The 72,089-nt window shown below is 37.0% G+C and overlaps 3 protein-coding genes and 2 pseudogenes across 7 annotated transcripts; 2 read left to right on the forward strand and 3 right to left on the reverse strand.

Annotated features, from left to right (window-relative positions):
* Nucleotides 1–14,753: 14,753 nt before the first annotated feature.
* Nucleotides 14,754–17,696, forward strand: LOC108987479 (codeine O-demethylase-like). The gene is made up of 4 exons (XM_018960407.2): nucleotides 14,754–15,023; nucleotides 15,239–15,483; nucleotides 15,636–15,960; nucleotides 17,399–17,696. Exons 1-4 carry the CDS (start codon nucleotides 14,754–14,756, stop codon nucleotides 17,663–17,665), a joined length of 1,107 nt encoding a protein of 368 aa, XP_018815952.2. The 3' UTR covers nucleotides 17,666–17,696.
* Nucleotides 17,697–19,624: 1,928 nt separating this feature from the next.
* LOC108987478 (transcription factor GTE12-like) lies at nucleotides 19,625–25,179 on the reverse strand. Of its 5 annotated transcripts, none has more exons than XM_018960406.2 (11): nucleotides 25,087–25,179; nucleotides 22,928–23,437; nucleotides 22,629–22,686; nucleotides 22,421–22,558; nucleotides 22,278–22,342; nucleotides 22,117–22,177; nucleotides 21,938–22,021; nucleotides 21,723–21,844; nucleotides 21,522–21,555; nucleotides 20,083–20,201; nucleotides 19,625–19,982 (listed from the first exon to the last, which is right to left on the reverse strand). In XM_018960406.2, exons 2-11 carry the CDS (start codon nucleotides 23,426–23,428, stop codon nucleotides 19,878–19,880), a joined length of 1,287 nt encoding a protein of 428 aa, XP_018815951.1. In that variant the 5' UTR covers nucleotides 23,429–23,437; nucleotides 25,087–25,179; the 3' UTR covers nucleotides 19,625–19,877. The 5 variants fall into 5 exon arrangements, 3 of the variants coding, with proteins under 3 accessions (XP_018815951.1, XP_018815949.1, XP_018815950.1); XM_018960404.2 differs by having other exon boundaries at nucleotides 21,522–21,588; XM_018960405.2 differs by lacking the exon at nucleotides 25,087–25,179 and adding an exon at nucleotides 24,479–24,934 and having other exon boundaries at nucleotides 21,522–21,588.
* Nucleotides 25,180–41,219: 16,040 nt separating this feature from the next.
* On the reverse strand, nucleotides 41,220–41,867 carry LOC108987481 (annotated as a pseudogene).
* Nucleotides 41,868–54,330: 12,463 nt separating this feature from the next.
* On the forward strand, nucleotides 54,331–65,491 carry LOC118348203 (annotated as a pseudogene).
* Nucleotides 65,492–66,944: 1,453 nt separating this feature from the next.
* Nucleotides 66,945–68,729, reverse strand: LOC118348204 (disease resistance protein RGA2-like). Its single transcript, XM_035689231.1, has one exon. It carries the CDS (start codon nucleotides 68,727–68,729, stop codon nucleotides 66,945–66,947), a length of 1,785 nt encoding a protein of 594 aa, XP_035545124.1.
* Nucleotides 68,730–72,089: the final 3,360 nt, after the last annotated feature.

Consider the following 72,089-nt stretch of genomic DNA (forward strand, 5'->3'; position numbering starts at 1 on the left):
TGGGAATATGTCATAATCGTTCGTAAGTAAAGATATTTCGTTTCTGATCAGTAAATCATAATGGAAGGCTATGAGAAAAAGCAATATGCATGAACTTAATTGTCAATACACTTGTCATCGACTTTATCATGTAGAACTAATATTAATTGTCCACGTTTCTATCATGTATAAAGCCATGTGCAGCTAGCTAGCTGCTCATGTAGAAATAACGCCTACGTAGTAGGTGCAAACATGCAACATTCATTACGCAACCAGCTCCACCGTTGAAGATCGATCGATCGAGCATATTATATATATAATAATATGAAGAAAATTATTATTATTTTTTGAAATGATATCCTATAGTTATAAAATATTATTCTTTAGACAATATTTTCATTTTTGAACTTAAAAACATAATATTATTATTCCTTTCAAATTTGGAATTAATGCAATATTCACTACAACACAATTGCTTTTTAGTGACGGTTGGGAAATTGTGACAGTCCCTAGACCGTCACTAAAAGGCATTTTCTGTGACAGTTTTTGGAAACTGTCACTAAAGATAGAATGAGATTTTTTTACATTCGAACGTATGGGAAATATGCGTTCGAACGTCACATATACGTTCGAACGTTATGTCTGTTTACGTTGGAACGTAAAATGTTTTGGCGCAACCGTTCGAATGTTATTAATTTTACGTTCGAACGTAAAATGTTTTCCGCCAACATGCGAACGTTAATTACTAACGTTCGAACGTTCATTGTAAATTTAAATTAAATGACTTTAATTTAAAAATTATGTATTTTTATTGTGCATAATTTGTGAACAAGTCTAAAAAATTGAATTGTATATATTTATATATACACACTTTGTAATATATAAATATATATTATTGATTTATATATATTTGAAATGCAGTGATTTAGTATTAAAGTTGAAAACTATAACATCAAAGAAGATTAAAAATTGAAATGAAAAAACGATAAAAATATTCCATAATATTTTTCGTTACAAATATTAAAAATAAAATACAAAAATTGATAGAACGTAGTAAACAACAGTCAGATGATAACGTTATCCGCAAAAGTCGAACTCCGTACTTCCTCAGTCAAGGTATCAACCTTGTCGTTGAGGATAGTTACACGATGGGTGAGTTCGGCAACAGACGCCGATATAGCCTCGAGCGATCGATCGATCTTATGATCAATATGCGCAGTCAGCTGTGAGATGACCGCATCAACCCAAGCAGGCCGCACATCTCCTGCAGATGTACTCGGCGTATGCTGACTACTACTCCCGACATGACCTGGCTCAGGCTGCGTCGGAGGAACTAGATCCTCTACAGGGGGTGGCTGACGTCCCCTCGCCTGTCCAATGCTACGCCGATGCGTGGTCATGTCGAGGGGGCTCATCTGATCTTTGACCCGCTCCTCTGGCTGGGTCGGCACTCCCCGTGCAAGTAATAGTCGGCTGATGAGGACACCATATGGGAGATTATCCGTGGAGACGATGCTCGCCTCGTAACGGATCCTCTCAAAAATGTGCAGTGGCAAATCTATAGGATCTCCACGTGCCACTCGTATCAAAAATTGTGCCCGAAGCCGACTAAATGTGGTTTTATGAGCCACAGGATCAACATTTGTTGCAACAATAAGGTGCAACATGCGGAAGAAATGCAGCAGATGGTTCTGGTTGAAGGCGTTCTTCCGCTCGATCTGCATGCGATCCCTCCCGGTGAGGATGTAGAAATCTTCGTCTCGGTCATCATCCCGAGCCTCGACGCCAGTATCCTCATCCTCTGACTGGCCTGCATCATCGGCTGATGCTGGCTCACATCCCCGGCCAGTAGATGATGCAGAAGTGCCTACATCCTCACGGGGTGTTGAGTGTGTAAATGTCTGAGCACCTCGATGAATCCCGATGTGCTCGCCGATGACATCTGCCGATACCTCAATGGAAACACCGCGTACAGTCACGGTGTGAGAGGATGCATCCGGAGGCATGTCACACATCCCCATATAGAATTCTTGAACCATTGAGGGGTATACCTTCCCCCTCAATGTGCAGATATTTCCCCAGCCTCTACTGAGGAAAACATCTCTTAGGTTCGTCTGCTGCCAACAGAGTTCGTCGAACTCATTAATTAAGACCTCTCTCTCTACCATAACAGTACGAGCTCCGATACGGGCAGTGTCCGACGTGGCTCCTTCCCTCCCTCGTTTTCGTGTATGCAGTGGAAGAGCCATATCCTGAAAATAGAAAAGGAAAAAAAAATTATTTAGAATAATGCATTTTTTTGTATTAATTTTAAGATGCTCTGGATTAACGTTCGAACGTTTTATCTTTAACGTTCGAACGTTAAAGATAAAAACGTTCGGACGTTAACTTATACGTTCGCACGTAAAATAATGTAAATAAATTTACGTTCAAACGTAAAACAAATACGTTCGAATGTACAGATGTACGTTCGAACATAAGCAGTAAACAAATACGTTCGAATTTAAGTTCGAACGTATTTGTTTTACGTGTGAACGTAAATATGAACGTCCGAACGTCGAAGCATGAATAATGTAGAAAATCACTACGTTCGGATGTTATAATTAAACGTCCGACCGTATGTGATTTACGTGCGAAAGTAAATATTAACGTTCGAACATATGTCGTTTAATAATATTCACGTCCGAATGTAAGACGATTAACGTTCGAACATGGAAGCTGTAACGGCTCGGTAATTTAAACGTCGTACGTTCGAATGTCTTGGTGAAACGTTCGAACGTTTTGACGCAGAATGGCTGAGTCGACTCAGCCATTATTGAAATCTCGAAAATTTCTCTACAAGGGTCTAAATGCCGAAATGTCACCATGTAAATGAAGTATACACTTCAAGAAACATTTCTACGGTGACTATTCGGCCAATGACTGGTCGTGGTGGCCGGAAAATGAAGTTGAAAATCCGGTAATATTTATCCGGTTTTAAACCAAACTCAATCCAAATGTCAATCTAAATCTCAATAAAATACATGTTATTTGCATAAAAGATGAATGCCTACCTTTTAGTGACGGTTGTGGCGGAGTTGACGGCGGCGGTGACGGCGGCGTGGCGGCAAATAACGGAGAAGACGATGGATACGGGCAGGGAAATGCGTTTCGACGTTCGGTTTTGGCCTTATATACATAGAACGTTCGAACGTACTTATTATTACGTTCGAACGTTTGTCAATATAATATATTATATTATAAATGTTTAAGTTATATATTAGGATGTTATATAATATTATTGACAATTAGATTATTGGTTTTTTTGTGAGTGCTTCTTATATTTATAAAGTTTAGCAATATATAAAATCCGCTCCGACTCCGACTCCGACTTGTCGGAGCGGAGTCGGAGCGGAGTCGGATTTTTTTATTATTTTTTTTTATCTTTTTTAACTTCATATTTGACCCACTTTTTTTTTAAAAAAAAATTTGTGAGCTTTTAAATTTCAATTTTCTCAACATTACCTGTGGGAATTAATTAAACTTTTGATTATAACAAGAAATACAACTAAATAAAACAAGTAACATAATAACATGCATTCAAAAATTAAAAAGAAAGTCCTATTGCAATAGAAACGACGCCGTATTGTATAGTAGTATACTAACTAATATAAATCTATTTTATATATTATATATATATGAAAATTTATAAAAAAAATGAATGATATATATTATTATATATGAATATTAAAAAAAAAGCACCGAAATATTAATAATAAACTAATATACTTGATATATATATATATATTAAATCTCTAATCTCTTATACTTGATATATATATTATATAAATATTAGTTATACTAATAATTATATTAGTATTAGTTATTATTAATACTATATATTATAGTATTATACTAATAGTGATATTAATACTATATCACTATTATAGTGATTAGTATAACTATATTAGTATTAGTTATAGTGATTTAGTATAACTATATAATATATTAGTATAAGTTATAATACTATAAGTTATAACTGTAGTCTATATTAGTATTAGTATTAGTTATAGCGATTAGCATAACTATATATTAATATTTGCTATAGTGATTTTAATTTAGTATAACTATATAATAGTATTAGTATAAATATTATTATATTACACTAGCTATATCACTGATAGTATTAGTATACTAATGTCTAATACTAATATATCACTATAGTTAATAGTATCACATAGTAATATAGTATTAGTAATTAATACTATAGTGCTTTATATAGTAATTTATATATAGGCTTAAAGTGGTTTACTAATAGTATTAGTATTAGGCCATAAATCTAATTATTATACTAATGTATATTAGAATTACTAATATATTTATCAAAATGAATATGTTGAGAATTTATTAGGTCAAAAAATATAATTAATACAAGATATTGTTATATAAAATTGATATGAATAATACTTTAGTTATTATACATTAGTATTATATGTTATTATAAATTTATAGATTAGTGTTTATCCATTAGTATATGTATTACAATATTACATGTTGATGTTATTATGCATCTTAGTGTTTATAGTATATTATATATACATTAGTATTACATGCTATTATATTTATACATTAGTAATTTAGAACAACATGGTAGTAATATTGTAAATTTTTAGTAGTATGATATTTACATATAGTCATATACTAAACTATTATTAGTAAATTTAGTCTTAATATTATAGTATAAATATATTATTTAACTAGTATAAATATAAGTAATTTAGAAAAACACATATTTTGTGCATAATATATAAATTATATTATGCACAAAATACTATACAATGTAGTATATATATTATATTATAAGTTAAGTATAATAGGAATATTACGTTCGAACGTTTGAAGTTAACGTTCGAACGTTAAAGTAAGAGGCGGGAATTTTCCCGCTCGATGTTTAATATCTGTGTGATTATTTAGACGTAAGGACGTTTATACTATACGTTCGAACATCAAATCCGTCAACGTTCGAACGTTAGTCAAATTAGTGCGGGAGATTTCCCGCTCAAATATGGTAACACTTTCATGAAATGTACGTTCGGACGTTTAAGTAGTATGTTCGAACGTTTATCTATAAATCTACAAACGTTCGAACGAGAAATTGTGATACATTCGAACATATATGAGGAAAGTGCGGGAACTTTCCCGCTAGATTTCATGTTATATCATAAGAAGGGTACGTTCGAACGTGTATTTTAAACGTCCGAACGTTCTGGGCGGGAATAATTTTAGAATTAACGTTCGGACGTTTAAAGTTAACGTTCGAACGTTTAAACTAATAATTTTAGAACTTAATCAGTACGCGCACGGGAGGATGCCCATTATTTCTTTTCTCCCGTGCGCGCAACAGAAAGAGAAAGAGAGAGAGAGAGAGAGATTTAGAGAGAGAGAGAGTTAGAGAGAGAGAGAGAGTTAGAGTGAGAGAGAGTTGAGTTAGAGAGTGAGAGAGAGGTGAGTTTTGGTAAGATAATATTTTTATTTCTTGTCTTTATTTAAATTTTATGATATTTATAGAATGTGTTTTTGTTATAGAATATTTCTAATAAGTTTGTGTTGTATTTTTTTGAAGGATTGCTTGTTTTGGGAAGTTTGAAGATTTTGATTTGTAAGAGGATATTGTGAGTGCTAGGTATATTTCTAAACTTTATCAATATGTTGTTGTGATTTGATGCTTACTTTTTATCATATTGTGATTATTGTTTGTATAGTTTGTAAATAGTTTGTGAGTTATTCTAAATATGTTGTGATATAAATTTGAAATATTGTGTTTATTATTAAAAATATATTGTCATTAGGCTTTGTTAATACATGTTTATTGCTTATTCAAGTTTAGAAATATGTTAATACATGTGGCATGTTATTTTGTGAATATATTGTGAGTTATCACTTTTATATGTTGTGATATGGATTTGATATATTGTGATAATAGTATTTAAGTATGATAATTAAATATTTATAATAATAATTAATATATAAGTAATAACAAGCATAAAAGTAACTCTTTAAGAATTATAATAATTAAAATTATTGTATAACCATTGAAATTTAAGTATGATAATTAAATATTTATAATAATAATTAATATATAAGTAATAACAAGCATAAAAGTAACTCTTTAAGAATTATAATAATTAAAATTATTGTATAACCTTTGAAATTTAAGTATGGTGTCATACGTGATATTATCGGATTGAAATATCTGGGTGGGTCTGTAACATATGTCTTCAAATGTGATTGGTGGGATCTAGGCGGTGGTCGGGTTTCGATACATAGGGATAATCACTTTACGAGTGTCAATACTGCATCTAAATGGTACGAAGATGATCCATTCGTATTGGCTTGTCAAGCTACCCAAGTCTATTACTTGATTGATCCAATGAAAAGTGCTGATGAAGATAGTGGGGAGATAACTTGGCGAGTTGTACAAAAATTTGTTCCTCGAAATATATATGAAGCAGGAACGAGTGCAGATTACGAGAATAGTGGAGATGAAGATGACAATCCGATTGTTGAGGCATACCAGGAAGATGGAGAGGGTATTAACTTGTTTGTTGACCTCGGTGCACTCGAGTTGCTCCCCTTGTGTAGAGATGATGTCCCACCCGTACATCTCGACCCGTCTGTATTAAATGATCATTCAATTCAAGTCAGTTTGGAGGAAGATGAAGAAGACGAGTCAGAAGATGAATACGAATCAGAATCCGGGCATGAGGTGGATAATGATGATGAAGATGTTATTGATGGAGATTCTGAAACAACTATGGAAAATTCATCTGAAGAGTAAAAGTACTAAATATTTTATTTATATAGGTGACTATAAAATATCTTAAATTTTCAAAATTTCTTCTAATTAATTTTCTTTGATATAATTAATTATTTTAAAGAATGCCGCCAAAACGACAACGAAGAAATGTGCCTCCGCCAAGTCCAAGTCCTGAATCCATTGAGGACTCCCCACTCGAGGAATCCGTTCCTGAAGATCAAGCTAACACAGAAGAGAACAACAGCCAGTCGACACCTACCAGTAAGGAATAATTATATATATAGTTAATAATTTTTTCTCAATAACTATATAATTATAATTATAGTATATCTATTATTATCATGTAGTTGATGCATCTGCACGTCGCGGTCGTGGCTATACACGTGGAATCTCTCTTGAAAAAAATAGAAGGCACGGTAAACTGAAGGTCACAATTCCTGATAATTCCACTGGAGGAGTGGATGATAGTGCAGCAGCGCTTTCCTCCTATATTGGCACAGTAGTTCGAGCTTATGCTCCATTTTATGTGCGCTCATGGCGAGATGTTCCGAATGAGATTAAGGAGCACATTCGAAGTCGTGTGCTGGTGAGTTTACTTTTCAGTACATTTTTTTCACTTAGATTAATCTATTATATTTTTTACCTGATTCCCTTGTTAGGATGAATTCGACCTCGACTTTAGCCGTAGCGAGGATTTGAGAACCGTGAATGAGTTGATGGCTACACTATTCCGACGTCACAAAGGACGATGTCATGACCACTTCAAGAAGTTTGAGACGTTGGAAGAGGCTGCGCAGTCTCCTTTTCAGCAGATGAAGTTAGATGATTGGAGAAAGTGTTGTGATCTTTTCGCATCTCCAGATTATCAGGTATTTTACATTTATATCTTTAAATTATTTACATTCATATTCGTTTTATACATTATATGTATACATATTACAATTAACATTTTTAATATATTTTGTAGCACTTGAGTTCTACAAATGCACAGAATAGATCCGTTCTGACTGTCCACCATCGTGCCGGTTCAAGGTCATTCCACCGTCTTGCTGAAAAAATGGTAATTAAAAAATTATAGAATTTATTTATTTTCCTGATATTCTTTCTGATAAGTACTAACATTATCTTTTTAAAATTGCTAATATTGTCGCTTTGTTAGAAACGTGATGATCCTGAAAACTTTTCCCTCGTTCATGTCTATGCTGCTGCTCACACTAATGAGCATAGTGAGTGGATGGATCCTGTCGCTGCAGATAATTATGTAAGCAGTGTTAATTTTGTTAAATAAATTTTTTATAGAACATTTTAATAGTTTATTTCTTATTTCTATTTCTTTTAATACGTTACTAATTATTTACGATCATTACCTTTTAAATTGCAGAACAAAATGTTGGAGATGCAGTCGACTTCTGCGGAATCCTCTCCTAGTGACATAGACATATTCACCCAAGTGCTCGGGCCGCAGTCTAGTATGGCAAGAGGTTTGGGACGATCTATCAAGCATAAATGTTCATCCTCCTCAACCTCATCGGCTTCACAAATTAATAATCTTACAGCAGATTTAGAAGCTGCACGGCGTGAGAATGAGTATATGAGGTCGAGACAGCAAGAGTTAGAGTCTCTCTTAGAACGACAGTCTCATTTAGAGACGCGTTTGCAGGACCAACAGAGAGACCAGGAGGAAAGAATACGCAGTGAAGTGCAAGAGCAAGTGCAACGAGAGATGATGGTGCAAATGGAGCGTGTTATGTCGTTGCAACAGAATCCCCGTGGGCGAGGGAAAAAGAAGAAATAAATTTTATCAATATTTCTGACTAGTTTTAATATCTAATTTTGTACTTTTATAAGACATTGTTACTTGTTAATTGGGTATGTAATATGATACTATTGGTATTTTGTTTTTAAATTTTATGAAATTAGTATTTCTGATCTGTACGTTCGAATGTAAATAAAAATCGTTCGAACGTTGGTTCACACTGTAACAAACGTTCGAACGTAAATACAATTGAATCGTTCGAACGTTAAACCGACTAACGTTCGAACAAAGAACTTGCATTCGGACGCTCCTTCGTTTACATTCGAAATAACGTCCGAACATTAAACGCGCTACGTTTGAACATTTACGTTTACGTTCGAACAAATATTCGAACGTTTATTGTAATTAACGTTCGGACGCATTAACATGCGAACGTAAATATGATACGTTCGAACGATATACAACAAACGTCAACTTCTCTCATTCGAACGCCAATCGGGTCGGGTATAACGTCCGAACGTTTAATTTTACGTCCGAACGTGATTTTCTGTGACAGTTCATAACCGTCACAAAAAAGGAACGTTCGAACGTTGTACCGAACGGAACACTTCCAACCGTCACTAAAAATATTTTTTGTGACGGTTGAACAGTAAACCGTCACCAAATGTTTTCTGTGACGCACTTTACGTGACGGTCATGGTGACGGTTTCAAACCGTCACCAAATATGTTTAGTGACGGTTTGCCATTTTTTTGTGACAGTTTCCTCTGTCACAAAATACACATTCTGTTGTAGTGATTGATCTTGGAAAATAAAAATATGTTCTTACCAAAATATCTTTTTAAAGGATAAAAGTGTTATAAACTATTTTAATAATATTAATTTAAAAAATAATGAACTACAAATAGATCATTAATATGAAATGAGTTAGCAAAAGAAAATTTGTGAATATTGTTAAGAATTGAACACTTTATTTCAGGAAAACTAAAATTACAGTGTAAGGACGTCTAAAATATATAGATACAGTCCTAGTCTTTCTATGGTAACTATTAAAAAGGAAATAATTACAATTGAATGAAAAATTTCCTAAATAATTACAATTAAAAAATAAATTTCCTAAGATCAAGAGATTGCTAATTTGGTGGGATTTGATTCTGTCAATACTTCGCCTCAAGTTGGTGCATGGAGATCCGTAATGCCCAACTTGCATAGAAAGTATTGGAAAAGTTCCTATCCCAAGGCTTTGGTGAAGATGTCGGCGACTTGTTCATGAGAAGATGTGTGAACAGCTGTAAGGAGGCTGGCTCGAATTTTATCACAAACAAGGTGACAATCAATTTCAATGTGTTTGGTGCGCTCGTGAAAAACAAGGTTGTGAGCGATATGTAGAGCAGATTGATTGTCACAATAAAGACTGATAGGCTCAAAATGAGAGACGCCAAGATCTGTGAGGAGTTGTTTCAGCCAGGTGAGTTCGCAAGTGGTAACTGCCATGGTGCGATATTCAGCTTTAGCAGAGGAACGTGCCACTGTCGTCTGTTTTTTTGTGCGCCAAGAAATAGGGCTCGTGCCATGCTGAATGAAAAACCCTGTGGTGGATCTTTGAGTAGTGGGATAGCTGCCCAATCGGAGTCTATGTAAGCGGTGACATGCAAAGTGCTAGATGATGGGAAAAAAATACCTTGACATGGACTGCCTTTGAGATAGCAAAGAACGCGAATGGCAGCTTGCATGTGTGGATCTTGGGGAGCATGCATGAACTGACTGAGAATGTTTACTGCAAAAGCAATATCAGGACGTGTTATAGTCAGGTAGATAAGACGTCCAACCAGTCGTCGATAGGCACCAGGGTCGTTAAGGAGAGAGCCATCTCGGTCTATGAGCTTCAAATTTTGTTCCATGGGAAAGTGAGCGGTCCGAGCACCAAGTTGACCACTATCAGTAAAGATATCAAGTGTGTACTTGCGTTGGTTGAGGAAGATGCCTTTCGGAGATCGAGCAACTTCAAGACCAAAGAAATATTTGAGGGGGTCGAAATCCTTTGTTTTGAAGTGTGTAGAGAGAATGCTCTTGAAAACATTGATCTGGGAAATATCATTGCCAGCAACTAGAATGTCATCTACATAAACGAGGACAATAGTAATGCTGGTGTGAGAGATAAGAGTGAATAAAAAGTGGTCTGCCTGAGACTGATTGAAACCTGCATCAAGAAGCACAATGGTTAGTTTAAAAAACCAATTGCGGGAGGCTTGTTTGACACCGTATAAAGATTTTCGGAGTCGACACACACGAGTCTCCCCCTTAAGGCAATATCTAGGTGGTGGAGTCATATAGACCTCTTCATCAAGATCACCATGTAAAAATGCATTGTTGACATCAAGTTGTTGAATGACCCAATTTTTTACGGCAGCGACTGCCAGTAAGCAGCAGACAGTGGTCATTTTGGCAACTGGAGTAAATGTTTCATGGTAGTCAAGACCTTCAACTTGGGTGAAACCTTTAGCAACTAATCGAGCTTTGTACCTCTTAACAGAGCCATCAGTTTTGAGTTTTGTTTTGAAAACCCATTTACATCCAATGAGTTTCTTACCAGGGGGCAGGGCCTCAAGAGTCCAAGTTGCATTATCCTCTAAGGCTCGGATCTCAGCACTCATGGCCTCACGCCAATGAGGATGGCGAATGGCAGTGGAATAACAGGAAGGATCAACAGATGTTGTGAGAGCAGTTAAAAAGGTAAGATGAAAAGGAGAAAAACGAGAGTAGGATAGAAAAGCAGATAAAGGATGAGTAGTACCTGAAGCTGATGCAGCTGATGAGGATGCAGTGGACTTCGTATGTATGGTCGGACAGACGTAATCTTGAAGTTATGCGGGTCGAGTGGTGGTGCGTCTAGGACCAATGGAGAGTGTAGATGGTGGAGGTGGTGGTGGGTCGGGAATAGAAGTGGAGGGGGGAGGAGAAGTTAAAGGTTCTGGAACGGGAAGAGGAATAATGAGTAGTGATGGATCTGAAAAAAAAAAAAAGCAGTTTGGAATGAGAATATTTGTTCATGAAAAGTAACATCACAAGAATAAAAAAATAGCTTGGGTTTCTAGGTTGTAAAGTTTGTAAACTTTATGTTGACCAGGATACCCAAGAAAAACTCATTTTGAGGCACAAGGTGAGAATTTGTCGCGGGAAGCATGGAGGGTTTGAGCGTAACGAAGACATCCAAATACGTGTAAATGAGGGTAATTTGGTAGGATATTGAAGAGAAGTTCAAAAGAAGATTTATTTTGAAGAAGACGACTCGGGGTGCAGTTAATAAGATAAGCGGCCGTGAGAACACACTCACCTCAAAATTTTAAGGGTAAATGTGCTTGAAATCGGAGACTACGAGCGACATTCAAAAGGTGCCGGTGTTTGCACTCTGCAACACCATTTTGTTGCAGAGTTTCAACGCAGGTACATTCATGAATGATCCCGTGGTCATGAAGGTATTTTGAAATTTGTGGGAAAAAAATTCTTGTCCATTATCAGTTCTTATAATTTTAATCATGGTGTTGAACTGATTCTGGATAAGTGCAAAAAAATGTATGAGATAAGTATATGCTTCAGATTTATGCAGCATGAGATAGATCCAAGTGGAGCGAGAAAAATCGTCAACAATGGTTAGAAAATAATGTGCACCACAAATTGAAGAAGTATGGTAACCGCCCCATATATCACAAAAAATACGATTGAAAGCAAAAATACTTTTATTAGCATTTGAAGGAAAAAGGAGTCGAGTATGCTTCGAACGAGCACAAATATCGCAATCATAAATAATACAAGCATTATTATTGAAAAAATTGGGAATATGTAAACAAGAAGGATGACCTAGGCGTTGGTGCCATAGGATCTTATCAGCAAGAGTCTGAGTAGAAAGAGTTGTGATAGGTTGAGGCCGATACATGTAAAGTCCATTGCAAATCTCACCCGCTCCAATCAACTTTGTCGACTGAGGGTCCTGAAAAAAAACAATGAATAGAGGAAAAAAAGACTAGACAAGAATTATTAGAGGTGAGTTGGGGTACAGAGAGTAAATTAAAATGGAATGAAGGGATAAAATAGACATTAAATAAAGTTAGGGATTCGGCCAAATGAATTGTGCCGATCCCTTCAATGGGAAGTAAAGCACCCGTGGGTAAGCATACGTTCGGCACATGGGGAGGAGATGAAATTGCAGAGAAAAGGGTCCGATCATGGCACATGTGGTGGCTAGCTCCACTATCAATGATCCATGTTCGGCCTTGAGGAGAAGAGAGATTGGAAGAAACATTACCCACGAAATGTACAGAAGGGTTTGATGGGCTGAGCAAATCCAAGAGTTTTTGGTAGAGATCAGGAGTGAGACCAGGTATCGGCAAGCTCACAGTGGAGGAAGAGGCCTGCTGAGCCATCGGCAGTGGATTCGGAGGTGGTTTGCCGAGAAGAGAGGGAGGGGACTTCGTGCGGGGTTCATGACCTGGAGGGTACTCGATGCGGTGCCAACACCTGTCACGTGTATGGCCGTTCCGGCCACATCCCGAGCATTTGAATGATGGTCGTTGGGAGCCACTGGAGTGGGCGGTGAAGCTTTGAAGCTCTTATGGGGTATTTCGGATTTGAAGAAGCCTCTGTTGTTCCTCTTGAAATAGAATAGAAAAAATTTTGGTGATGGGGGGAAGGGGTTCCAGTGCCAAAATCTGGGTTCTCAGTTGAGAGAATGAGTCGTTGAGGCCGAGTAAAAACTAGTAAACTCGTTCATCCTCCACTTCCTGTTGAAATTCTTTGAGGTCATTGCATTTTTGAAGATGACTAAGTCATCCCAGAGTTGTTTAATCTGGTTGTAGTATTCAAGAATGGAAGTGGTATTTTGGTGTAGGGAGGATAGCTCTCATTTAAGGTGATAGACCCAAGTGTTGTTTCCATGACAGAAACGGGATTGAAGGTCGAGCCACACCTCACGAGAGTCAGTGTTGAATTCGAGAGAGTTTACGTAGTAGTTTTGATCTTCGTCAAACTTGAAATCAAACATTTATATATGTATTGCTAACTCAAGGAAGGGACAGCACCCGACCAGCCAAAAGGTGTGGATAGTACTACTACCACGGCTAGAATGGTCAATGATACAACTCCTACGTACTTTTTTTAATTCACCTGATTTACAACTTCTTATTAAAATATCATTTCTTTTCACTTTAATTTAAAATTATTTTCCTAGCAACAGTTTAAAGTACAAGAAAAACATAATTATTAAATACTTAGTTATAAATGGATTGTGATATAGTTGTTATTATATATATATATATATTATAGATCTATGGATGAGATAATTTTTCTCCTTAGCACATTAATATATTCGTACAATATTAATGTGATGAAATAATTATCATATTATTGCATAAGATTAGAGATCATCATCATCTTTTCAATGTGGTATGTTATTTTCTAGGCAGTGTACTAGAAAATCATCATTGGTCAAATAAAGGCTTGGAAAATATATCATCAACAGGCGTTTGTATATAATATGATGCCTTGATTGTTTGAATCGTCCGTACGCGTACTTTCGTTTTCTTATCTAGTTGGCATGCAGCTAGCAAGTGGTGACACAGGCGGCTGGGCCGGAGTTGCAGTGGGGAAGGTTACGATCGATGTTGATGGCCGCCGTATGAGAATAGTATTAACTACTGATGTTAACTAATGGTTGTACGTACGGTATACGGATATATACATTTCCAATCAAATTTTTTTTAATTAAAAAATAGATAATGTGTATAACTGTATAGTGTAAAGATGATAAGTATAATTTTTTTAAAAAATAAAGCTTGCATTTCACCTCGAAATCCAGCTTGTTAATAATGCAAACACATGATAATGTATTTTAGAAAAATATTTTGATCATAAAAAAATTATATAAAAATAATTTCATAAATTGATCTTTCCATTTCTCTTCATCATTAATTTCCAGTTTCCATACATATATAGTCTTCGATCCGTTCGAATACATGATGATTTCAATATTATTAATAACGAGAATTCTAATGGCAGACAGGAGATCGCGATAGTTCAATTGACACACGTTTGTTGATCTCTTTCTTTTTTAGAAAATTCGAACTGATATATCCAATTAATGATTTAATAATTACTTTTCTGGCAGTATATATAAATGCAGCACTACCCGGACATGATTTATATGCAAGTGCTATATTTCGGCAGGCAAATGACATCGTCAAAGCAAGAGAGCACTTTGGCTACTACTACTCATTTACTTGTGAGCATCGAGGAGGAGCTCTCCAAAGACCCTAATATCAAAGTCCCAGAACGCTATACTCGCATTGATCATAATCATCAGGACCCTCCAGCTTTAGCAACCCCCAGCTTCCAATATCCGATCTCCACAATTGACATGAAACAACTTGTTTCTCCGGAGACCGAGGACTTTGAACTTGAGAAGTTGCACTCAATTTGCATGGAATGCGGACTCTTTCAGGTCTGGCCTTACTCCTGAATTATCTTTCAGTTCTCGTTTGAAATTAACGACGACAGATATATAGGATAGCACTGACAGATATGATCATATCTGTCATGAATATCTGGACAAGCATGCTGACATGCATATTTCAACTGTACCTTGCATAAGTTAGTTTTTGTTTAATAAATTAACAACCTTAATTAACAATCGTTATTTTGTTGTACGTTGGGCAGTTGGTAAACCACGGAGTTAGCTCTTCACTCATGGAGAAGCTGAATGATGAGATTGAAGGATTCTTCAAGCTTCCCTTGGAAGAAAAAATGAAGGTCAAGGTAAGACCAGGTGATGTTGAAGGCTTTGGAACCGTGGTCCGTTCCGATGACCAAAAGCTTGACTGGGGTGATAAGATCTATTTGATTGTAAACCCTATTCATCGAAGAAAGCCATATCTTTTCCCAGAACTCCCTTCATCTCTGAGGTTTTCTCTCTCTCTCTCTCTCTCTCTCTGTGACACAGAAAGCACATGATGACATTTATCTTTCTTTCTGATCTCCTTCCCGGCCCCTCTTTTGGTGGTTTTTGGTGGAACATGATCGATCATGACCTACTCTATTTTCCTGTTTTAACCAGAGAAACATTGGAGTCTTACTTATTGGAGTTGCAAAAACTTTCCATGACACTGTTCCGATGTCTGGGAAAGGTCCTCATGATAGAAACGGGAGAGATGGAGGAGCTGTTTGAAGATGGAATGCAATCTGTGAGAATTACTCGCTATCCTCCCTGCCCACAACCAGAGCTGGTTTTGGGTCTCACGCCTCATTCGGATGCAACTGGCATTACAATCCTTCACCAAATTAATGGAGTCGATGGTCTTCAAATGAAGAGAGATGGGGTTTGGATTCCTGTAAGCTTCCTCCCAGATGCCTTCGTCGTGAATGTAGGAGACATTCTTGAGGTTTGGCGTCCTTCTTTTTCTCTCCTTTCTCTTTTTAATTTTAAGCTTAAAAAAAAGGAAAAAAGAGGTGATATATTGAATCTAGTCTCCTTTCGGGAAACCTTAGCATTCGTGTTCAAACTTGTTATCTAAACCAATTTTCAAACATGGCGTGCATTAGGAATTTATAATCTATGGATGCTGGCACTTTGTCTGCAGGGTGTCTTCCAGTACTTACGTAACATGGTTTTACTGTTTCAGTTAATTAGAAGTTTTAATTAACTTTTGAGTAATCATAAATTGTGCAAGAATTGTACATTCCTTTTGAAAAAGAATATGGTATATTATTAAAAAATTAATTTTTTTTACGTAGAATCTATATTTACTTATGTTTTTAAAAGGCCCTCGTGATAGAAATGCCAGATGATCTATTATTTACTTATTTACTTATTGTATTCAATATACAGAGTTTACGTATTCTGTAACTGTAAATATCATTTCTCTTAACATTTATAGTTGTGTACATATGAAAAACTGCATGGACATATCATCTGGTGGCCGCCAAAACATCACGGAATGCAGCACAACATGATGGTATTGTTATATGTCACACACAAATAACGAATGTTTGAACCTTTCATGACAAACAAAACCTATATTTCTGGCATTAAAGACTCATTCGGATATTAAGAATATTTTATGATAAGACCTATAAATAGTAGTAAAATAGTTTGTGAATAATAGTAAAATAATTTTAATTAAGATGTTTCATTGAATTTTGGAGAATGAGAGATAAAAAAATTAAATAAAAAAATTATAAATTTTAAAAATTATTTGAATATAATTTTTGTGTTGAAATTTAAAAAAATTGTATTTTTTTTTTTTTTGTGTTTTAATTTGTTTGGAAGGTTGTGAAAGTTGTAATGATTAGATGCAAATTTTAAAAATTTAAAATTAAAAAATATTTTATGTTTAAATAATATTTAGAAAGGAAATATCTTAGAATACCTAAACGGGCCCTAAATCTGTCAAAAGTCAAAGCTCACTCTTTTTGTGCTTTTGGTTTTTGAGTTCTGTACAAAACCATATATGCACATCACAATGATCAAAAGTACCCAAGTTAGGTGCATGCATGAGTAGACCAAATCATTGTTAAAGTCTCCTTGCTAGCTATTTAAGGAAACACAACAATGAAACTAATCAGGCCTAAACATTTCCTCCCATGCAGATCTTTGAATATTTGAGATCATAAATAAAGGGTATCGGATCTAGTTCTGAGGAAAACATGATCTAATCATGTATGGCATTCCAAAAGTGCTGAGATCAAGTCAGAGATTGATCTTTATAAGATGCCAACTTGTATCGATCTGTTTAATATATATAAGTTTATGATAATGTCATGCAGCATTAATTTGTTAACTTGTATATATCTGTTTAACATGCATGCACGCTTTTGCAGATTTTGAGCAATGGGGTCTATAAAAGCGTTGAGCACAGGGTAACTGTGAATTCAATGAAAGAGAGGAAGTCGATTGCTGTGTTCTTCAACCCAAAATTTGAAGCAGAGATTGGACCATCGTCTGCTTTATTGAACTCAAATAACCCACCATTGTTTCGAAGGGTTGGAATGGAAAAGTATGTTAAGGATTTCTTCTCCCGGAGGCTCAATGGAAAGGCGTACTTAGAGCATATGAGAATCAAAGCCGGAGAAGGCAGCATGAACTAATGACGGCCAAACTGACCATATGTATCTATATATAGCTAGTACTTTGTTTATCACTATAAGAAAATTGCTTATTAATTTGTAATCAGTTATTTCTAACGAAATGACCATTTCATGCTAAAATAAGTATAGTTTCATCGCAAATAGTCGTTCTTGTTGTAAATAATTGATCATAAATATGCATTTTTCTTGTAGTCATGTATACTTATAGTTATTATATATGTATTGTTGTGTATATGCCATATGGAAATAATCTCTTATATATACGCACATAATGTGCTTTTCAAATGGTGGACGACACAAATCTTGTATATGATCATCATTAGTGATAGAGAATATAAATATACACGCATGCACACGCACATAGCCAAAGAATTTTGGGCACCTTTCTTGCATCAAAATTGAATCTAGTTGCAGTTGTTCCACGAGACATGACACAATGATCACCATTAATATTATATCTTCCTGAAGATGGAGTACTATGCTCCGAGAGAAACACTCATGGATTCATTCAACCTAACGTGCACCCAGTTCAAAAGTACATATAAAACATTAAGATTTTATTTTGGTTTTGGTGGCTAGCTAGTATCAGCAGCGGAAAAGGAGGCAAAGTCAAAAAAATTAAAAAAAAAGAGGAAAAGGGGTTACAAGAATGGTCCCAATGTGACCGAGTCCAAATGTGGATTTTGAAGAAGTGAAACCTACAAAACTCTAGCTATCTAGGAAGAATTAAAGAGTACTCGTGATTGATGGAGAATTTTCCAAACATGTGATTCAAATAATAGGACGTACGTCACCAATGACTTGATGGTACTATTATATGATAGACTTATTTAATATCTAAAGGTATAACGAACTTAAATATATATTCTCATATATATAAATGATTTGAATGGATAAAAGTTTGACATTAAGAGATTAGGGTTTCAAATGCATGCATGCATGCATACCTACAAATGGGCAAGACAAACCTAAATTAATAAGTCATGACTAGAAACAAAAAAGTGGGGTGGAGACCCCACTCCTGTTGAGAGGGATGCATTGAATCTACTTTTGACTAAGATTTTGTATGTCTCCTTTAGCTTTTGACACTTTTGCTATTGTTATTGTCCACAATTTATCACTAGCCTTGGCCAATGCTCTTAAATTGTCTACAAACTTTTAATAGGTTTTTCATCCGATTAGAATTTGGTCTTATTTAAAATTTTGTGGTAACCACAATTTTTTTTCTTTCCTATTTTATTTCAAGAAACACAATTAGAATATAATGTTCACATTATATTATTTCTTTTATAAAATTTTTAATTATCTTGATAAAACATATTTAATAAAAAGCCCACGTTCAAAGGATAGCTAGCTACGATTATGTAATTGAGCTGCTTAAAAACTTTTATAATATATGCTATACATTATTCAGTAAAATACAAAACTTAGTTTATGGTTGACATATAATTACGATTTTTTTATAATTCCTATATATATATAGAATGTTTTATGGAAGAATGCAAATTTAAAACTTAGCTTTTCTTTCTTATTTTATACTTTTTTTATTTTATCAATTCGTTAAAGTATTACAAATAAATCTCAATTCCAACTATTTATTCCAGACCTAAATGTAGGTAAAGGTAACCTCTCCAAACTTATAATCCAAGCTTATCCCCTGAACGTGTTGAACTACTTTTCCACATCCTCAATTAGTTGGAGGAAGATGAGGCTAAAGTGGCTTATGGAAAAACAGAGGAGAACAGAAAGTGGAAGATCAGATCAGCCAGCTGTTGCATGCAATGACGTGATATCCATGTGGACCTAAGCTACTGTACGTGGCTCATGTGACAAAGTGAGAATTTTATGGTACAAGATGAGCTGAGAACGACGAATTGAATCATGGGATCGGGGAGGCATGCATGGCCCACCTGTTTCCATATTGGAAAAACAATAAAAAAACAAATACTTCTTGACATCTGAATATACAACATTGAACATTGAACATTGAGCATTTCCTACACTTATCCATTTAAGATTATTTATGTGGAAAATTCAAAATTGGACAACACTTTGTACACTTGCAGAGCTAATCTATTCTGTAAATCGAGTGGACTGCCGCTATGGTATGCATATCTCTGTCTCTTTATACAAATTAACTAACTTCACTATTGAGGACAAAATTTCTCCTATACCAACTATCCTTCCCATATTCAAAATTAGATGGTAATATTTACTGTCTAACAAGAGATCCATAATGAGGCGCAGAAGATCCAATTAAGGCATCGAACTCTTTTTGAGTCCACAAGCTGTCTCCGATATCAACCGTCTTTTTCATCTGGCATTCAGGAGAACAGTATCAGACACTACTTCTATGCAGTCAAAGGCAAAATTTAATTTCATGTTCTGAAAATAACAAAATGTTATATAAGAGTAACCTTCTGAAGTGCAGCACGCATAGCTTCCCTTTCTCTTTCCCGTTGTTGTTTCAGTGATTCTTCTTTGATTCGTGTGACAGTTTCAGCAGCTTGAATCTGGGCTTTGATCATACCGATCTCTGCAAATAATAAATAATAAATAATAATAATCATAATAATTATCTATTTAAATGCTAGGTGGATGATGACTGGAATCCGAAGATGACATTCAACACTCCATTTATAAGTTCAAAATAGGAAAGTCAGTTCAATAAGCTCTTAACATACCATGTACCTTAATCCCTACCCATCAAAGAGCCATGAAAAGGCAGTACCATTACCATGGGAGTACCAGGAAAACCGTCCATTTACGTCCCAGTGGCTAGGTGTGTTGCCTAATAAGCAGGGAGTATTCTGAAGTGACTTTAATCTAACCATGTTCAATTTAAAAGCATTTCTCTAACTACAGATCTGGATGTGACTTTAACAATGGATCACTGGAGAGAACAAAAATAACTTAAGTGTCTAGGAAGCTAAGAAATTGTGGCAGTGCACCCCTATTACTCCAAGAATGCAATGCTAGTATAATAATACAACCAAGGGATAAATACAACAAGCTGAAGAGATTATACCCACAATACTGTAAAAACAACAATAATCATTCCAACTTGAATTTTGAGGAAATGGTTTGTTCCCTGAGCCTAAATTGTAATTGCACAGTTTTTCTCCTGAGCTAGAAAATATTAATATTATGTCAAAATTATTGACAAAGGGACAAAAGGAGATGGTAGGCAACCCTAACAAATCTATGTAGAGTCAGCACAATGCCTAAAGAAACATATAAAAATAGAAATGGACCAAAATATTGGTTCAGTCTAATGTCTTCTTGGTCAATAGGCCAAGGAAAATTGTGTTATAATTGACTGGACTGAAGTTACTGACGAAGAATTCCACCCTAAAAAACTTAGTAGACCCTCTTAAAAGGGAGATCCATCCTCATGCTTATTCTCGCAATCACAAAAGAGGAAGAAGTCACAGTTGGAAAACTCACCTAGATTTTGTAGCATTGCCATGGAGGATGAAGATGTAACTGAGTAGGTAGGTAAGAAAAGAGGAAGAAAAGTACTAGGAGAAGAAGAAAGGGGAATTTTTTTTTAAAAGAAAAGAAAGGATAGAAAAGAAAGGGGGAGAGTGGGGGTGGTAAGGGAGAGGGCAGCATCCCTCCATGAAGAACTAGGGATGGAACTAGGTGGAAGCTTTGAGAGGAAAGTGGATAGCAACATAAGTGATAGCTTCTGACTCTAGAAACTAGAAAGGGAGAAAAATAGTGGACAGCCTCCTGGTGGTGTGTATTGCACAGTTAAAGTAATGCGCCCGCTCCTCATGACCCCTACAAACAGATTTACCATAGTGCACTACATTCTTTGTACAAAAGGCAGATATCAAGCTGCTTAATTCACCTTCTTGCTGCCTCCTTCCCAATCTTTCCTTTTCCTGCGGAACCCTTAACAAATCAGCTTTATTACCCTGATCATAAATCAGAAAATTGTAACATATATGAGCAGCTATGAAAAAATTAGAACAGCAGCATATCCAAATTGCATGCTGCAATATCTAAATTTGGCCTTCCCGTGTTTTTTTATAACAAGAATTGTATTCACCTGGTCAAGCGGTGTCTTCTGTTGAGCTTTTAAAATGGTTTCTGCAAAGCGGCTTTTCATCATTGCTACACGGAGAGCCTTCTTTGGTGACAGCTGTACATCAACAATTGGAGGATACCCTTCTATACCAAGCAAAAGCAAATAACAAAACTTAGTCTGTTAGCATGCCATGTCAAACGGCAACAAGCAACACTTTTACTTGAGATATTACTAACCTCCTTTGGGAACAGCATCTGTGGAAGGAACTGTAGACTGCGAAATGTGACAAGCGTTTTCATAGTCCAAAGCACTTACAGCCCCTTCACATCATCACCAACAGCATTCCAATACTCAGATCATCAATTAAAACCATAAAATATCAGGTGATTAATTCAAATGAAAACAGTCACCCTACCATCAGAATCCACATCTGACTTGCTCACTTGGGATACTGACATTCTTTTTGCCTGACAGTCCTAAATTCAAATGGAAGTTTTAACTCATCTCATCGCAAGAGAATCTCTAACTCCCAGACATATTCATAATATCAATGAAAAATATGCCAAGAATATATACCTGTCTGGAAACATCAACACTGTACACATGATGATCTCTATCCAATGATCTTTCTGAGGATAAATCTGAACAATAATAGAATATCCATGAGCTAAATGGGTACAGGATAACCAAAACAATAGCACAAGAATAGATCAACTAACCACTTGAGGACACATGGGTTAGGTCACATGGTAGGCTGCAGTGGCAGATTATACTGCCACATCCACTGCATTTGTGAGCAATCAATGGAAACTTGGCATTGGCAGAGCCACAAGCATTTCTCCTATGACTGTCAATTCCTGTAAGCCACAATGTTGATTAGCTCTGATAAAGAGACATAAAGCACAAAGTACATTATGCACTTCATACCATTTTGGAAATCTTCTCCTGATGACTTCCTTGTGCAGTTGTGACCTGTTTTTGTGAGCTGTACAGGTGAACGACACATACACAACTCAGAAAGTGCAGAAAACGTCTATCACAATAAAAAAAAAAAATGGACAAAATATAAAGCAAATGAAAGTAAATTAAAAGAATGCAGCATAATATCGATAACCCACACAACAAAAGTTACATAACAACTCAAATTAGCCACATTAAAAATTCACTGTTAGCTTATTCATTATCACTACATAGATAGAAGCAAATAACAACAATGTATTACTTACTTCGAGAGGATCCCATCTTTTCTCAAAAATTTTGTTTAATTTCACTGCCATTTTGTAGACGCTATTATCAGCAGGATTATAGAGCATGGCATTAGAAAAGGTCAGTCTAATATCAGCTGCAAACTCTTCAGTGCTAAAATACATGTTGTGCTCCAGTTTGGACTTTACTGTTCCCAGATCCATGGGATTAGATATAATCGAAAGATAATCCGGAATGTTTAACGCCACAGGATCCACTGGTTGGTTGAAAACCCAACCGACTGGATGAGTCATCAGTGTCTTCAGAATCATTGAACAGCGTGAAGTCACACTAGGATCCATCCGTTGCCTCTTCTCCAACTTCTTTCCGCCATCGGAACTACTGCTTTGAGTCCCTTCAACAGTAAATGGTACCGGTTGCCCTGGCTTACATGATGGCTTGTCAGAAGTGGTTTGTTTTCTTTTCCTGGAGACTTGGACCCCGGACTTATTGCTTGATACAAGAGTTTCAGTCGCAATCATACTTAAAAACTGCAAGAATTAGAGAAGATTAGTGCTCATACACCCATAAATGCAGGCATACAAGCACAGTTAGGCATCTCTTGATAATTGGATTGCATGCAGACACTTCTTGTGGCTATATATTGAGCATAAAAGTAATGCACTCAGAATTATGAGGCAAAAAGCTCGTCGTGACACGTAGAAAGCATATACAATATGCGTATGACTCTTTGCATGCACCATAAGTGTTTTATAGTTCAACCATAAATATCTCACACAATAATACTCTGCACAAGCATGCAACAATTAGGGATCTCTGGATAATTGGACTGTAGGTAGACACTTCTCGTGTATCTATACAAAAAGTAATACAAATTACTCAGAATGATAAGGTAAATGCTCCTCATGACACATGCTGACAGAAACTATGGTTGATACGATTCCTTCTATGTTAGGAAAGTGATATACACTTTAAACTACAGACTGGGAGGTGAAGTTCATAAGAAACTTACAGAACAGGTCAAAATGCATACAGAAAAGAGCAAAAACATACTTAATAATGTCTAAATAGCTGATAAATTGTTGGGTTGCACACCTATAAGTTCAATAATGGAGAGCTTATATATACGAAACCAATGGTTGCACACATGGCACATAGATCACACTTGTACTATCATACAAACAACAATAACATCGTTCTAACTTGAACATGACTGACTTGAATATGGGAAAGATAACGTGTCCTTTGCACAGCCTATAATCCATTCGAGTCCTTATTAGGGTCAAAGTAATAAGTCAAGTCATGAGTCTAATGGTCGAGGAACAAATGGATCTTAGACACAAGCAACAAAACGCTAATCTATGTCAATGTAATTCATTATACAAATACATAAATGGTGAAACTATTATAATGGCTTTAAAAGTACTTTAAGTAAAAGAGAAGGACTACATAAAATATGGCAATACCCGCCTAGACAACGGATCTCATGTATTAAAAAACAATAATTCTAAAATTCTAAATGCAATGACAGAGGAACCTGATGAGCAAAATAAAGAATGAAAGAGAAATACCCATAATTTAAGATCAAAAGTCTCTCAATATGGCTAGGTCTTCTGATACAGGGGGATCATAAAATTTACAAGTTAAATAAATGAATCATAGTAGTTCATGTTTCGGCCATGCTTGTACTCTGGTGAGAGGATAGGATATTTCACAATGAGGCGGCGCATAAAGCAGAAATCTCGTGTTGGCAAATGGGGCATGTTTTTGTTGGGTCAGAAAGTTTTGATAAATCGTCACAAAAACTGTAACACCTTGATTGTTGGGTCGAAATATTACAGCAAGGTTGATCAGAACTGCGATTCCAACCCTAATCCAAACAGAAAACATGGCTCTAAACCAAATACTACCCTAAACCGGTCTTTAATTCGAAACCACCTCTTAACGGAAACAATACCCGAAAACTAACCCCAAACTCGAATTCTAAGGGAGATGGTGGCAATGAGAAAAGAGATGGATTCGAAGGACCCGTCTGATAGCAAAGTTTCGAGGCCGTATTGAAAAAGAAGAACAAGGAGAGACAACCAAGCCAAAGAATGAACGAAAATAAAAAGAGAGAACCAAAAACACCATAGAAACAAGGTATTGAGGTGCGGTGTACTATCAAAGAAGAACTTACCAAAAATCGTAACTCCAAAACGAAACAGCGAGTGAAATACAGAAGCAGGGAGATGAGTATTCGCTAGGAGCGGAAGGAAGAGCAGAAGGAAAGATTGCGAAGTTGCGAGGTGAGTAGTGTGATTTTATTGGACAACCTAGGTTTTCTACCGCACGTTTCTTTATTTTCTACCACGCGTCATACAGCGATTGGATTAACGATCAGAGCTCCGTAACGCAGGTTGAATCTCGTTAACCCGGTAGAAATATCCCGGAAAAAACTGAAAAGCGCGCGGGAAAGATGGAGTACAGATTTAAACTACACGTAGTTCTGGGCTGATAGAGATTGAACGACATAAGTAACAGTTTAAGGCAGTCTCGGACCTCGGTCTCTCCGGCCCAATCCAGAGGCTAGAAGTTTTAAGGTCTAGGTCTGGGCTAAAATGGGCTTGATATTTCCGCCTAAGCCGGGAACTAAAGGTCCATGATTTCAATTTATTTTCGTGTGCGTGTTGCAGAAATACCTCGGCAATCTTAGCCTACCGCTTTGAAGATGGATGATGCCTGATGAAATGAGAGAGTTGTTTAGAAATGGAGTTCGAAAAATCAACCATTAGTAACCTTAAGAATAATTTCATTTGAAAAATTTTAAACTATACACCATCCACGTGACATAATTTGATTTGAAAAATAAGTTTTTAAAATTTAAATCTTATAAATTAAATTATACTATATGAATGGTATGTGGTGTAAAAGTTTTCAAATAGCACTACTCATTAAAGTCTTAATTCCTCTAACCCTAACTCCACTACTAAAGGTCTTGTGATGAAGTGACCTAGGTCATCGATCGATTGAGAAATAATATATGTGAACTTTTTAACTATTTTTACTTTGTCAACTTATGATACGACATCAAATGATTTATAGAAAACACCTCATGAATAGGAAAATAATCCCCGATGAAAAATGGTTACTCTAGCAAGGAGAAGATAGAAGGTAAGAATATAAGTAAATATATATAGAGAGTAATATTAGATACAATTCTACGACGTGTAAGTCCTACACATTTTTTATTTTAAACTACGCCTAAAATCCAACCAGAAGTACTAACTTGTGAAATCCAACACTTGAACTGGACTTCAATCATAAGAAACACAACATGATTAAATACAACTACACTCCCCTTTGAAACTTGAGAAGTAACCACCACTATAAGAAATCAGTTTTTTTCAGCGATTTTAATATCGTCGTAAAAAAATCGCCGCAAAATTCCAACGCAATGTATTTGAAATTCTGATGCTGAAATTACTCTTCATTTATTTGCGGCAACTTGTTTTCACCGCAAAAAGTATTGATTTAGCAGCATTTTCTTCTCTTTGAAAAAGAAAATCTCCGTAATAGATAGCTTTTGCGGCGAACATTGTAAGCATAAAAATCTTATGTGGTCAATTAATTCTTATTAGCAGTGAATAAAAAGCATGTAAATAAGCCTTTACCAAATTTATAATAGATTAATTCAACCCAACGCCAGCACCTATAATAGATTATTGGCATGTACTTATTTCGTTCTTCAGCATTTACAATCCTAGACTAAACTAGCATGAGATTTTCATGGAAATTGGGTTATTGAAAGTGTTAGTGAAAAAATAATATGTTGCATATTCTAATGATAAAACTTTGTTCAATTGAGTTGTAATTATGTTAGGTAAAGTTAACTTAGAGTAAAATTTCTAGAAATATCAAGTTCATCAAATTTAGTGAGATAGACTCTAAAATAGTCATAACTTTTGAGACCAGTACGTATCGGATGACGGGGATCTTGATGGCGTTGGAAAGCTCATTCAAAGTCCTACAACTTCACGTCTCACAAAAACTATCAAATGCTAATGTTTATTAGGTCATCAAGTGAACTTGAAAGAATTGAATTGAATCATGTTGTGGTGAGTCCCTCCATGTGAGAGAAATTATGACAATGACATGTAATTTTATTTGTCATACACATATAAGTAGAGAGTAATATACAGTCGTAAACTGCACAAGGAATGTGCAACAATTTTAAAAAAGAACGAAATCTATTATTAAAAAATTAATTTTTTTTATGTAGATCTCGTATTTATTCACTTTTTATAAAATAATTGTACATTTCTTATATATTCATGATTGCCACTATCATTTCTCTTTCAAACTTATTCGAGAGAGAGATAACTGATCTCTAAGAAAATATGTGCATTAATTATTTTGCAGTTTCCAAGATGAAAACCAGATCTAGAACCACTTTGGCTGCGCTTCTACTTTTGTTCCTTCCGTCCCCAATGGTGTTCTCCACGCCCAAAGATCGGTTGATCCGAATTGGACTTAAAAAAGAAGAAATCGGGTGACTTGCTGGACAAACTGACTCTAACTAATGGGCCGGTAATAGTTCGAGCTCCTCTCAGAAAATATTATCTCCATGGTAACTCTTGACGACACCAGTAGTATTGTCGCACTAAACAACTACATGGATGCTCATGATCAGTACTTTGGTGAGATTGGAATTGGTACTCCTTCTCAAAAGTTCACTGTGATATTCGACACTGGCATGGAAGTTGATCTAATCTTTGGGTGCCCTCTTCCAAGTGTTATTTCTCAGTAAGCATGCATCTTTAATATATATTTTCTCAATGGATTTTCATTGCGATTGGTTGGGAAGGACAAAAGTTGATGCTTTTGTGTTTTGGTCAAGGTTGCTCTCTTCTTTCACTCAAAGTATAAGTCTCAGCCAATCAAGCACCAACCAAAAGACTGGTATTATCCATTTCCTTGGTTCAAAGAGTCTATTTTACCTGCTTTCACACCTCATTTTCCTTCTCGTTTATATTTGGATTGCTTATGGAGATGATCTCGATTTCCTGAGATTGGATTAAAATGGTGCAGGAAGTCTGCAAGAGGGGAGGTAAGATTTTTTTTTTCATTTTCATGGAGCCATGATGTGGCAATTTTTTATTCAACTTTTTAATCTAATTATTACCTACTCATTATAATTTTTCTAAACTTATAAATAGAACACAAAAAAATTATACTTTTTCAAATTTTAAAACAAAAATTATATTCAAACAATTTGTTAATTTGTGAAGAAATTCATAGGTCTAACTCATCTCATAAAGCCAGTTCTACAGGAAAGAATTGTTCATTCCTTATTAACATACCCAAGACATTGTCTACAAACAATGTGAGATTATTCATCAATACTCTCCCTCACATGCAGGCCAGTATTTTTCCAGGTTCTTATCACGGGATAAGTAGTGTGAGCCCCTATTCATTCTGCAGCAGGCTCTGATACCATAAAAAAAATTCATGAACCTAACTTATCTTATAAAATCGGTTCTACAAGAGATGATTGTTCATTCTTTATAAACATACCCAAGAGCTTGTCTACAAGCAATGTAAGATTATTCTTCAACAATTTTATAATATTTTTATTTAATTTTTTTTTCTCTCATTTTCTAGAACTCAATAAAATATCTTAATTCAAATAATTTAATTACTATTCACTAAGATATTCTAAGTATCCCATTGAAGTCGAATTAGAATTAGGCGAATAATAAAAATTACTTTACTATTTATAAAGAAATGATAAAGTTATGATTGAAATAGTTATGGTTAGAGGTAGGAGTGGCAATATATGATATGACTCATTAACCCAACACGAACGCGATACGATAAAAGTGGGTTAGAGTTTAGCCTTAACGGGTTCGAATCAAAACGGTTTGATCCGTTAAGACACGATTGTTTAACAGGTCACTAACGGGTCAACTTGTTATAACTCTTTAAGAAAATTAAATTTACCTTTATACCCTTAAACCTAAAATTCCAAAAACCTAAATCTAACCCATGCCGCCCCTCAGTTTTTACTTTTCTTTTTCTCAAGTTCTAACTTTTCACAATCCCCCACCTCTCTTTGACTTCAACCTATAGCTCGATATTCGATAGCTCTGGTCGATTCTCCGCTAACATCCCTCAGTTTTCCTTTCCTCCTCCACTTTTTCAACCTTAGCTAATTAGTTCGTGTGGCTATTCATGAATCATTTGCCCAACAACTGAAAGGATGGAGATAAGAACAATTGATCCAATGTCGCCGAGGCTGCGTCGCTCGTGGGTTACAGTCCTACGAAGGTTGCAGTCCTACGTGGTTAAGAAAGTTAAATTTACCTTTATACCCTTAAACCTAAAATTCCAAAATCCTAAACCTAACCCACGCCACCTCTCAGTTTTTACTTTTCTTTTTCTCAAGTTCTAACTTCTCACACCCCCGCCCCCACCTCTCTTTGACTTCAACCTATAGCTCGATACTCGATAGCTCCTCAGTGTTCAGTTCTCACGCTCCCTCCCCCCCAACATGCCGCCCCTCAGTTTTCCTTTCCTCTTCCACTTTTTCAACCTTAGCTAATTAGTTCGTGTGGCTACTCATGAATCATTTGCCCAACAACTGAAAGGATGGAAGATAAGAACAATTGATCCAATGTTTCTGTTGAAGTTGTATTATAATTATACAAACAACTTTGTTAAAACTATTAATATCATAACTATTTATGGGACTATGTTATTGTTTTAGCTAATGTTTTAATCTTATAATCTATGCAGTCATGTAATTATTATCCAATACTTAACAATCATTACACAAAAATATTTGTTAGGATTTACATATTTTTGTCTATGCATTAAATTATTGATTGATTTCTATATTTTTTTTTATAAGAATCACATTATTTCTTAAAAACAATCATTTCACTAAACTAGACAAACGTACTTAGCACGTTGTTACTGCACTAGTGTGTGTGTATATATATATATATATATTATATTTGAATACTAGGTTCATCTCGCTCGTGGTGAATCAAATTAAAAGACGCTGTTTACAAAAAATACAAGTATTGCTGCGTGCACGCATGGCAATCTGATCTTGTCATCCTAATTACATTTATTGAGGTGACAGTTTAATTAAATTATTGATCATGTAAGTAGTTAACATATTATTTGATATATCCAGTGCCACGCACATGCTTTTAATTTGCCATGTTAACTACATACATGTAAGATATCTACGAATCGATTATTTAATTCCACATGATTATTGAATGAGAAGAGAATAATAGAAAAAAAACATGGTATACATGTATCATTACTCATCATATAAAAGATTATGATCATATAATATCGATAACAAGTTGAAAATATTATCGGTAGCCAATAGTTAATTAATAGCACACCTATATACTTACTATTAAGGCATCTCATTCTTCCCATTTTATTGCATCACTAAGCACTGCCCCTCACTCACTGCAGTCCCACACAGTAGCACTACATGCGCACAACACACCCAAGATGGCTGAGGAATAATACGTAAGTAGCATGTAACAAACTGTATCTTCTATAAGGACAGCTGTCATTACATAAATGGTGAAGGAATCAAAGTTGTTACTTGCAATAGTTATAAATAGTCTATTGTAATTACAATTGAAAGTGTGTTAATGCAATGAGAATTTGAAGCAATGTCTGACTCTATTTTGAGCATTTTCTCAAACACCTCTTCTTCCTTCTTGCATATTTGTTTTTTCAATATGGTATCTGAGCCAGCGACTAGCGTCTCCTACAAATCCATGGCAACACCAAAACAAAATTCCCACCCACCCTCCATCATCTCCTCTGCCACACAGTTTGTAAATATCAAACTTACCATTGAAAACTTCTTGCTCTAGAAAGCATAAATTGTTCCCTTCTTGAAAGGCCACCAACTATATGGATAAGTTGATGGCTGAATTCCCTCTCCCACAACCTTTGTTGATGGAAACCCGAACCCTGAGCACACCAAATGGGTCTTACAGGACCAGTTGCTCATTTCCATTCTCAAGTCTTCCCTTTCAGATTCGGTTCTTGCCCAAGTCCTAGACTGTACCACGTCTCATGAGGTCTGGACTACACCTCAGAATTTTTTCTCAGCCAAATCCAATGCTCATGTGTTTCATACACAATAGCAACTTGCAACTCTTCATAAAGGATCTGAATCTATTATGGATTACTATAATAAGGCCAAATCTCTTTTCTCCTTAGGTGCTACCGGCCATACTCTTACTGATTAAGAGTTTTCAATTTATTTACTCACTGGCCTTGGGACAGAATATGAGCCCCTGATACTTCCTTAACCACTCGTCCAAACCCTCTCTCGCCCCACCAAATTTACAGTTTCTTGATGAATCATGAATTCCATCTGGCTCATCAGACTCAGGCCTTGCTTTCGGGTCCTCATTTTTCTGCTAATGTTACAGGCATTCAGTCTTCCCATCAAGGCCGCAACTCTCAGTTTCGTGGTGGTCGTTGTCGCCATGGTGGTTGTAATCACTTTACTGGTGGTCGCAACATTGCTACTTCCTCAAATTACTTTCAGAATCGACCTGATACGCGTCCTCATTGCCAAGTCTGCAACAAGGCAGGTCACGCAGTCCTTACATGTTATTATCAATTCGACCATGTGTATCAGGCCCCTGCACCCTATTCTCTCATAGCAAACCTCACAGCATTACCTCTTCATGTCTTGGCGTCCAACTAGTTCTCTAACTCTGCTGCAAGCCACAATTTCACTGCAGACTTAGCCTCTCTGAATCTGGATTCCACACCATACCAAGGCTCCGACCAAGTGAGCATTGGGGACAGCTTCACCTTACCTATCTAGAACTCTGGATCTACTCAAATAAACTCCTCCACTGGCAAATTTTTTCTCCATAATCTTCTTCATGTTCCTCCAATTTCTAGGAACTTACTTTCAATTCGGCAATTTTGCCTTGACAATCATGTGTATTTCAAATCAATTTTTTCTTGAGAAGGATTCGGCTACCCAGGCGATTCTACTCAAGGGACTCATTGAAGATGGGCTTTATGTTCTGCTATCCACCACTACCGCGCACCTCAACCATCACCTTCATCTTCCCCGAAAGCTTTTTTAGGTTCACGTACATCTGCAAACCAGTTGCATGAGAGGCTTGGTCATCCTTCAACCCATGTCACCAACCTTACACTTAACGTTTCAATCTTCCTACCACACCCACTCGTGGGCCAACCTTCTGTCCAGGCTGCATAACAACAAAGGCCCATGCCCTTCCTCATCCTATCTCTTCCCACTAGGTCCTCTAAACCTTTTAATTTAAATTTTGCAGATGTATGGGGCCCAACCTCGATTTTATCTAGTAATTCATGTCATTTTTATTTGTCTATATTGGATGATCACTCCAAATATCTCTGGTTTTTTGCAATGCAATCCAAGTCCAATGTGTCTTCAATCATCCTTGATTTTCTTCAATGTGAGTAATGTTTTTTCCAAGAAAGTCATTTCTATTCAAATGAATTGGGGAGGTGAGTTTTGTCCTCTACGACATATTTTTCAATCCCGGGACATTATTCATCGCATTACGTGCCCCTATTCTCATCAACAAAATGGAAGTATTGAGAGATGTTACCGTCACATTGTAGAGACGGTGCTCTATTTGCTCTCTCATGCATCCATGCCGCAAAAATCTGGGGCCGAAACATTTCAAGCCGCAACTTTTCTAATCAACTGAATGCTAACTCCCCTTCTAAACAACAAATCTCCTATGAAATCTTAATGGGTCATCATCCGGACTACCTTTTCTTTCTAGTTTTTGGATCTTCTTGCTGGCCCAACCTAAGACCCTTTAACCATCACAAACTTGATATTAGATCCAAAATGTGTGCCTTCATGGGCTGTAGCCTAGATCATAAGGGCTATCTTTGTCTCCACATTCCTTCTAGCCGCACATACACCTCATGGGACGTTATTTTTAATGAAACTGTGTTTCCATTTGTTGCTCATACAAACCCAAACATTTCGGCCTCTAATCCCTCGTTAACTAACAAGCCCATCACCCATCCTTTCATGCTCATTCACATAACTCCATCTCCTCAATTGGATCTTCTTTCTCCATCTCAGTCTGTGGGCCCTTCTTCTACACCACCCACGTCTTCGGCCCAAAGTCCATCACAAACTTTAATCACTTCACCTTCCTCTCCAAACCCTAGTTTTACTTCATCTCCTACCGCTAACACATATCCCTCAAACCCTAGCAGTCCCTCAGACTCCTATTCTCCTCTCATCACTCAATAGACCTCTGCTCCCTTTCGGTCTACCTTATCACCTCCCCTTCACCCCATGATTATTCGTTCTCGAGCCCTCATACACTGCCCCAAACAACGTACAGATGGTACCATTCTCTAGCCTCCCCTCGAACCCACTCTGTCCCTCACGGCAACTGTACCATCGCCTTCTTCATCTACCACTCTTACTCCCAAAGAGCCTTCTTCCTTTTCCGAAGCCTCAAGATACCCAGAGTAGAGATCTGCTATGCAGATTGAGTTTCATGCGTTACTTCATAATAAAACTTGGGACTTGGTCCTTTTTACCTCCATTCCCAATGTGTTAGGTTCCAAATGGGTCTTGAAGACCAAAAGGCGTGCTGATGGAACCTTGGAACGCCTTAAAGCATGGCTTGTTGCCAAGGGCTTTCATCAGCAGCTTGGAGTCGATTTTTAAGAGAAATTCAACCCTTTAGTCAAACTCGTAACCATCCGTTTTTTTCTTACTCTTGTAGTCTCGTCCAAATGGCCCCTTCATCAACTAGATGTGTAGAACGCCTTCCTTCATGAGGCCCTTGAGGAGGCTGTCTTCATGCAACAACCACTTGGCTTCATCAATCCTGATCATACTACACATGTCTGTAAGCTAAAAAAGTCTTTCTTTGGTTTAAAACAGGCCCCTTGCCCTGGTTTGTAAAGTTAATTGAGAAATTACTTCATTTAGGTTTTCATGCATCGCGCTTAGATAATTCTTTGTTTATATTGCACACTAACTCTGATTGTATTTACATTTTAATCTACATTGATGACATAATTGTTATTGGGTCTAATTACAAACTTATTTCAGATTTCATCGCATCTCTGAGTACCTATTTCCCTGTTAAATACTTGGGTTTGTTGCACTACTTTTTGGGAGTCGAAGTTACTAGGGTCTCTTCTTGTAATACCCTGCTTCTTCTTCTTACGTACGCTTCTTCTTTCTGACTATGTTTCGTCTTTATGACATAAGCAAATCCCGAAGGCATAGATTATGTGATCATCTGCCCTTCTCACTAGCGACTGCGAGCCACGTTATGCGTGTCGAACCATAATGGCGTGTCTCGAAAGATATCGTGTGACTTCTAGGGCACGCCCAGTGTTTTAAATATGCTGAAAATATTTATAAGGAATATTTCTATTGTTATTGAATTAAGATTTGATCTTAAATACGACAATCATAATATTCTTGAAGAGCTCCAAAAATATTATAATTGCCGGAAATCATTTTAATATTATTATTAAAATGATTTCAATTATTTAAAATATTATGAGATTTAAATTAAGTTGAGAACTTTTAATAATTAAATGGTTTAATCCTTTTAAATATGTTAAGTGAGACTTCATCATTTTATTAATGATGAAGAATATTATTTTATAAACTAAAGTTAGTTTAAAATAATATTCTACCTTAATTCCTCTAAGCGCTTTTAATTAAGTTAATGTTTTACGCATTTTCAAATCAGTTTTTGAGATCCTCCGTTAGATCGTTACGTGGATCCCCAGACGAAGGGACTGGGTTAAATACCCAGACCCCCTCTCTTTCTTCCTCATTTCCCCGGTAGCTCTCTCTCTCCTCCCTCTCTCCTTCAGCGTACGTAGTACGCAGCGTGCGTCTCCCACGCCGAAGCTTCCAATGCACAACCCGGTGCCGTCGTACGTCGCCAGTCCTCACCGCCGGCACCACCAGCTCCACCTCACGCAGGTGAGCCTCCCTAGCCGCCCAGCCCCTCTCCCACATGCACCCTCTTCCTCTCCGCTGGAAGTATATAGCCCGAATGGGCTTGGTGTGCGTAGCGCCGCCATGAGCCATCCTCCAGAGCCACCGCTTCCACAGTAGCTTCCTCTACCACTGGCCAACCTCCTCCAGCAAGCTTGGCCTCCACCATGCAGTCCTTCCTCTCCCCTCACAGCAAGTAGCCGAAATGGGTCAAAGACCCATTTCCCCACCGTGTGCCGCCGTACTCGACCACCTTGGCCACCGGACACCACCATGAGCTACTCCTGGTCTCACTCTTCCTCCTCCCTCAAACCCATGGCCAGAAGCCCTTCTCCACCGCACAGGCTTCCTCTCCTCTCACGCACGGATTGCACACTATGCACCGCCACCCACGACAGATGGTCGCCACCTTCAGCCTCCTCAGGCCGCCACCAAGCCAAGCCAACCACCTATGGCCCCGATCTGCCACCCACGAAAGCACACTCTCTCTCACTCTCCCACGGCTACTTCTCCACGGTATGGCCAGATCCACCGTCGTGAGCCACCGTGGCGCCACCTCGACGCCACCACAAGATCCACCGCACCTCCTTTAGCCAAGCCCTAGATCCAAACCACCACTTTATGTGGTGGGTAACCACTGCACATGATGGACAGTCATTGCGTGTGATTGACCGCCACTGCACACGGCTAGATCCGCCGTGTTATGCTCCTTGCCACCATCACAAGGCCACCATGAGCCCTTCCAAGACCACACCTAGCTATCCAAACGCCTAAACACTCACTGTACGTGAGTTAGCCGCCACGTACGACTCTTCCGACATCATCGGCTATGACGGTCAACGAGTAACGCACGGGTTATCCCGTCGATAGTATAACTCTCTATCCCTCGTAATTATGTTAGATATTGATTAGTTGACTAGGTTGTGAACTGTGCTGTTAGTATTAATGGAGTTGTGGTATCGTGATGTGGTGTTGTATGATGAAGTGTTGGGCATTCTGTGTAGTGAAGTGTTGGGCTTATCTGTGTTGTATGGAGGTGCATTGTGCCATGTAGTGTACTGTGAAGTGTTGGGCGTAATTGGGAAGTGTGATGTGTAGTGTTGTGGATTGTATTGTAATGGCGGCGTAGTGTATGTGGAACGGGAAGAGTACACGCTGAGTGTACTCTGTGTGGGGTATGGTATATGAAGGGGGTATATGTGGAATGTACTCCGTGTGACGGATGTGCCATAATGGTGATGTGTCGTAGTGTGTATGAAGGGAGTATACGGGGAGTGTACTCCATGTAATATAGTGATGCACCATATGGTGGGTATGCCATAGTGGTGATGGAGCGTATGTAAAGGGAGTACGAGCGGAACATAGTCCATGTGATGGAGTGATGTACCATATGGCAGGTATGCCATAGTGGCGATGTAGTATGTATGTGGGGAGTACATGTGGAATGTACTCTATGTGTTGGAGTGATGCACGATATGGCAGGGATGCCATAATGGTGATGTGTCGTAGTGTGTATGAAGGGAGTATACGGGGAGTATACTCCATGTGATATAGTGATGCACCATATGGCGGGTATGCCATAGTGGTGATGGAGCGTATATAAAGGGAGTACGAGTGGGATGTACTCCATGTGATGGAGTGATGTATCATATGGCAGGTATGCCATAGTGGGGATATGGTATGTATGAGGGGAGTATACGTGAAGTGTACTCCACGTGGCAGCGACACTCCGTGTGGCGTGTCGTAAAGATAAGGATGGTTTATGTGTTTGATGGGCGTGGAACATGATGGATAGTGTCGGGAACTGTTGAACAGTGTCCCGAAGTAGTTATGGCATAGCCTGTAGTCTGAGGTAACAAGTGTCACTGTGATGGACTTATGGCTAAGAGAATACGTAAAGTATCAGAACAAGTATAAGAGTGCGCAGCGGAAGCATAACTGATGAATGTCACGAAGTGACATGACTACTGACAGTCGTGCTTATGATGGGCGAAGTAATGGAACAAGTGTAAGAGTACGCAGCGGAAGCATGACTGGGCAACATCACGAAGTGACTTGATTATTGGAAGTCATGCTTATGATGGGTGAAGTGTTAAAGTGCAGGAATGGCGTAAAAGGAACGTGATAAGATGTCACGATATGACGGGAGTACACGAGGAACTGTACTTGTGATGAATCAGGAGTTGACGTAGGAGAATGTTGAGTAACATGACAAGGTCATGTTGTAGCTTGGGAGCAATCTCGTGCTATGTGACGTAACATAAGGCATAGTTGTGCATGGAGTCTTGTCGTGTTAAATGTTGGGATGAACTGTCAAAAGGGACGGGTAGCATGAAGAGCCATGCTAGCCGGGTTAAGAGAAGATTGGTATTGGAGTATGGCCCTTGTCCCTACGAGCAGGTGATCAACGTGTTATATATGTTTATCTTAGGTGATAAAGGGGTAAGGCACATGTGTAACATGGTGAGACACACGTGTCGGACGGATTCACCATATGTAATGGGTAATCTGTCCTAAGTACAGTTACACGGTGCTTGAGCCTCAGAGTTGGCTTAGAGCCGTGTGCTTGTATGGATGCGAATGAGGATTTAGTGTGGGCTAAGATGCATGAAGGTAGTGACGGATGCATCGTTAGGATTGAGATGTGTGATTCCATCGGTCGGAATCATACGCTGAATGTGGTTGTAAGAAGAGTAAGACGAGCACTAAGTGCATGAGATAGAAGAAGAGTGTTCCAAATATAGCGTAGTTCTATTTCTAGTTTAAGTTGCTAATGCATTAGATAGAGAATGATGCTAAGGTTATGTGTATGCATATGATATGCAAGTAGCATGGAGTTCAGGTAAGTGTTACGTTTATACTCTTCTAGAGTCTTTATAAGATAAAAGAAAACGAAAACGAAAGTTTTTCCTTTATGACACTTTAAGAAAAGACTAAAGACGTTTTACGAAAGAAAATGCTAAGTGTTCAAAGGTATAAGTATGTACGGCCCCTCCTTGGCAGCCCCTTTTTACGCAACCAAAGTATTAATTGTACGCATGTGAATGGATGAATATACGTTGTATCTATTGTATGTATTTTCTGTGAAAATCCATAAACTGATGAAGATGCATGAAAGGCTTGAAAGCGGAGGCTTTTGTGAATCCTACGAAACGATGCTCTCATGAGCGCCACGAGGTAATGCTCGTGGATGCCATGATTGACGACGTTCAAGGTGACACTTATGGATGCCACGAAAGCTGACGTTTAAGCCCATGTATGTTCTTAAATGAAGTTTTCCACGAACGAACTGTTAAAGAAAGGATAGAACTGAAATGAACTGAAAGACAAAAAGACCATTTTCGGGCTTACGCTCCAAACGATATTTTCTCACGAAAAGAAATGTTTTCTCATGAAAAGAAAGGACTGTTAAATGAAAGAAAGAAATTAATGAAAGCTCCAGCTCTTTCGAGCTGACATGAATGAATGAATGAAAGCAAGAAAGAAAGAAATGAAAGCATGAATGTATGAAGATACGTAACGGCCACATGAATGAATGAAAGGGTACCAATGAATGGGCAAATTGCAATGCCGGGTAAGTAGTACTGGAAGTGCACCCAGTGCTGCCCCCTATGAAAGGGATTCCCAACCCGTGGCCATGGGTGGAATCTGGGTCCAAAGGAAGACCGCTAACCCCAACACACGAGGCGTAACAGTGTGTACTGGCCTATGAAAGTGATAAGAACAAATGAATGTATGCATGCATGTACGAACGCATGAATGCACGAACTTTAAGAAATGAAGGCACTGACGGGGGACACGTTTTAAAGAAATGAAAGCCTTTTAAAAAGAAAAGCCCCGTCCAGTGACGTTTTCAAAAGAACGCACGTATTCACGTAAACATGCATGAACTCTTGAAGAAATGAAGGCACTAACGGGAGAAACGTTTTACGAAAAGAATGCCCATGTTTTAAAAGAGAAAAATCCCGTCCAGTGACGTTTTCAAACGAACGCACGTATGATACGTATGCATGCACGTATTAGTATGTACAAGTGATGAATGCATGAATGAAAATCTATATTGTTATATTTTAACTGTATGAAGTAATGCTTACAAGTCTTCGACTCATTTTAGTTTTTATGCATGTCCCTCCCCCCACAGGAACTGCATGATCAGGACGGACACGGCCCATGGGGAAGAGCACGGAAGTCTAGGCACGAGTTTTAAACGTACGAGAGGCCTTTTTATTATAAGATTTATGTTTTCCACTGTAAACCTCTTTTATTATCAAAGCACATTTTAAATTATAAACGTGGAGTCTCGCACCCTGGGTATGCAAGTGAAAAGTTTTAAATAGGACGATAATTCCCGTCGTCCTTTTATAAAAATATTTTGAAAAAAGTCTCACCACAAGGACGGGCGTTACACTTCTAGTCTCTTACTTTCATAGTCCAAATATATAGCTAATCTATTGTCTGAAACAAACATACACAAATGTAAATCTGTGTCCACTCCCATGTCCACCTCTGTGAAATTATCGACTATTGATGGATCTACTTTTGAAGACCCTGAACTGTATCAAAATGTTGTAGGGAGTCTTCAATATTTAGCCTTTACACGTCCTGACCTGTCTTATGCTATAAACAAGGTATGCCAGTACATGCACTGCCTAAGAAATTCCCACCGGCAAGTCGTGAAAAGAATCTTGCGTTATCTTCAAAGTACCCAACATTTAGGTTTATTCTTGTCTCAATCTTCTTCATTTAAAATTTATGCTTTATTTGATGCTGACTGGGCTGGATGCCCAGATGATTAGAAGTCCATTGGGAGCTTTTGTGTACCTTGGTGATAATCTGGTTTCCTAGGAATCTAAAAAGCAAGCTACCATTACTCGCTCATCCATTGAAGCGAAGTATAAATCTGTATCCAACAACACATGCGAGGTTATTTGGATTTAGTCCTTATTGAAAGAGCTTGCCATTTTTATTTCTAATTCTTCTACTTTGTAGTGTGATAAACTAGGAGCAACCTACTTGTCAGTCAACCTTGTACTTCATGCTCGTACCAAACATGTCGAGCTCGATTATCACTTTGTTCGTGAACGGGTTGCTTCTAAGACGCTTCAAGTTTCATTTCTGTCCAGCAAAGATCAACTTGCTGACATCCTGACAAAGCCTCTCTCTACCACTAGATTTATACAATTACGATCAAGCCTCACACTTGCCGATGTGCAACTTGAATCGTGGGAGGATATTAAGGCATCTCATTCTTCCCATTCTGTTGCAGCACTAAGAACTACCCCTCACTCACTGCAGTCCCACACAATAACACTACATGTGCACAACACACCCAAGATGGCAAAGGAATAATACGTAAATAGCATGTAACAAACTATATCTTCCATAGGGACAACAATCATTACATAAATGGTGGAGGAATCAAAGTTGTTACTTGTAATAGTTATAAATAGTCTACTATAATTACAATTGAAAGTGTGTGAATGCAATGAGAATTCGAGGATGCAATGAGAATTCGAAGCAATGTCTAACTCTGTTTTGAGCATTTTCTCAAACACCTCTTCTTCCTTCTTGTATATTTGTTTTTTCAATACTTACGTACAAGCGACTAATTTAATAGAAATGCGTATTATAATCATCTATATATTCAAGTGCAGGATTTTCATAGTCAACGTCATAGCAGCCATCATAATGTGATCTACTATCTCGTATTTTCTCAATTTCTTGGTCACTAAAATAATGCCACGGCAAGCTTTTTATCCGTTCAGAACATTTTCTTCCAAAATTCCCTCCCAGAGAGACATGACAACAAGCCCTAAGTTCCAGTGATTGAAGGTGAGGACAACCATCAAGTATGGTTTGCAAACCATCATTAGTTAGCTTATTCCCATTAGAGAGGCCGAAGGCTAACTATTTAAGTTCTTTGCAATAACAACTGCCAAAAAATCACACGACTGCTCTCCTCTGGGTGATATAGATTTGAATGTAAGTGGGGGAAATTTTTTCTTTTCATTTGTTGGTTTTAATCTTGTGTGGATTTGTGTATTGTGTATTTTCCCAACTATCTTACGTGTCTTTGTGTTATTGGAGGACTATTTTTCTCCCATTACCAGTTGGCCCACTGTTCCAAAGCATTTCACTTCACTCCCCCGGAGCTTACAGTTTAGATGGTGAATTGAAATGAGATAAATTTAGATAGTAAGTTGGATTTAATGTGAATGGAATAGTCAAAATCAAATTCATCTCACATTAGTTAAAAGTGTCATTTAACTTTAACTAATTCATTGAGAGTGCTCTAAAAAGGGATTTACAGTAGTTATCAAAATCACCCACGTAGTCATCGCTGTCGCTGGAGAATTCGGTATCATGAAGTTCAACATTGAATAATCATCGGTGGAATCACAGGGAGATCACAAATCTTTAATCCTCTTGCCACATCTTTCCAAATTTCCAGTTAGAGTGACATTGAAGCATTGCCGTAGGTCAAGCGACTCAAGGTGATGACAACCATCAAGTATTGCCTTCAAGCCATCATTAGTCAGCTTATTTCCAAAAAGCTGAAGGTGGCGTAATTCACTCATGTTCTCTGCAATAGCAATTGCCTCCTCATCACACTCAATGCGCGGTCTTCTGTAGCCATGGCTGTTGAATTTGAGTGACTTCAAGAGAGGACAACAACGGCCAACAGCTTCCAGAGGTTCTTTTGACACCGGACCGTTTGAAATCTCAAGGTCCTCCAACAATGGAAGTTTTGTAGCCACTTCACTTAATCCCTCAACTGAAATGTTATGGCAACCTACGAGTCGAAGACGTCTGACCTGACTTGGTTTGTTAAAATGACATGAAGACGGTGACGAAATGAAGGAGCAACTATAAGATGACATGAAAATAGAAGCATACATGGAAGAATCCCGCATCTCCAAATTCATAGTTAGAATACATTGATAAACCCCACTAAATAGATTGTGCACTGTATAAAAGAGCAAGAAGGATAGCTTTTTTGCATATGCATGCCATACCTCATAATTCTTCATGAAGGGTTGCAATGTGGAGATATGCTGTCTAATTTATATTGCATGCAGAAAAAAGTGTTCAAAGAAGAAAAAAGAAGAAGAAGAAGAAGAAGATACGAATGTGTAGTTTGAAAGATTCTGTGTGCATGGAGAGAAAGTCCCTACATGCATTGAAGTGGGAGGGGGGGAGGGGCAAAAAAAAGGTAGGGACATAAGTTAACCTACTGATTAGTCGAACACGAGCAGTCTGCTCCAAGTTTGCAACTCATCCATAGAAAACACAAGCTAGACCTCATACTGGTACTCTGGACTTTATTTTTGGAATCATAAATGAATATAAGCTTATATTTTTTTTATTTATTTTTATTGGCACCGGGTGTCCAAGAATAAAGTCCAGACTAATCTTAGGGGTGCACATACTCAATATAAGCTTATATTATTTTAGAGATCTAAAGAAATATTAGCAATTTTTAGCAGTCTAAAACCCAAATGTACATATTTTGGACCAACAATGTTCCCAAAATAAAATAGAGATCTTTTGGGAATGAAGTAGTGCTCGATCAGTTCGATTTGCAGTTCTCAATTCCAATTTACAATGAGGTAGGCTGGATAAGTCTATTGAACCAAAGCGTGGGAGATTGTTTGGAGAACCAAAAACTTGCTAATATTGTCAATAGGTAATTGAATCCATGGGGTTGCCAATGGCCCATGGCACCCATACTTGCCAAAAGTATGATGCAATGTGGCCAAATTGGGTTTTATCCCTGAGCCAGGTTTGTATGCCACAACAAAATTGTCTAAATAAAAAAATTGGATCAATGTGGTTGCAATAGCTCACTCATCGTGTGCAAGATTTAAAAAACCGATTCACTCCATGCCTCCTTCCAACACAACCATCCACACCCCATTGGGTGTATGGTGCGGTGGAAAAGAGTTCTACAAGGGAACTCTAAATTCATGGCACTCGAAATTTGATCAAAGATGGTACAATTAAATTAAAAGCTTGGGTCACATACAGTCACAAGAGAAAATCTATGTTTAGAGACTTTTTTCTTATAACTAGTAAGAGAATTTTATTACCAAGTAAATAGGCATAGCCCATGTAACACTCGAGCCCAATTTTTTTTTATTTTTGACGGATATCAAATATTTATTGGGCTTGCTTATTAAGTGAAAAGCTTTAAATATTTTTGGATTAGGAGGAATCTTTTTATTGGGCTGAGAAATTTGTGGAAAGAGTAAGAGTATTTTAGAGCTTGATTGGAGACCCAAAACTCAGGAAAAATCTACTTATTATTTTCACATTAACCAGGAAATGGCCCAAATACTTGAAATGGGCCCTACACGATCACCTCAAAACCCAACCCGTGAGAACCAACGTCAGTTTTTTTTTAACCCCCACCACGCACGATTTCCACTCCCATAGTCCAATGCATGTAAGTCTCTCTTTCCCCACGTCGCTAGGTTTTTCTTCTTTGTTTTCAATCACCTATATATACATGCTTGTATTCCTCTACTGCATGGAGAAACTGTCGAGAATTGTTGCTGCCCGCACCAATCGTGTTGCACTCCATTGCCGTGACCCAAAAATATCCACCGCAACCTGATTTTCATCCACTCAAGACCACGGCTATGTGATAGCCCACTGCCCAGCCTCCATCTCCACGTGAAACCTCAACCATCAACAACGGTGTGCAGCACCTACGCACGGCCAAAAGCCAACCTGCACCACCGTCGCCCTCATCTACGCTCCTCAACAGCCAGCCATGAGAACGACCTTGCTCCTTCAAGTTTAGTGACCATCACCGAAGCCAAAGCCCCACCGTTCACCACGCAACCAACTTGCACCCTCACAGTTTTACTCAATCATCACACAGAAACTGTAGCTTCCCAAGGAGGTCAAGCCACTGCATCCTCCTCCACAACGCTGCCATACGCCACCACCGTGACCCAGCAATGAACCCACGAAAGCCACCTCTATTTTTTACCACCAAATTGTTTCCCACCATGAGCCACGTCACTAAGCCCCACCCCGTCGTCACCACACAGCACAAAAAGTGCCGCCTAGCACCTCACGCCACCCCAAGCTGCTACTCTCGCTTAGTAAGGTCACACCGTGCCCACGGTCTCCTCCCCGATCTCTCTCACCACTTTTTGACTCTCTTCCTCTCATCACATGGTCTCTCTCTTATCACTTTCTCTCTCTCTCAATGATGGGCTACTGCACTGACCACCCTCAATCGCTGCCCAAACCCAGCTCCGTCGTGCCTAGTCCTTCCCTCTCGATAAGCCTCAGTCTTACAACTCCTTGCAGTTTGATATTGTTTCAAAATGGGAAGGAGTTGTTTTGCCGTAAAGTTAACAAAAAATTTTTGACAAAAGTACAAATTTACCCTTTGATTTTTAAACCAAAGCATGAGGATTTTACTTTAAAAGTTATATTTCAGTGGGTTGTCTCTCTTTTATGTTGAGCCAGTCTTTTTGTAGAAAATTATTGGATTTTTTAAGTGTACTCCGGCTCTTTTTTTTTTAAATTAGGCTAAAAAGTGGTTTGATGGAAAATAATTAAAGTTTTTAAATTACTGTTGGTCTTAAGGTCTATAGAATTTAGAGTTTATGTCTTGGTAGGGAAAAATTGAGTGAAAATTGATGTATTTGAGATTTAATGATATTTTAGGGTTTCGAGGAATTTAGATTTAATAATCGAAGTAAGTGTTCGATTGAAATTTATGGGAATTTCATGAAAAATTTTATAGGTGACGATTGATTTTCGTTCAACCTGCTGTAGAGAAATTCTAATAATCTAAAAAGTTCAAGTAAGCGAGGTTCATATACTAGTTTTGCATAAAAGAAATGAAATGAAGTTGACTTTGAAAATATGCATGTTTGCTTTTGAAAAGAAATCTGAAAACAACCTCAAATGTTTGTTCTGCTATGCATAAACTCTATATAAGAGCGTATTTTCTGTCATGACTGGTGTAGATATGAGCTAATTTTTTGTATTCTATTTCTGAACTATGCAAAAAAGTGAATATGAAAATCTAAAAGTTTTTACTGTGAATAAATGAAGATGTTTTGATTCTATTTATAACATGTGAAATGATCTGAAGCTGTTCAGTTTTCTGTTTTGATATGATGTGGCATTTGAAACTTTGGCATGAATTTCTGATTTTGTATTTGAATATGATCTGGTTCCGATGTTGTTCTGTTCTGTTTCTGTTAAGGCCCAACCACGGGTATAATGGTGGTTTATAACCCTACCACGGGGTGAAACATGGTATACGACTCAAATACAGGTATAATGATGGTTTATAACCCTACCACGAGGGTGAAACATGGTACACGGCCTAACTACGGGTATAATGGCAGTTTATAATCCTACCATGGGGGTTAAACATGATATCTGTTTCGATACAATGTTCTTATATGATATGAAGATGATGTCTCAGTTTATGATATGCCGAAAGATTTTTAAATAAGAAAGTTATTGTGAAAGTTTCACTCTGATGTTTCGCAATAAGTTTTCTTTATGCATTCTGAAAGTAAATATATTGTTTCTGCATTCTGAATGTAAATGTTTTGTTCTGCATATCAAATTTATAAATGTTCATGTTTACATGCTAGTATAAGTTCTTTACTTACTAAGTTGTTGATAACTCACCCCTTATCTCCACAATATTTTTCAGATATTTTGATGGTTCAGCTGAGGATCAAGATTATGAGGCATTGAGTGGGATGATTTAAGTATAGTGGATTAAGCATAGAAAGTTTTTATGATTATTGTCGATTTTTATTAAGAAACTTTATTGTGTTATGATGACTTGACATTTTGGAAAATTGGTTATTTTGAAGTAATTAGTTTGAATCAAAATTTCTATATGATATTGAGAATTTGGAGTCTATTATTATATTGTTGAAATGTGAGTTTAAGTAATAGGAAGTAACTCTCCGACCCATGCGGAACCGGGGCATTACAGTCCAAGTACAAAGGAAGAATACAAGAGTAAACACCTAAATACAAGCTGGAAACTAGAAAAGGTTAAAGGCAAATCCATCTATGATATGATGGAACAACCTATTTATTCAAGGATTCCTAAATGGGCAGGACCTATAAAACAGGGAAGCTACATCTAGAGAAAATTCCCAATCACATAGAGTGGGAAAGTTATAAAGGTAGTCATAGGTGCTACTTACTAGGTGAAACTGGGTGTATGTCATGATTCTAAGGAAGCTTCAAATTGACTATTCTCTTTGGGGTCCCAGCACAGATGGGTCATTTCAATAGAACTCAGATATTCATACGGTAGCCTTTGATGATCATCAAATCTACTATACATATCAATGGAATAGGATCATTCACCAAAGCTTGCATACAAGTATTTGTTAACTATAACTCCCATAAAACCATATTTTGGGTAAGGCTCTTACTGTCAACTAATGCTATGACAGGGCACTAAAGTATAAATCTGCTATTGGCCAACAGCAAGGTTCACATATACACTATAAACGAGCACAAAAATATAGCACAATAATCACAAACTGATTGAACAAAGTGATTTTGATGTTTCTCTAAAAAAAAAAAAGTAGGAATAGATGGCAAAAAGGACGTTTCAATGGGAATTTTTAATACTGCACAACAAGAATGTGTTGACCTATTCAATTTGATATTAGTCATTCTGTGTGGAAGCATTGTTTTTCATGCTAAAGCGAGAGTTAAAAAATGACTTCCTAATAGATTAAAGAGTGAGTTCAATCTTGTCTCGGCTAGATATACGTTGGAGGTGGTTGTTGTCTCTCACAATTATCCAATGCGTCTTAAGATTGAAATTGAATGTAGAGGTGGTTGCTGATCCATGGACATGATTCCCACATTAGTCTAGTGTTGATTGTAACGGGATATTTTGTTGGGGGTTCCCATCCCTACTTTTTGTATCTTCATTTTAAGTTTAATGAAATCTTATTCACAACAGGAAAAAAAAATCCATAACATTCAAGTAAATTGATAGTAACATTACTGCAATACCATTTACCTGCGGAACCTCAAGCACAATATTTTTCCCAAACAAGTTAGGAGTGGAAGAGGGAAGGTCAAACTAAAATTGTGGCTGAAGTCAAAACCATGTCAAGCATAATATCCCTACATTTTATAGAACCAAGCCCAAACAATGTGAAAGAAAACTCAAAATCCTGATCAAAACCAACTACTTCGATTATCATGCTAAAACAAAGATGAAAGCAATGAAATTCAACAACCCAATCATTTAAATACTTAAATGTCACAATATTTCCATTAAGGAAACTGACTAACATCATAAGCTAGACAAAGCATAGTTTAAACTCACATATACCAATTTAACCAACATATTGTAAGTGTAAACCTTTGAAGTCAATAAAGTAGAATGCACAGAGATGAGAAAAATTTAGGCTACTACAAGATCAATCTTCACAGCCACAATGCACAAAGAGATGGGAAAATTTTTAACAATTAGAATACTCTTCCAGTCTTCCCAATCACGTTGGACTACAAAAGCCCAACAATATCACAGTACAGAAAAGTTCCACCCAAAAATAAATTAAAAATGAAAAAAAAACAAGAGAAAGGATATATTTATATAAATACCAAAAACTTTGTTGTAGTCGCATAATTAAAAAAAATAAAAAAAAATAATTAAACATAAATAAATGGAAAAACAAAATAAATTACCTCTCGTTACTCGAAGTTGACATCGACCAGCTGGTAGCAGCTACATTCGACGGAGTGACAGCACATCGTCGCGAGGTTGTAGGGCATATTCTTGAGGTCGCCGTGATTGCGAATGTCGATTTTACGCCACATGGACGGGTCCTTGCAGAGGTTGCTCCAGAGCAAGTAAACCTTCTGCACACTTATGAGGATCTCGATGGAGTCGAGTCGCAGGAGGAACGATGCCGTCACGTCCCGGGGAAGCTCTAGCCAATTCTGGAACTGGCTTTGGGGGGTAGGAGGAGGAGGATCCATCGCGAGCTTTTTTTGGGAATGTCAGTGGGAATATCGTGGCAAACAAAATAAGAAAAAATCTACACAATCTTCTACTATCCACACAACTTCCACACACCACACTTTTTTTAATTTTTATTATTTTTTTCTTTTATCAGATATTTAATATATAAATAATGAATGGGAGAATTGAATTAATTTAAAAAAAATAAACTCAATTTTTTTTTTAAATATTAAAAAATTTTAAAATTTTAAAAAATATAATGTGGAAAGGTTGGAGTGGCTGTGCAACATTGCTCTACTAATAATACCCATCAATCATTGATTGGTTAGCGGAAAAGTCTTAAGGCAGGCGGTTATGCGCACTGATGTGCACCGAAGTGCTGACATAGAATGAATTTAATGAAACGATGTGTTTCATTTTAGTCGTTTGGGGCGGGAAAGAAATTTGGATCAAATTGGAATCTGTAGGGAAAAAACACAACGCAACACACCGTTTCACCCATCCCACCTTCTCCTCCATTCTCGCATCCCACCTTCTCCGTGCTGTCTCGCCCATCACATAAACCTGAAGGCTCCTTCATTCTCACCGAAACGATAAGGCTCTCTCTTTTCTCTCTTTCCATCCTCTATTTCTCTTCACTTCAGCACTGTCGATTCTCGGTCTCTCCTCCGTCAAATTCCTTTTTTTTCTTTGAGATTGATATGAACCCTAACCCTAAGCAGATGTCCTCTTCCCTCTTTGGTTCCAAACCCTAACCCTAATCAAATTCCATTTTTGGTTCCGAGCCCTAATCCCTACAAATCTCTCTTCTCCGTTGACGCAATTCAACGTACAGGTATCTCTCTCTCTCTCTCTCTCTCTCTGCTTCCCTCTCTTTGCTTTCGTATTTTTTGCTTGATCTGAGGAAATGTGTGTGGGAGCTGCTTAGTGATGGAGTTTAGTCTATGAGGATGAACTACTATCCTCCATGCCCTAAACCAGATAAGTATGCACTGTAATTCGTATGCACATTGTATGAAAAACTATTCCAATTGTACCCATTTTTGTTGGGTAGTCAGACTACAATCAAATCTCTCCTTTGTCTTTTTGAAGATTGATCAGAATAATGCAACTAATTAAGTTGAAAAGCAAGACCGAGTACTTATAGATTTTGGACTTTTAAGCATCTCAAAGATAATATATATATATATATATACGCGTACTTCTTGTACAATTATATATATATATAGAATAAAAGGCCGTTTCAATAAATGATGCTTTTCATGTTAAGAAATTACTAATTTCATGCAGATCATCACTATTTATTTTTTGATTTTGTTGTTATTAAGGTTTATCTACTTTGTGCTGCACAAAATTAGATAGAGGTATTACAATTTGTGAACTTAACACCAACTCAAGAAGATAAACCAGGAGACTAAGGTTGAGGGATCTAATTCATTTAAATAAATGGGTTTGGTAAAGGTTGGCTCATATACAATATAAACCCAACACATTGGCCCTATTTTGCTCACGATACTTGTAGTTATCTATTGAATTGGTCTATGAACTTCAATTTTAGCTCATAGTCTGCATAGAAATTTATACCAGCAAGCTTATGTCCTCAAGATCAGGTGATGGCTTTCTTTTTCGAAGATAACTTTGCAATAGTATTACTTGTGCTAAACACTAATATTGCTACATCATAAATTCTCATTACTCGCAGACCTGTGCAATTTGCGTATAGATTTTTTTTTTAAATAAAAAGTATTATATGTACTAACAAGATAGGAAATTGAATTATGTGGTTGAATAGGAGAAAAGCTCCCTACTTCCAAACTTACATGTTTTGATAGATTTTCTTTTTCACCAATTGGTTTGTCTCAGTGGTTTTAGATGTTACAAAACTCTAGGCTACTTCTTTGTGTTTTCTGTGCATATTGTCAAGCTCATTTATTTAAATTTGTAATGTTGTGTTTTAATTGTGTTCAGATCATGTGTAATCGGTGGTCATGTACTCAAATAGAACATAGATATTTGTCACTGTGTTGAGCAGAACAAAGATTGTAAAGAGGGAGTTGGGAGTCCACAACGACCAACTTGATATTCAAAGGCAACAAGCAGGCATCCGGCGTGAATGCACACTTCTTCGTATCTATTGGGTGATTTATATTTTAATTTTATTGTACTTGATACTATCACAGTGAATACCCACTGATCAAGGCAGATTGATATATGGTTATGCAGTTGGACAAAAGCTCCAAGAATGTCTAGACTAGATTCGTGTGTATGTAGTCACCATAGTGCCATTAGTATGCTGTAACCCTGTGAGGTTCTATCTCTCTAGTTTTGTTAGTCATTTGATGTTGTAATAGAATTATGGATGTAGCTGGAAACTTTGTGTGTATGTAGAAGTTCACATATTAGCAATGTGTTGTGAACTATTAAATGTGTTTGTGGAAATTGTAATTTAATCCAGTTGATGAAAGAAGGTAATGAGGTTACATTGTACATCCTAATTATTTATTTACAAAAAGAATCAAGCTGAGTGCATGAATAACGGGCCATGAGCATAATCTTGAGACACATAGTAGCAAAATACGACCTGTAGCATCATTTCATATACCATTCAATTGGTAATTTCGTCCACGAGTTTAGTAGGTAGTTTTGTGTACAAGATAATTGAGTCACCCACTCAATACACTGATGAAAATAACACTACTCTTTGTTCATGCACTCAATACAAATTAGTTCACCTACCATACATGTTGCCAATACATGCCAATACATGCAAATTAGTCCAAATATTTTACAAACTTCCACATCAAATTTATACTGCAGCTAGTAGTTTCAGTCATCAATTAGATTTTCCCCAAGTACATTGACTTATAGCCACAGTTGTGTCCCAGACAAGCTATCCGGCTGGGTTCCATTTGCCCCAAATTGCATCTATGAACATAATATAACAGTTAAAAACTCATCCACATGTAACAAAATCTAACACTTTAGATAGAGTGACCAAGTTAACCAAGATCAATTACACTTTCTTGAGTCTCAAAGCCAAACTGGGTTCCACTAAAGTCCAACACTTCGATAGAGTTTTGGGGCGGCTAACAACAGATAAAAAACTAGATTAATTTAAAGAACTTTAGAAATAGATATTCGTAGGATTTAATCGATCTGGGTGCTTCTCAGAGAACTACAAAACTGATGTTTGATAATATGTCACTCAGAGGTTCTTGATAGCAAAAAACTTAATTTCTTTTGTCATTGGAAGTATTTTCTCAACTGATGAGGTGTAGCTTGTAGATTTGATGTAACTATTCATTACTCATTACAATAAGAAATTTTACTAGATTGTATATTCTGGGTTGAGAAACTTTGGTCTCAAGCAATCAGTGGACGCACCTCGACCATGACATCTACAGCTTCAATGTATGTACTACTAAATGCATAGAAAAATATCCTAAATGTATGTCTGCTAAATGATGGAAGTTTAAGCTACGATGAGTTTGTAAGTAGAGGACGAGGACTGACCTTGACATAGGTTTAGGACTTCTGGGCAATCACCAATACAGAAATCCCACCGGCCTATCTGTAGCAGAGGTGGGTCGCGCGGAGAGGAGATCCCTTGAGTGGCAGAGGTGGGTCATGCGTAGGTAGAGGTGGGTCGCGTAATTTTTATTTTTTTTCGAATATTAGCTCACAGAGGGGAGAAGAGACAGACTACAGCAGGTGGGTCGCTCAGTGCTCCATTACATTTTTTTTGAAAGAGTGGATTCACACGCAGAGGGGAGAAGAGCTAGACGAGAAGGGGAGATGAAGTAGTGAAGCCGATGGTTCTTCCTCTCTTTCGATCATGTTTTCTTCTCTCTCTCTCTCTTTTTTCTCCTTTTCAAAAGGGCATTTGGTAAAACAATCCACCTCAGCACTGGGTACGCGATTGGTGTGCCATTTTGCCTGTACCTAGAAGAACTGTTCATTAAATTCATTTCATGTCAGCACTTCGGTGCAAATCGGTGCGCATAACCACCTGCCTTAAGACTTTTCCTTTTCAAAAGGGCATCTGGTAAAGCAATCCACCTCAGCACTGGGTACACGATTGGTGCGCCATTTTGCCTGTACCTAGAAGAACTGTTCATTAAATTCATTTCATGTCAGCACTTCGGTGCAAATCGTTGCGCATAATCGCCTGCCTTAAGACTTTTCCTTTTCAAAATGGCATCTGGTAAAACAATCCACCTCAGCACTGGGTACGCGATTGGTGCGCCATTTTGCCTGTACCTAGAAGAACTGTTGATTAGCATAGTCTGATATCATGTGTTAGCCAATTGACAATTGACATGTGTTATTCCCAATTGCAACGAAGAAACGAGAGTTCTCTAAACTAAAGTTCTCCAATAAAGATGGAAAATGCTATGGGTCTTACCAACCTTCTCTTAATCCGACTAGCATGACTCCTCATGCTACCCGTCCCTTTTGACAGTTCATCCCAACACTTAACGCGACAAGACTCCATTCATAACCACGTCTTATGTCAAGTTATACATCTCGAGACTATCCCCAAGCTACACCGTGACCTTGTCGCGTCACCCAACATCCTGCCACGTAAATTCCTAACTCATTATGAGTACGGTTCCTCACGTACTCCCGACACATCATGACATCTCGTCAAGTTCCCATTACGCCATTCCTACACTATCACTTCACCTATTGCAAGCATGACTGCCAATAACCATGTCACTAAGTGACGTTGCCCAGTCATGCTTCCGTTGCTCACACTTACACTTGTCCTGCTACTTCACCCGTACTTCCATCCAGAAGTCCAACACGATGACACTTGTCACCTCAGACTACAGGCTACACCACAATTACTTTGGGACACCATTCCATAGTTCCCGACACTACTCACCACATTCTACGCCTATCAACCACTCAACCATCCTTATCTCTGCGACACGCCACACGGTGTATCGTTGCACCTCATGGAGTACACTCCACGCATACTCCCTTCACACATGTTACGACCCATCACCACTATGGCGTACACGCCATATGGTGTATCACTTCACCACATGGAGTATACTCCGCGTGTACTCCCCTCATACATACTACGCCATATTACCATTATGGCATACACCCCATATGGTGCATCAATCCGCCATATAGAGTACATTCTATATGTACTCCCTTCACACACACCACGCCACATTACCATTATGGCATATTCGCCATATGGTGCATCACTCCACCATATGGAGTACACTCCGCGTGTACTGTCCTCATATATACCACGCCGCATCACCATTATGGTGTACCCGCCATATGGTGCATCATTCCGCCATACGGAGTACATTCCACATGTACTCCCTTTATACACATCACCCCACACAGAGTACACTTAGCGTGTACTCTTTCCATTCCACATACACCACATCACCCATACAGTACAGGCTCCATAACCACACTATGTAGCACAATCCACAACACTTCACAACACATTACACAGACAAACCCAACATTTCGCTACACAGCACATCACCTCTCCACACTGCACAGATATGTCCAACACTTCATTACACAGCACCACATCACAATACCACAACTCCATAATACCAACATCACATTCCATAACCTAGTCAACAAATCAATATCTAACATAATAACGAGGGATAGAGAGTTATACTATCGACGGGATAACCCATGCGTTGCTCATTGACCGTCACAGTCGAAGACGTTGGAAGGGTTGTACGTGGTGGCTAAACCGCGAACGGGGACCGTTTAGGCATTTGGATAGTTAGGTGTGGCCTTGGAAGTGCTCGTGGTGGTCTTGGAGTGGTGACAATGAGCATAACACGACGGATCTAGCTGTGTACAGTGGTGATCAGCCACGCGCAATGGCTGTCCATCACATGCAGTGACTAACCACCACTCAAAGTGGTGGTTTGGACCTAGGGTTCGGCTAAGGGAGGTGCGATGGAGCTCATGGTGGCACTGGGGTGGCGCCACGGTGGAGGAGGGAGGGAATGGCTGTGTAAGAAGGGGGAGAAGCCTGTGAGAGAGTGAGGGAGAGTGTGCAAGCATGGATGGCAGATCGGGGCCAAGGGTGGTCGGGATGGCTTGGTGGTGGCTTGAGGAGGCTGAAGGTGGCGGCTACACGCCGTGGGTGGCGGTGCACGGCGGTGGAGGGTGCAAAACCTGTGTGGAGGAGGAGCCTCGTGCGGTGGATCAAGGGGAGGCTATAGGCCTCGGGTCATGTGGAGGAGGAAGGGGGAGATCGCGACAGTGCTTGGCGACCATGGGTGGTCGTGTACGACGGCGCACGATGGTGAACGGGTAAGGAACCCGTGTGATAACCCGTTTCGGAAAGAGAGGGAGAAAGCTGCCTTGAAGGGTTGGGTTCAGTGGGGCTGTCGCCGGTGATGGCTGGAGGTGCGCTGGTGGCCAGCGGCGGGGCTGCAACGGCGGCGTTAGGCGGTGCGAAGTGAGGAAACCGAGAGGAGAGAGTTGCTTGCGTGGGGGAAGGGGAAGCTGCCGCGCGGGACAACGACGATGGGGGATGCCGGTGGTGGTGGAGGTGAGAGCTGTCGACGCACGGCGGCGCCAGGCTGTGGGATGGAGCATCGGGCGAGAGAGACGCAGCGTACTATTTACGCTTGAGGGAGAGGGAGGAGAGAGAGAGAGCTGGGGAAAAGTGAGGGAGAAAGGGAGGGGTCTGGGTATTTAACCCAGTCCCTTCATCTGGGATCCACGTAACGATCTAACGATGGATTTCAAATACTGATTTGAAAATGCGTAAAATATTAACTTAATTAAAAACGCTTAGAGGAATTAAGGTAGAATATTATTTTAAACTAACTTTAGTTTATAAAATATTATTCCTTCATCATTAATAAAATGATGAAGTCTCACTTAACATATTAAAGAGAATACAACTATTTAATTAATAAAAGCTTTCAACATAATCTAAACTACATAATATCTTAAATAGTTGAAATCATTTTAATAATGATCTTAAAATGATTTCTAACAATTATAATATTTTTAGAGCTCTTCAAGAATATTACAATTGTCGTATTTAAAATCAAGTTTAGTTCAATAATACTGGAAATACTCTTTATAATATTTCCAGCACATTTAAAATACTGGGCGTGCCCTAGAAGTCGCACGACATCTTTTGAAGCACGTTATTGTGGTTTGGCACGCATGACGAGTCTCGCAATCGCTGGATAGAAAGGGTAGATAAATCACATAATTTCTGCCCTCAGGATTTGCTTATGTCATAAAGAAGGAACGTACGTTAGAAAGAGAGAAGTGAACAATTTAATTTTGGAAACTGCGTTTTATATGGAGTGAATATGTTATCTATCTAAAGAAATCCTCGAATATATTTTTTGTACAATTTATTTATTACTGTTAATTGTTTTGTTATAGATCTTTTGTATCTATGAAAGAGTCCCCCAACACATCTTCTATCTTTTGCAAACAGAACTTCGAGAGTTCATCAATTCTTTTCGTTAGATTTGGCAGTAATGTTGAAAAGAAAAATCAAAACTTTTCTGTTCCTTACTCTATAGATGGCTTTGCATCTAAATTTTATCTCGGAAATTTTAATTAATTAATGTTGACTCATTATTCCATTTATATACTTTGTCTGCTTTATTGATCCAACGACCAAAATTCCATATACAAGGGAGTTTTGATGGATAATGATTATTTTCTTATCAAAAGTTTTTTTCTTTTTTTCTTTTTTGGGGTTTGTGGATTATGTCAATCCGGAAAACTTGTTGAATGTCACAAGATGGAGCTATTTTATTTGAACATTAGTTTATTCCATAAGTATATATAAACTGGACCATATATTATTATTTTCCCCCTTCTTCCTGCTCTTTGTGTAGGTATGCTGTTGTTTTTGGCGCTTTTGTTGCACGGATGGCATGTTTGGTTGGAATTGACTTCAGTGCAAAACTTATGGCTTCTCTTGCTCTATGGTTTGAGGTGATCAAACTGTCATTATTGCTAGTTGTTCCCTACAAAATTCTTTGACTACTTATAAAAAAAATTAGAAAAATATACTGTGAAAAATTATGTTTTTTTACCCAGGATGAATACCACAAGGAAGACACTCTTTCTTTGCGAAATCTCTCTCTTCTGCTATCCTATTTGTACATATTTGGAGTTTGCTCAAGGTAAATAACTTATGTTAACTTGGACTCTTTGTAAAATTATCACGGCAAGAGGTGAAAAAAAAAAATCAGTACATGTGAAGATACATGCTTCAATTTGAAGGCAGAGTTAATCCTATGATGAATACATGCACAGATGTGATGTACATACTGTAAATATCAGTTCCTTTACATTCAAATTTGTTGTAAGAGATGAGGCTATACATTCTATGATAGCTCCGAAATTGCTTCAACTCCGTTCAAAAGAAAAGAGTGTATTGGGACATTGTGTTTTTGTTGAAATGAAAGCAATTTTCTTTATGATATTATGGCGTGATTTGTCCATGTTTTGGGCATATATCCAGCATCAGGAATGTGATACCCCATATGATAAGGATAAGGGTAGGTGGTGTATGGAATCTCGCATTGCTTGGGAAGAAGAAGTTATTGCTCTTTATAATGTTCCAATAGGGCTCCAATTGTATCATTGACTAGTCCTTTTGGAGTATAGGCCATGTGATTTGGGCGTTTCATTGGGGTGTTACAAGGAACAACATGAGTGACTGAATCCCTAACTTGAGCTATCTAAATTGCAGTAGTTGCTTGATGAGTGATGTGTCCTTGTGCAGAAGTTTCATTGTTTGTTTCAGTTAGTGTGCCTTAAATTTTTGTACAGTATGTAGCAATCCTTTCTAATAGCTGTATTTCTGACGATTCATTTCAGTGAGTTGATTATATGGCTTTTTGATAATGCTGAGCAAGCGATTAACAGAGATAGATGTCTCAACCATCTTGACAACTTTGCAATGTAAGCCCCTTTAAACTTTTGATATTTGGTCTTTGTATATGTGGATTTTTTGGCTTTTATACCTTGTTATCAGAATTCTATCACCTTTAAACTTCAAGGGGGTCCATTTTTAGTAAGTCTTGCATATCAAGCACTTTATATTGTGTTTTTTTGCTTAAAATCGGCATCATGTATATTTCCAAACCAGTTATTTGTTTGCAAATGGGATCCATTTTTTGGCAAGTGCTTGCATGTCACACATTTTATATAATATCGATTTTGTGCTTAAAATCAACATCATGATATATATCCAATAACCAGGTATTATTGTTTGCTTTGTTTTGTCTGCATGCTCTAGTGTTTGCATTCTATATTTTATGATAGCATGAAGTTATTGTTCTATCTTTTGTAATTGCGTGATGGCATCAGCAACTCGTCTGATTTGAACTACTATTAACTGCACAGGCTGTGGAATGAAAATAAGGAGTGATGATCCTTCTGCAATGAAAATTTTTATTCTCAGTATTCAGAATAGGGTGAATGAGTTGAAAGCTTCTTCTAGAGTTGGCCAACAAAATATAAATAGCAAGAGAGCAAGTTTATTAAACGTTTTAGCATTATTATGAATTCTTCTCCTTTTGTTTTTGTTTCATAATTGCAGAGATTGTAATTGGTGATGCTTGCAGATGGAATTCATGCTTGAAACCATATGTGACATCAAGAACAACAATAAAAGGCCTGAAGAGGATCCCGCTCATCACACCCGGATAAAGAAATGGCTCAAAAGGTCTTTCTAGTTAATAGTTTCATTCTTTTAACATTTAGTTCAGCATATTTTTCTAGAATGTTTTATTACTCTTTGTTATTTTTGTAATGGGACTTGGGAGGATAGGTTTTGGTTTGAGGAGGCTTGACTTTTAACTTTTAAGGGGCTGCCACTGGTGTCGCAGTGGGAGATTCTCTGAGATCAAATCATAGATCCAATTACAATGTTAAGACTGTAAAGAGTCCAAATAGTACCTGTTAATTTTCTTGAAATGATAAATATTATTCCTAGTAATAGCAAGTTGCAGTAAAAAAGCACAATAAGGGGTGCATCCTATTTATTACTCATTTTAAGATAGATTGTTTTTAAGAGAAGCACCCAAGTAATATACATTCTAGTTTCAAGACAACAGTGAACATGTTTTGGTTCATACATTGACTATAATAGCTTGGTACCGAAACCTTATAAATGATTATGAACTTCATTGTGTACATAATTTGGGGGAAAAAAAAATGTGTTGGGATCTACCAAACAAATTGCGGTGGGTTCTCCTTTTGATTCATGGAATGCTATATGGTAAGATGGGAGTTTGTATGCGTTGGGTATTTTGAAATCTTTTGTTTTTCCTCTACTTAAATACCCATATTATCATAAAATTTCTTTGCGCTAATGGTGTCATTTTGTCTCAATTTAGCTAGGAGTTTTAATTTATAATTCTTTCTTTTTTTTTGTTTCTTGTACTTTGCTTCTTTTTTTTTTTTGCTTCTGATTAATATTTAACATTGACCACTTTGTCATTACATTAGTCATAGCTGGCATGTTTTACTTGGTACATAAAAATGTTTTTGCTCCTTCCCCATGATTTTTGTCTCTCCTTAAAATCCATGAGGTCGCTCTCTCGAAACTTCTTTTTGGCACGCCAATGTAAAATTGTGAGTTATATGGTCTCATCTCGAAGAGTACCTCTTCCTGACAAAAAAAAAAAAGAACTTCTCTCCCGGTGCCAATAACCACACCCGGTGCCAATAAAAAAAAAAATCAAAGTTGTAAAAATTAGTTGTAAATGGGTTGTTAGTGTATCATTACTCAACCCTTAGGGGTTAGCTCAAGTGGTACGAACCTTGGTCGTGGTGGTATGCTTCCTCCAAGTCTGAGGTTTGAACCCTTGGGTTCAAACAATTTCTAGGGGCCATCGAATAGAATTCTAATTGCCCGGGGTGCACTTGCAGTAAACTCCTCATCAAGAGTCTGTGCACCCCTGAGATTAGTTGGGGCCTTGTTCCCGGATGGCCAGTACCAAAAAGAAGTGTATCATTACTCTAGGCGTGAAAGTATGACTAGGAATAGGGATAGCTCATGGAAACTCAAGATAATCTAAATTTATTTTAACATTTTGCTTTTCGAAATAATGAGTGTCAGATTTTATTTAGGAAGACAATTCAATTTTTCATTATCTTTTTGTATGACATTGAGTCCTTGGTTACTCTTTATTTTCAGTTAGGGGTAGAAGATGTTTTAATTAGAAGGCTCAAATTGAGCAAGCTTGTTGATCCTGAGAAGAAGGGCCAATGGTGGTTGTCTGGTGACATGGCTTCCACAGTGGACAATGTTAAAGAAGTTGCCAGCAATATAGACAAAGAGATTCTTGAAGCCCAAAAAATGCTGCAGCTTGCTGCTGCACAGAGGATGAACACAGATGCCAGAAGGGCGATCTTTTGTATAGTAATGAGTGGGTTGGACTACATTGATACATTTGAGAAGCTTCTAAGGTTGGATTTACATGGAAAGCAGGTGGGTGCCTTGTGGTTTTCTCCTTATTTTGACTACTGTATTTAATTTTCTGATTATTAATTTTCACATATATTCACAGGACAGAGAGATCATGCGTGTTCTTGTAGAATGCTGTTTACTGGAGAAAGTATTTAATGAGTATTACACTGTTCTCGCTTCCAAGTTGTGTGAGCATGACAAAAACCACAAGTTCACTTTACAGGTGTTCTCTCTCCTTTTTTTATTTATTTTTTTATTTTGGTGACTTTAGAATTAGATTTTTGGTAAAGCATGGCCAGAAATTTTGTTTTTTAAATTCAAACACATGGTTTGTCATGTAAATTCACATGTTCCATACCTTAGGTATGCTTTCTTTCTGATAATTAATTGAGAAATATTATATCAGCTGATTTTGACAATTACATAATCTTGTGAAAATATCAGGGCCATTCATTTGACCTTTTGTTTTTTCTTATTTTTGTTTCGTTGTTAAATCACAGTTTGTTATAAATTTTGCTAGCTTCTAAAGACTACCATTGTTTTTATTCAGTGATTTTATTTGAGTAATATTTCTTGGGAGACTTTGCCTGGTTGTGGCATCAACCCTGGAATTTGAGTTTGAACTAGGTGTGAATTGGAGATTGCTGGCCAAATAGCTTCTGGCTACTTGTAGAGATGATGAGATACTGCAGAATTTTTGGTTGTGGTTATAGCATGTCTAAGTGATTTTTGGTCCTTGCTTTAAGTGACAATCATCTTATAGATACTGCAGGGCAAGTTTTATGAATCAATTTGGTTTTATTGCATCTGAATCTGGCTTCAACTTTTATCACACACACATGGAGAGTGGCTTAGTGGATATTTGGATATTATTTGTTTGAATTTCAGTTAATTTGTTAATTTTAGTTGAATAACGAGTAGATAGATGTCAATACCATTCTCTTCCATTAGGACTTCTACATTACTCTGATTTATTGCATACATCATCGAAGTAAATGATGTAGCTGGAATTGTTATTTCTAAATCACAAGAAAACCTTGCATTTTAAAACAGTGATGTTATTGGCCTTCCTTTTAGTGTTGATATGTGGGGTACAGCAAACTAGACACTAAGTTGGTTCTTTTCTTAGAGGACTTTGGAGGAACATCGACTAAGGTTTCCTTATTTCTCTTTATAAGTTGGTTCTTTTCTTGCTGCAAACCATTCATGGAATCAATATCCAAGTTCATAATTTCCATATTAGCTTTTCTCTTTTTAAGAGCTACCAAGTCAGATCTCTCTCTTTCAGTCTTAATTTCCAAATCAAGTTTTCTCTTCTTAAGAAGTAGTAACTCAGATCTTTCATTCTCATATTTCAATTGCGATTCTCTTCTCTCCATCATAGAAGTCCTCCTATCATCTTTCATTTGGTTTAAGGCCTCATTAATTACTATATTTTGTCTTTCGTTATACTTTCTTTCTTTTTCTCTTGCTTTTTCAACCTTCTTGCCCATAGGTCTCTCACAATCGATGGACACATTTTCCATGTCTTCCCCTAAAGGTATTGAGTTTGGAGTAATACCTGAACTTGTCCCATTTTTTTTTCTTTTTATGAGGTCCATGTGTGTTTGCCATTTCGGTTGGTGCCTCAATAAATTCCAACAATGATCCATGTTAAAGTTAAGTTTTTGGTTCTCTTTGTACAAGATTTTTGCCTTATCAATCTACAAAATAGTGGAACAAGATACAACTAAAAACATTGCAAATACGTAATAATTAGAACCACAAAACATAAGAAAAAACATTATACCTTGTCTTGCTTGGTTGCACTGCTTGGATACATTCCTTCAACTTGGGCCAAGCTACCACTGAATTTATTGGCGCATTTTTGAATGATTGACCACCGATTGGTCAAGGAGGGTATAGACCGGTCTTGACAATTAGGTTTTTTAAATGTGTGGTAGTAGTCATAAATTCTACTCCACATTTGTGTAGATGATTGATCAGTCTCCCGTATGGAGTCTATACTAATGTTAAGCCAAGTTGAAACGAGGAGAATATCTTCCTCTATGGTAAATGATACACCACGCTGTGATTTTTATTTCCTTTTTTCCTGTTGGGGTTGTGTCGCTTGGACATCAACACTTGCACTGCCCATAGGGGGGTTGTTAATATGACCTTCACCACTTTCCAACAGTGTGGTGAAGAAGGGATCCTCATCAATTAAACAGTTTATCCTTCAACAAAATATTGAAGGATAAAATGTTACTAAAACTACCTCAATAGACGAAGTATGTATGCAACATGAAAAAACAAAATACATAGAAAAAACTATATATGTATGCAGTGCACATGGGAAAAACAAATATGTCTAAAGGCATACATACCTGTTGACTTAATGGTTTGATAAATATACAATCCAAATCAAGAAAAAGGGCAGAGACCATAAGCACTGTTTTAAGCAAAATCAATCTTTTAAGCAAAACCACAAGTCTACAAGTGAATATGTATTTCAAACCCACAAGTCTACAAGCAAAACCACATGTCTACAACCAAAATAATGCATTTCAATTTTTGAGATTTTGAAAATAAACCCAGTATCATAATTGATGCTCCTCTTATCTTCCTTTTTAATGTGGATATGTATTCTATTGAAAAGGAGACAGATTTTTATGAGCAAACTTAATCTTTGGGTAGATACAAGATAAAAAAGAGACCTAACTATTCACGAGCTTGAGATTACCAAACTGAGATGAAAAAAGAGACCTAAGATAAAAAAGACAGATTACCAAACTGACTCACTTCTGCATGACAACTTGAGATTTTTGTCCTGTTCATGAGATATTCTTTGGTAGAATATATGTTCATGCAATATCAATTGATACCTTTCTATTAATATTGCATTTCAGAAGATATATTCTACTTTCAATTTCAATGATTGGAGAATGGCACAAGTGCCGTGTTAGAATCTGTCATGTTTGAACTCAACCTGGTATTATACAGAGTAGTTTTCTTCATTTTGGCAATACCATAAGCAAATCATACCAATCATACCAATCTCGGTTCAATATAAGGAAAAATCACACAAAAAATCCTAAAAAAAATTCTAATCAGGGGAAATCACACATTCCATATGAGGGGAAATCACACAAAACAATTTGTGAAATCAAAACAAGTGGCTTGCACGAAATTATGTCGAAGAGAAGAGAGAGGAAGGGGGAAGACAGTGTAGCAGAAATGGGTTTGTCGAAGAGAAGAGAGCAAAGAGAGCAAGAGAGAGACTATTCTTCGGTAAATCTGGCTTGTCGAAGAGAAGAGAGCAGAGAGAGCAAGAGAGAAGAAGGAATTATACCAATCGTAGAGGGGAATGGGTTTGTCGAAGAGAAGAGAGCGAGAGAGCGAGAGAGAGGATGGAGGGTGACTTTTCGAGAGAGATGAGTCGTTCAGATAGAGAGAGAAAATATTATTTTTAATGTTTGAAGACTAAAATAGTGCTTCTTCAAATTTAAAGAAGCACTGTTTATAGTTCTGGATAAAAATGAAGATAGATACACCAATGTAGACGATTTTATAGATATATTCTTCAAATTTAAAAATAAAGATGAAGATAAAGAAGCCACTGCCAGTGCTCTAAGTTGTTAAAAACCCATTCTTCAAAGTGTCATTTTATGCATGTCTCTTTCTCTCTCTCTCACACACACACGGAAATCTCAGGTGATTCTCATAGGAGATAGTCTCTTCATCTGTCTTTTCTAACTGTTAGTTTCTTGACACTAGTACTTCAAATTGGGTTATCCAAAATTCATCTTATGTATGTAAGTTTCGTTGGTGGATTGCATACGGTATTGGTTTTTTTATCAGTCTTTGTTGAGGCAAAGCTTCTTGCGTTTGGGATAGAGGATGGGATAACGGTCGTTTGTCGAAGTAGTGGTGGATGCCGTTCAATGTCACTAGGAAGGATGAGTGTTGCATACTAAATTTCCTTGGTGGAGACTGTCTTAGGTAGAGGGAAGAAGGGGGGTTGCGAAATCTCTTTGGGTGGGAAACACTGCTTGTGCTACGATGTTCCAATACCTCCAGTCGATTTCTGGCCTTGAAGAGTATGGGGGAAGAAGCCAGAATGGTATGTTGATCATTCCAGCTTGGAAGGCATTGAAGTCTTTTTATCATGGAGCTTTGAATGGTTGAAAATCTCTTCCAGAAGTTTATTGGCCACAGAAACTACAAAATGCATGTATGCAGGTTTGTAGTGAAGACTGGTAGAGCAGGGGAAATATTGGTGAAAGCTCCTAAGAATGGGAATGTTAAGATGGGAAGAGTGTTGTATGTGAAGGCGGCTAAAGGCTGCTGACTGTTGCTATCTCTAACAAGTGCAATCTGGGCAACTCGAGAACTTTGTTGGTATAGCATGCAAGCAACAAAATAGGAATATTTCTAATTACCAGCTACAAAGGCTATTGTAGAGATCCCTGCGATATGCCTGAGGAGGACATGGTGCCAGAAAGTGCAAAGGGCAATATTGTGAACACCTTGGTTTCAGTGAGAAGACAACTGGCTCTTTTAAATGAAAAAGGTGCAGTGTGCTTTAGACAAGATGGATATGGGTTTGAAGCTTAACGAGCTAAATCTAAATGCAGGCCTGCTTACTCAAATTAATCAAGAAAGAAATACCCAGCTCACATTGTTTAAAAAGAAAGTCCTTAATGAGTAATGTAATCCATGGGCTAGTAAACCACAGGCTTCGGCTTGGGGGATTAAGTTTCACAATTATAATAAGTTGGGTCATCGGGCTTCTCAGTGGGATCCATGACTAATGAAGCGCTTGTTTTGTCTCATCTTTTGTGATGCCTATCTAGTTTATCTCTGTTGCATTGCGTTGTCAGTTTTTGTGCTTTGAAGTTGTGTTGGGGTTGAGAATTAATTTGTACAAATCAAGATTAGTTCCAATTGTAGCGGATGATATCGAAGGATTGGCTTGTATCTTGGGATGGTCTTCTCTACCAATGAAGTACTTGAGTTTCGTTGGGAGCTCCCTAGAAGGCAAAATTTATCTGGGATGACACTTTTGGGAAATGGAGTGTCAAGTTGGCTAGGTGGAGCAGATTTGATTTATCCAAGGGTGGGCGGGGATCAATTTAGAGTATGTTTTCTGATTTGCTAAATTTGCTATTTCTCATACCAGTTAGTTTTGTCCATCGTTTTGAGAAACTTCAGTAGGATTTCATGTGGGAGGAGTTGGGATGAATTCTAGTACTGCCTTGTCAAGTGGTCAAGGATTTGTACTTGTCTTTCTTCAGGTCTTTTGGCGGGTTACAAAGTTTTCATCGTACAACAAAGCTCTTTTTGAGTGGGCCATCCAGGAACGTTGGGGGATTTTCATTGTTGGCTTTGATTTGAAGTGAAGGATGGGTCTAAGATCGGATTTTGGCACAATATATGGTGTGGAGACCAGCCCTTGAAGATAGTTTTCCTGGCATGGTATGGTATCTTTTGTTGTAAAGAGGTGCCGGTAGCAGAAATTTTGCAGTTTTCTGCAAATATGGAGTATTACCTTTATTAGAGCAGCACTAGATTGGGAAGTAAATCTGATCTTTTCTCTCTTTGAGTGTACTATGTAGAGTAGAGGTGGAGTGGGTAAGATTTGTTGGAGGAATGTAGTGCCCTTTCTATGTTCTTTTTCCTAAAATAATTTTTTTAATCTTGCTTTTACCTGCTGTAATATATTTCTCAGTTTTGCCTTTGGGACCACTTCAAAGAGCTGGAGTCGATGCAGCATACTAGGTCATTGCACCTAGCAAAATTTGCAGCAGAGATGCTTGCTTCTTTCACCCTCTCCCTAGCAATTTTGAAGTCTGTAGAATTGGGTGATATCAGGTAGCTCACCCCAAGACGGATTATGCACTTTCGATTGCTATTTGAGGCCCTTTTTGAGTATCATGATAAAGCTCATATGGAACATATTCACCCGTGTAGCTGTCACCCCCGAGCTCGAAAGTCTTAGACATGGCATTGAGTTTTTCATCAAGGAGTAAGTTGTGAAAACCAATAAAGCCATCACAGAAAAATTTAGGGCTGTAAAGAGAGCCCTTAATAATGCTGAAGGAATCCTCATGTGAGTCTCCATTCTCACCTTACCAATTTTGTAGGGTTTTTTTTTTTTAATAATAATAATAAAAAAAAGTCGAGGTCACCTATCCAATAATGACCATTTCCCAATTTTATTAAAAAAATCTTCACTTATAGCGGAGGAATACCATGGTAACAATAAACCAATTTTGTAGGTTAGAGTATACTACATTCTAATTTTATCACCACAGCAAATTTTTGAATATACCGACCTTTTTGTGTACGACAATTGAATTATTTAGAAGGATAGGAGTATTATGCAAATGGTTTTTTTTTCCTTTTTCTTTGGCAAAGCATGGTATATAAAATTTTTTGTATTTACTCCATTCTCAAAGATGCTTATGCTCATTCTCATATGTTGAGTGAGCTCTCCAGTTACCACCCAATTGAATCTTGTGTGTCAAATTTAATATTATACTCTGATAAACTTTAATGATGACGTGTGTAATGGTTGTAATGGTGTGATTACACTGATTCCAGGGAGGGATTGTGCATTAGGTTAAGACCCATTTCTCACTAACGAAAAAAATAACTGATTTTGTTAGATATCTTCTCTCTTTTCTAATTTGGTGCGAAGCCACAATGAAAAAGGGGGGAAAAATAACAAAAAGCCATTATAGCGGAATTACCCAGAACGGTTTGAACCCATGCATATTACAACAATTAGGGTCTGAGAAATCACACTCTCTATTGCAGGGCCGAGGCTCCTTGCTCTTTCGAATTCCATTTTGTATTTCTCTCAACTCTTTTTAATAATAAAGTAGAATAAAGCAAGGGTATCCCAGCAAAAAACATACAAAAGAGGAGGAAAAGAAAACAAGATGAAAAACAACAAAAGCTGCCCAACCCACGCTACTCTCTATCCCTCCTCATCCTCTTCCTCTCATCATGTGAGTCTCTCTCTCCTCTCTGAATGAGACTTATCATGATGTTTACGAATGTCAAGGGATGAGGCATCGCGTAAGTAGGCTAATAAAACAGGTCGGAACTTAAGAATACAAATATCTTCTGTTAAAATGAAAACTAAGTTGGATATGAGTTATCATGTCTACATCCTAGAACAATAAGTTAGAACGTTGACTCAGCCACGTCAAATTTCTGGATGATAGCCACAAGCATTTGGATGTTGACACTAAATAGGTTGTGTGTTGCAAAAATGTAATACTCGTGGTTGTAGTGGGATTTAAGGGGTTTAAAAGGTAGTTTTAGAATATGAAATGAGAATTATTGACATTTATAAAATGTTTCTTTTCCTTCCCAGGGTAAAAGATCTTAAAATTAAAACTAGGTATATAATTGGTCTGGTCCAATCTGGGAGGGGTCACGGACCGAAAACTTTGGTCTATCATTTTTGCTGGATCAAACCATTAGTTATTGGTCCAGTGGTTTCATTTGGTCAATGAACATTTTTTTTCCTCTTTTCTTTTTTTTTTAACAAAAAAATTAATACAAATGCTTTCGAGTACCAATGGAACTTGGCAAATTCTCAAAATCTGAATAAGGTATAGTTAACAGACGTAAAGACTTGAATCTTGAGATGCATGCTTCAACTGAGGACACGTGTGGTTCGTTTCGGTACATGATGCTCCTCACATTAGTTAACTTGTTTGAGAACTTCGAAACTTGTTGGCTACTAGATGAAATTGACAAATGACGAACTGTCGAGGCCATGTCTTTATTGTCAGAGTCTATTTCCGACCACTCTTCATGGCCAATAGAGAGTACAAGATCATGGACGAGATCATGCATTTTGAAGGAATACATGCCAAAAAGATTTTCTTGAAGATCTAATTGGAAAAAACATATCGACATTAACTCTTTAATGTACAATTCTGCAATATCTTCCAACTCTTGTTTTTTGTTAGGAGACATTTGGATGATTAATCCATGTGCCACCCATTGTTCAATTAAAAGGATATTACTGAAATCATAATCCTTTGGAAAATTAACGCAATAAGCAAAGCATCGCTTCAAATGAATTGGCATTTGATTATAGCTCAATTGCAATGCAGGTAAGATGCCTCCCTCATTTTCTTCCAATTCCCAAATCTCGTTACCTCTCACCAATTCCCACTCGCTTTCATCGACTTTTGAATAAAGTAGACCACCTAAACTCTTCAGGGCCAGTGGAACCCCTTTACACTTTTTCACTATTTCATCTGCAATTGGCAAGAGATTTGGATATAGTTTGTCTTCTCCTTCCTTGAATGCACATTTCACAAACAAAGACAAACTTTCTTCTTTTGATAGACCTTCTACAGAATGTGTATAAACAGGGTCTAAAACGGAAGAAACCCTGTGACTACGTGTCGTTACAACAATGACACTTCCATGCGACCCTCCATTAAGCAAATCTCTCAGTTCAGTCCATTTATTTCTATTTTCATTCCAGACATCATCTAAAACTAGTAGAAACCTTTTATCCTTTAAAAGTTCTCTCAAACTAGTCTGCAATGTATCTTCATTACTTGAATTCTTATCAACTCTACCACCAGCAGATTTAAGGATGTCTTTCACCAATCTTGTAACATTAAAATTCTCAGGTACACAAACCCACATTCTCAACTGAAAATGTTTAACTACGGATTCGTCATTGTAAACAACCTTGGCAAGTGTGGTCTTTCCCATACCTCCTAATCCAACTATGGCAATTATATTAAGATTTCTAGTGGGATTTGGGTGCATCAAACTCTTTTTTATTTCTTCTTTGTCACCATCCCTACTGAATACTGTTGAAGGATCAATAAAGGAATGGGTCTTCTCCCTCCACAGGGGATTGACATGCACCTCTTCATGCCGCTCAGTGAGATTAAACTGAACCTTATCAGCATTAATCTCATCTAACCTCTCTCTAATGTCCTTGATTTTGTGAGCCAGTTTTAAACGGGATGAAAGTGCCATGAATGAACAAAAGAAATGGCATACCTTTGCCATAGCGCTTCCATATGTCGTAATCGCTTGCTTCCTTAAAGCTTCGTACTCAAGTTCATCTACCACATCCTCTGCGACATATAAGATATTTTTAAGCCGTCCAAGCCAGATGCTCAGCATGGGGTTGTTTGCTTGCTTGTCTTCAGCATCCAAGAGCACGATCTTAAGGATAGAAATCGTGCTCTCAAGTTTATGCAGGTCGCTCTGGACACCCCATGCCAAGTAGAGCTCTTGATAAACCAAAGAGCCTAATTTCTTCAAGAGACTACTGGCGAGGCTAGAGGCAAGATCAGCCATGTTTTTCTTCAGGAAGGAAGTGGATAAATTGAAACCGTATTTCTGGCCTCTTGGTTGATATAGTTGACTTAACTTCCAGAAAAACCAAGTGGATAGGAATTATTTTAAGTGGAAAATGATAAAAATAATGACAACTATACTGCAACTAAGAGTAAAAAATTAATATTTTTCGTATGATTTGAGTTATAATTTAAAAAATTAAGGAAGTTAATTTCAACATGACGATCAAAGACAGGCTGTATGTCCTATTGCATTGGTGAATGGAACAGACAAGACAATCACTCTTCCAACTTTTAAAACTAATTAGTTTTTATGGTGGATGTGCAAATATGTAAAGTAATCACTTCATTGTTGATAAACGTGAGATCAATCATTTTTCAGAAATTTAATTTTCTCTTTGAAGATTATAAAGTTTTCTCTTTAATTTTATTTGAATTTGAGCTGTCCAACCCAGATGCTCTGAGCTTGGGATTGCGTGACTGCTTGTATTTGGCATCCAAGAGCACGATCTTAACGGTAGAAATCGTGCGCCCCGGCTTTCCCAGCCCATAGCCAAGCAGAGCACTTGATAAACTTTTAAATATGTTAAAATTAATTTATTTTTAAATATGTTAAAGATTATAAAATTTAAAATTCAGAATTTGAATTTAAAATAAAAATAAATTAATAAAATAAGTTTTATAAGTAAAAATATAAATAAAATTATAAGTAGCATTATTTATTTTTAAATATACTCCCTGGAGATGAAAAATATTGGAATCGAGCAGGATAGGTTGAAGAAAAAGTTATCATTTCAATTAACACTCGCCCTTCTGTCATTCAGTTTGGTTGGTTAGTGGGTGTTTGTTGGCGCTCTCTCTTTTGCTTAATTTCAATCCTACCGGTCCAAATAAAATTGTTTTAGCTGTCATCTCTCATTTATTAATCTTTTGTTTTGAATTTTTTTTTTGGGTGTCAATTTGTTCTATGGAAGTATATTAATATATCTTGTTTTGCTTGATTTTGAACTCTTATGGTTGGAGACAGAATGGTTTGAATTTAGAGATAAATTGAAATGAGTTAAGATAGTTTATAAATAGTAGAGTTAAAATTGAATTATTTGTTATATTTTGTGTAAAAATTTAAAAAAATAATAACAAAAAAAATAAAACGAGACCAGATTGAGATGGGTTGATATACAAACCTATAACACGAACTGCAGAGCGATCAGATCCCAAGTTTTTTTTCATTAGAAAATTGTTGGAATCTGTTCACAAAAGGCGTGCAAGTCATGGCAACAAGAAACGAAGTAAAGAATTCAAAGGAAGTAGGGAGATTAGCTTGCACTGAGTCAAAACCTGTAAGTCGATTAGACTTTTGCCTTTATTCGATGACAACCTCATTAATCTGGACAATGTCAATAATTGAGGGCTTCAGCTTTCAGATGATACCGATTAGGGGAAAAAAAACAAAAAAATCCACGCAAAATTTTATAATATATTTCATTTTACAGATATTTTTGTAAAGGGATATTATTTTTATAAAATATTTTATCAAAATATTTTTTATTTTAAAATATAATTATTTAATGAATTGTGAAAAATAATATGTGTTTATAATTTTTTAAAGAAAAATACTATTCTACCAAGACATTCCACCAAGAGTGGGTCCCAACTAATATTTTTTTACTTAATAATTAAGTAATTAATTTTTACCATGTCTGGAGAATTCTTCAGAAGGAATCTCAATCGCTGTAGTGCTGCCCAGTGCCCCCTAGGAAAATGCTCAAGCCACTAATAAATTATCTCGAAAGTTTGTACCAATTTGATTTTTTTTTACTCAATAGTTAAGTAATGTATTTTAATAAATTTGTGAATCTGTTTTATAAATATTTAAAATGATTTAAAAAATACTTGAAAAAAAAACACACAAAATAAAAAGTGCATTTTACACTTATTGGTGAGAACTCTCAATGCCCCCTTTGAAGTTCTCTAATGATTGGTTTGGATAGAGATGTTCTATCTCATCTTATCTCATTTCAATATTCAAATATCACAAATATAAATATTTTTCAATTTCAAATTTTTAATTTTTCATCTAATTATTATCTAATTATTAAAATTTTCTAAACTTTTAAACAAAATATAAAAGCAATTCAACTTTTTCAAATTCTAAAATATAAATAATATGAAAACAAATTATGTTCTAATAATATTTTAACTTTATAATATTTTTATTCAATTTTTTGTCTTTTATTTTCCAAAACCAGCCCCAAAGCTTTGTACAAGTTCAAATAAAAAAAAAAAAAAAAATTCTTCTTCATGCTTAAATTTGGAAGATGTCTTTGTACCACACAATCCTTATATACTCTAATTTAATCTTTAAATCTAAAATTTATTTATTAAATCAAATTATTTTACGATAATAAAGTGTGATATAAAATTCTTCAAATATAATTAGGTTCCATTTAGATTTGGAAAGTGTTTTATTTCATCTCATCATTAAATTTTTATCAAATTTACACACAAAATATAATAAATAATTAAATTTTTTCAAATCTCAAAATAATAATAATTTTAAAATTTACACACAAAGGAGGTATTTGATATGTCAATTTTCTGACTAGAGACATTATCTAAATTTGAATAGTTTTTTATCGAAAGTCATCTGGAATTATTTGTTTTTTAAAGAAATGAACTCATTATAAAAAGGGTAAAATATTTTTAATTAGTTCTCATGTTTATTAAAAGAATTAGTCATATGGGTGTTTGTTGGCACTCGCCCATCTGTCATTCAGTTTGGTTGGTTAGTTGGTGTTTGTTGGCACTCTCCCATCTACCAGTCCAAATAAAACATTTTTAGCTGTCATCTCTCATTTATTAATCTTTTGTTTTGAATTTTTTTTTGGCGTCAATTTGGCCTATGGGTGTATATTAATATATCTTGTTTTGCTTGATTTTGACCTCCTATAGTTGGAGACCAGTGGTTTGAAATTAGAGATGAATTAAAATGAGTTAAAAAAATTTATAAATAATAGAATAAAAGTTAAATTATTTATTATATTTTGTGTGGAAATTTAAGAAAATTATTATGAAATTTGATAAAGTTGAATTATTTATTATATTTTGTATAAGAATTTGATAAGGTTGTATTGATAAGATGAGTTTAGGTAGATTTTGAATGCAAATGACTTATTCCTCGCCCCCTAAATCATGCTACTTTTATTGTTATTTTTTAAAATTGAAAAATGTCAAATATTATATCCTTTTGTATTTTCGTGTCAAAGAAGGAAGAAGGTATTTATTTGGTGAAGGATATTGAGATGCTTGCGGCCTTAAGGGCTTTACAGATCATTCACCATATGGGAATCTCTCACTAAAT

Source organism: Juglans regia, chromosome 4 (genome assembly GCF_001411555.2).
Source record: "Juglans regia cultivar Chandler chromosome 4, Walnut 2.0, whole genome shotgun sequence".
In the NCBI taxonomy this organism is placed as follows: Eukaryota; Viridiplantae; Streptophyta; class Magnoliopsida; order Fagales; family Juglandaceae; genus Juglans; species Juglans regia.

Coding starts and splice junctions, on each gene's coding strand:
- LOC108987479 (XM_018960407.2), top strand. CDS start 14,754: ATGACATCGTCAAAGCAAGAGAGCACTTTGGCTACTACTACTCATTTA. Junction 15,484..15,635: donor GAACTCCCTTCATCTCTGAG/GTTTTCTCTCTC, acceptor TGTTTTAACCAG/AGAAACATTGGAGTCTTACT. Junction 15,961..17,398: donor ATGTAGGAGACATTCTTGAG/GTTTGGCGTCCT, acceptor ACGCTTTTGCAG/ATTTTGAGCAATGGGGTCTA.
- LOC108987478 (XM_018960404.2), bottom strand. CDS start 23,428: ATGATTGCGACTGAAACTCTTGTATCAAGCAATAAGTCCGGGGTCCAA. Junction 22,559..22,628: donor AGGAGAAGATTTCCAAAATG/GTATGAAGTGCA, acceptor TGTGGCTTACAG/GAATTGACAGTCATAGGAGA. Junction 22,178..22,277: donor GTGTTGATGTTTCCAGACAG/GTATATATTCTT, acceptor ATTTGAATTTAG/GACTGTCAGGCAAAAAGAAT.
- LOC118348204 (XM_035689231.1), bottom strand. CDS start 68,729: ATGGCTGATCTTGCCTCTAGCCTCGCCAGTAGTCTCTTGAAGAAATTA.